General features: G+C 42.6%; 1 protein-coding gene across 1 annotated transcript; it reads left to right on the forward strand.

The window, feature by feature from the left end:
- Positions 1–6,651: 6,651 nt before the first annotated feature.
- Positions 6,652–35,536, forward strand: KIF3A (kinesin family member 3A). Its single transcript, XM_065409091.1, is given in 18 exon segments — positions 6,652–6,940; positions 8,374–8,518; positions 8,813–8,897; positions 10,141–10,246; positions 11,412–11,551; positions 12,219–12,416; positions 14,682–14,856; positions 17,276–17,377; positions 19,585–19,656; positions 21,596–21,604; positions 25,337–25,493; positions 26,497–26,677; positions 28,418–28,528; positions 29,688–29,813; positions 31,715–31,768; positions 33,106–33,174; positions 34,020–34,144; positions 35,488–35,536. Coding segments are annotated over 18 exon segments (2,193 nt in total).
- The last annotated feature ends 32,199 nt before the right edge of the window (positions 35,537–67,735 follow it).

Consider the following 67,735-nt stretch of genomic DNA (forward strand, 5'->3'; position numbering starts at 1 on the left):
TTTCATATGGTGAAATCTCAACTAGTCATGGAATTTTATTTTTTTTAATGTTAAGGAGCTAGAGAGTTCAAGGAATTTCAAAGTACATGATATTCGGTGTAGCAGAGAACTACTGATCTGCAGTCCTTACCATTGTCTAATAGTAAAGGTTCACTTAAATAATGAGGTTTCTCCTTGTGACTGGATTGCAGACAGAGGACCTGCAATTTTTTAGCCTTGTTGATTCTGTCTATGCTCAAAGCCTTTACTTTTAGACTCCTCTGCTGACTCTGAACTGCCAAATATAATATAAAATAACTGTTACATTTGCTCACTCTGTGGCTCTTACTAGGTTTAGTCTTTGGTGATAAGATTTTTGATGTGTCTAATTTACTTATAAGGCCTCTATCACCTTGGCATGTGAGCTTGTTATCAGTATTTCAGAGTAGAAATAGAAATCTTTCTCTTCCCAACTTATAGGAGATATAGCACGATTAATATATAGGGATTTTTTTTTAATGCCCTGGCTACATGTTGTGTTCTGATGTGAGTATGCTTAATTCAGAATGCTGAGTTTATTCGTCATTCTTATCTCTTGTGGAAGTGATCTCCGTAGGCTAAGTTCAACTGCTGGGAAAGCCGTCTCTCTCACCCTTCCCTTATTGGTTAGTGATTTCATTGTTCCAGTGGAATATAACAGTAACCAATTTAACAATCTGTGGGCAGATGCCCTTGGCTGAGTGGGGAGTGTTATACAAGAAGAAAGTTCTTTTAAAGCTATTTCCTTTTCCTCAGTCTTACCGGGTTCAGCTTTAGCCAGTTCTACATCTGGTTGCTGATCGCCAGCGTTATTTAACTAGTTCTCCTAATGGCTTCATAAAGAGTAATGGGAGAAGGGACAGGGTCTTGTGGAGTGATGCAGGTGAGGTCTTTGGAGATGGAGGAACTGTTGCCCGTTATGACCCACTTACTTTGTAGGCCATATCAGGGAGTGTCTCTTACTTCTGGGGCCCCTAGGTTTGTGGTGCTGGTTCTATGATGGAACAATAACTGATCACCCATTCAACAGGATGAGTATATGTACTTCTCTTGTCTGGGGGCTGGAGGAGCTCATCTACCAGCGGAACAAATGCTGCCTCAGTAGTGCTTTGGCCTAAAGCTTGACAGCAATCCAGAATATTGTCTGCTGACTGGTAGCAAAAAAACAAACAAACCCCACTCTCCAAATGCTAACATCCTGATTAGCTTGCTTAGCAAAAGTTAGGTGCAGGCTGGTAGTTAGCAACCTCTGTAGTATCCAGTGATAGGGTTTTTAGTACTGACTGGGAAACTGTAAGTGTTAAGATAAGTGATAGATGTCTTTCATCAGCAATGTTCAATCTCTAAGGCCTGGTCTACACTAGGAGTTTATATCGAATTTAGCGCCGTTACATCGAATTAACCCCGCACCCGTCCACACCACGAAGCTATTTAATTCGACATAGAGCTGTCTTAAATTCGACTTCTGTACTCCTCGAAAACGAGAGGAGTAGCGCTAAATTCGAAATGGCAATATCGAATTAGGCTAGGTGTGGATGGAAATCGACGGTAATAGCTCCGGGAGCTATCCCACAGTGCACCACTCTGTTGACGCTCTGGACAGCACTTCGAGCTCGGATGCTCTGACCAGCCACACAGGAAAAGCCCCGGGAAAATTTGAATTCCTTTTCCTGTCTGGGCAGTTTGAATCTCATTTTCTGTTTGGACAGCGTGGAGAGCTCAGCAGCACTGGCAACGATGCAGAGCTCTCCAGCAGAGATGGCCGTGCAATCTAATAGAAAGAGGGCCCCAGCATGGACTGATCGGGAAGTCTTGGATCTCATCGCTGTGTGGGGCGATGAGTCCGTGCTTTCAGAGCTGCGCTCCAAAAGAAGGAATGCAAAGATCTACGAGAAGATCTCTAAAGCCATGGCAGAGAGAGGATACAGCCGGGATGCAACGCAGTGCCGCGTGAAAATCAAGGAGCTGAGACAAGGCTACCAAAAAACCAAAGAGGCAAACCGACGCTCCGGATCCCAGCCCCACACATCACGTTTCTACGAGGCACTGCATTCCATCCTAGGTGCGGCCGCCACCACTACCCCACCAGTGACCGTGGACTCAGAGGATGGGATACTGTCCACGGCCGGTTCCTCGTCGGAAATGTTAGCGGACGGGGAAGATGAGGAAGGAGATGAGGAGGACGAGGCAGTCGACAGCGCTTGCACCACTGATTTCCCCGACAGCCAGGAGCTCTTCATCACCCTTACCGAGATCCCCTACCAACCATCCACAGCCGTTACCCCGGACACCGAATCAGGGGAAGGATCAAGCAGTGAGTGCTTTAAACATCTAAACATGTAATTTTAACATAACTGGTCCACCGTGGTAACACACGTTCCCACGCCATGAGTCCAGTAAGTAGTCTGGGATCATGGCACGGCACAGCATGGCGGCATACGGCCCTGGCCTCTGCATGGTCTCCCGAAGCATTCTTCCCCTCTCGCTCTCCGAGATCCTCATTAGAGTTATATCGCACATGACGCCCTGCTTTAAATTAGGGAGGGGAATGTTAGTATTGGGACTGCTTTACAGCCACGCGGTGGAGGCGGCAGAGGGGCAGCATACAGTGATCTTTCCCGGGGACAGCCGCGAGGTGGTGGGACAGGGGCAGAGCTCATGCTTCCCTGATTGCTGCCAGCAGAGAGTGGCCTTGCATTCAGTGCGAAAGGAGCCCAGTGCTACTATTACATTTTTAAGCTGCCACAAGTCTACGGCTTACCATGTTTTCCTGCAACAAAAGTAGAGGTGTCCTGCCACGCTTCTCTGATCGCAACTGCAAGACCCCAGGCACTGAAGGCGAGGGCCGAAAATTCGACCTTGTCCTGTGTGCGCATGTGAAAGGTCCAGTGCATGGTGTTGTTCACAGAGAAAGACTATGTTCTTTGTTAGCAACTTCATTTATCTGTCTCAGGAATTTACTCCCTTTTTCCCATTCCCACAGACACATCTGCGACTGTCTCCCAACCCAGCCTGGCATCACACTCCCAGAGGCTAGCGCAGATTAGGAGAAGGAAGAGAAAGACGCGTGAAGACATGTTTTATGAACTTATGGAGTGCTCACGAGAGCAGGCAGCCCAGACGACACAGTGGAGGGAGAACTTGTCACAAATGCACAGAGCAGTCATGGAACGGGAGGAGAGGTGGCGCCAGGAGGACCAGCAGGCTACTCGAACCCTGCTTGGACTAATGAGGGAGCAAACGGAGACGCTCCGGCGCCTAGTGGATGTTCTGCAAGACCGGAGGCAGGAGGACAGAGCCCTGCTGCTGTCTATCTCTAACCGCCCTCCCCCGCCACCAAGTCCCACACCCCCCTCACCAAAAGTCCAAAGAAGGAGGGGCGGCAAGGGCCGTTAAAACTTTCAGTCGGCCCCTGCACACTGCTGCAGCAATGGAAGGCTCTCGTTCCAAAGTTTGAAAAGCCCTTTCCTACCCATCTCACAATAGCCCACGTCCAAGTTTCCTCCCCCCCTTTTCATGTGCGGTTCATAATAAAACATCTGTTTCTGTTAAGTACTGTTTCCGAGAGTGTCTTTTAGAGGGGATTCTGTCTGAAGGGGGGGAAGGGGTTTGTTACTTGGACAGGACAGTCACCTGTAGCAGGCTACAGAGGCGGGGGCAGGTCCAGCATCAGGACACATACACAGTACAGTCACCAGTTACCCTGGTCAGTCTGGGAGGCGGTTTTCATGTTCTGGGGTGCGAGGGGGTTGATCTGTGACTTTGTGGCGGGGGAGGGCAGTTACAGATCTTCTGCCGCGGTCCTTATCCTGGATCACAGAGCCACGCAGCAGGGGATCTGTTACCCTCCGCCCCCTGCCAGAAAGTCACTTGGCCGACACATACATGCAGTCCCGCCCAGGACTGCTGGCAGGCTGCGTTGAAACAACCAATCCAGCACTGCGGAGCCTGTCATTCCCGGAGTTTAGAAGCATCATTTGCATCAAAACAATAAACCAGCCCCCCGCCACAGTCTGCGTCCCCGGTTTAAAACATTCCCGCGAAAACAGTAAGAAAGAGAACCTTGTTCAGTAACAAAACGGAACAGATTTTATTTGTTGGGAAGGTGGGGAAGGGGGTATGTAACTTGGAAGGATAGTCAACAGTAACTGGGTAAAGAAACGGGGGCAGGTTCAGTATCTGTGTCCACAAAGTGAACAGTCACTGGAGACCCTGCTCAGTCAGGAACCTGGCTTTCAAAGCCTCCCTGATGCACAGCGCGTCCCGCTGGGATCTTCTAATCGCCCGGCTGTCTGGCTGGACGTAATCAGAAGCCAGGCTATTTGCCTCAAGCTCCCACCCCGCCATAAAGGTCTCCCCCTTGCTCTCACACAAATTGTGGAGCACACAGCAAGCAGCTATCACAATGGGGATATTGGTCTCGCTGAGATCACAGCGAGTGAGTAGGCTTCTCCATCTCCCCTTGAGACGGCCAAAAGCACACTCCACCACCATTCTGCACTTGCTGAGCCGGTAGTTGAATAGTTCTTTCCCTGAGTCCAGTGCGCCAGTGTAGGGCTTCATGAGCCAGGGCATTAGCGGGTATGCAGGGTCCCCGAGGATGACTGTAGGCATCTCCACATCCCCAACAGTTACTTTGTGGTCCGGGAAGTAAAGACCTTCCTGCAGCCGTCTATACAGACCAGAGTTCCTGAACACCCTAGCGTCATGAACCTTGCCAGGCCATCCAACGTAGATATTGGTAAAACGTCCCCGATGGTCCACCAGTGCTTGCAGCACCATGGAAAAGTACCCCTTTCTGTTGATGTACTGGCTGGCCTGTTGGTCCGGTGCCAGGATAGGGATGTGAGTCCCATCTATAGCCCCACCGCAGTTTGGGAATCCCATCTCGGCAAAGCCATCTCTGATGAGCTCCACGTTTCCCAGGGTCACTACCTTAGATAGCAGTAGCTTGACGATTGCCCTGGCTACTTGCATAACAGCAACCCCCACGGTAGACTTGCCCACACCAAAGTGGTTAGCGACGGACCGGTAGCTGTCTGGCGTTGCGAGCTTCCAGAGGGCTATGGCCACTCGCTTCTGGACAGTCAGGGCTGCCCGCATCCGGGTGTCCTTTCGCTTCAGGGCAGGGGACAGCAACTCACACAGTTCGAGGAAAGTCCCCTTCCGCATGCGAAAGTTGCGCAGCCACTGGGATTCATCCCAGACCTGCAGCACTATGTGGTCCCACCATTCTGTGCTTGTTTCACGGGCCCAGAATCGCCGTTCAACAGTATCAACAAGACCCAGTGACAGCGAGATGTCCTGGGCGCTGGGTCTCATGTTCTCAGAGAGGTCGGAGCTAGTGTCCGACTTCATGCCGTCACGGTGGTGCCGTAGCCTCCTCTCATGATTGATCTGCAGCTGCCTCTGGTACAGGTGGAGGAGAAGCTGCGAGGCGTTGAGAACTGCCACAACTGCAGCGATGGTCGCAGCGGGATCCATGCTCGCACTGCTGTGGCGTCCGCGCTGTCAGTAATCAGAAAAGCGCGCGAACTGATTTCCCACCGGCGCTTTCAGGGAGGGAGGGAGGGAGGGCGTGAGTGACGGACGGATGACGACAGGCGCCCAAAAGCACCCTCGACACATTTTTTTACCCAGAAGGCATTTGGGGCTCGACCCAGAATTCCAATGGGCAGCGGGGACTGCGGGAACTGTGGGATAGCTGCCCACAGTGCACCGCTTCCAATGTCGACGCTTGCCCCGTTAGTGTGGACTCACAAAGTCTCACAAAGTCGAATTACTGTCCTTAGTGTGGACACACACGTTCGACTTAGTAATATCGATTCCACATAGTCGAATTAACTAAAATCGAAGTACTCTCGTAGTGTAGACAAGGCCTAAGTGTGTAACTGTTGGCTTACAATTCATATTTTGAAATTCTTGATTGCAGAATAGAAAACTTGCATGTATTTTAAGAGTATATAAAAGACACAGCACCCCTAATATGGTCCCCCAAGTTGCACTTGAAGTAGAACTGAATGAAATGTGTATATGGACTTTTTGCAAATATTCACTTCAAAAGAAATTTCTGTTTGATTGTGTTCATGACCCTTCTGTATTTGAATTCTAGGAATGTTCAAGCTTACATGTGTTATTAGTGTACATAGTTGCAAAATGTGAATTTTAGCTTGACTGTTCAAAATCAAATGTTTAACAGTATATTTGATTGTAAAATCTGCAGTTTGTGTTCATTACTTACTTACATCTTTCAATCAGGGAATAAAAACAATATCAATGTAACTAAGCAGTACAGTGCACATGTTTTCAAATAACAAATATTTTCAACAACGTGTGCAAACAAAGAGTCACTTGACATTCACAAATCTTGAATGACTAATAAATTTGAATTTCACAACCCATGTACAATTTGTGAACAGAAAAAGGTTAATTTAATCAAATTAGTTCTTTATTGCACTTTATTTTCTTAGCCCCAGTTGTAAATCAGTCCTGTTCTGAACACTTAGGCCCCTGATCCTGCAAAGACTTGCACGTACTTAAATATATGCAATGGAATTATTCAGTGTGTACACTTAAGCACATCTGTAAGTCTTACACTGTAACACATGAAGATGTTTATTTTGTTTTTCATGTATGTAGATCAACAAATCTGAGAAGCCGGACAAGCCTGAGAGCTGTGATAATGTCAAGGTTGTCGTCCGATGCCGACCTTTCAATGAAAGAGAGAAAGTAATGTGCTACAAGATGGCAGTTAATGTTGATGAAATGAGGGGAACCATTACTGTTCATAAAACAGACTCTTCCAATGAACCTCCAAAGACATTTACATTTGATACAGTTTTTGGACCAGAGAGTAAACAGCTTGATGTCTATAACTTAACTGCGAGACCAATTATTGACTCTGTTCTGGAAGGATACAATGGTAAGTCCCTTATTGTCCTAAAAATTAAGGATCCCTTATGCTGTCAGAATTCCATCTGATTTTAGTAGGAGTTTATCTGAAGAAAGACTACTGGTACTAGCACCATATTATTCATATAGTTAACTGTAACCTCGTTTTACTTAAAATAGAATGTCCAATAAGGGTATTCACAATTCTGAGTTCCCTGTTGCCAGTGGTTGTGCTTTTATAATTGGTAACAGATAATTATCAGTTACATTGTGAGCATCAGGTATTGGCAAGGTTAGTGGGCCAAACTTCTCAACTACTTTCTATTTGTAAAGGATTTGCATTTTATTTATCTTTAACCTACCCGGATTCTTGAGTGCTTTTCTTCTTGTAAAATATCAGTTGCCCTGCATGTGTCAGCAACTCTGCAGTAACAACTTGGCATGTATGTATAATGGAAGAAAAATGTTATAAATAATAGTAAGTTGCAAAGATTTTAAAGATCTAGGTGAAATACTTAATTTGTATTGGGGTAAATGTAGATGTAAAATATAGGAGGTTCCCTGAAGTTTAAATGCTAAAGCAAAAGCTTTGTTAAGGCTGTGTGTAAAGTGTATCCAGATATTAGAACAGAATTAATTATCTGTTTTTGGCCAGGGTTTTTTTGTAGTTGCAACAAAGCATAAACCTGACTTAGGAGCCAAACTTATTTTTGCAGTACTTGGGTCCATGATTCTGGTAAGTCTTTCTGATACAAGTGAAGGAGGAAGTTCCATGCCTCACAGATTGGTGATGTAATCCAAATTGTAACAGAGTCTGAAAATCTGTATCCTGGTTTGTGCTATGCCCATATGTGGCCTATGCTGAATCAATCTGAGGCTACTACAACTGTGGTTGAGAGAATGCTGATACCCACCTATGGGGAGTGGCCCTGAGGCAGGCTGACACCACTTTATAGCCAGTTACTCTTTTAAAAAGAAACTTATGTTTCTGCCTTATGCTTGTCTTAACAGGTTTGTACATATTCTGGAACATGAGCTATGCTTGTCTAGTTAATTACTCTTCTTTGCCTTTGTACAAGACAAAGATTGAAATATTCTACTTTTTAAATTGAAAGGAAATGAGTAAATGTGCCTGAACGAAGAGTCATGCATTCTACATTTGCATATTTGTTCTCCCTGTTAATAGAATACATTATTGATTGGCCTAGCTCTGATGGCTTGTGTGAGACCTATTCCTAGAGCAATTGTGCTTGATTGAAATAACACAGTCATTTGTGGGAGTTCAGCCCTGTTTGCAAAGAGTGTACAACACTTGCACAGTATACAGGCCTAGAGGAAATGTATTGGAAAAGCTGGTCAGTTCTAACTCATTGTTGCTGGTGGTTTTGGTAATGCCAAGGTAATGATTAAAAACTCCCACCTTTGGTATCACGATTCATTATATATATTTTTCTTGTACTGCAGGCACCATATTTGCATATGGACAGACTGGCACAGGCAAAACTTTTACCATGGAAGGTGTACGAGCTGTTCCTGAACTTAGAGGAATCATCCCCAATTCATTTGCCCATATATTTGGTCACATTGCAAAGGCAGAGGGGGACACAAGGTGAACTAATTTTCTTCCTTTGCATCGTCCCCATCCTTGAGACAAGCAATAGATTGAAGCACAAGCTTTCAAAGATCTTGGGTAAAATCCTGACCCCATTAAAGTCAATGGGAGTTTTGCCATTGACTTCATTGTGGGCCAGGATTTCACCTCTTGTGCTTAAGCACATCTTTGTTTATGGATCAGTAAGCTGTCAGTTTATATTAGTACTCTGCATATTTTCTTTGTACACTGAGATCAAAACAGTTACATTTAACAAATATTTCAGTTTACAAATGTCATTTTTAATCTTAGATTTTTGGTTCGAGTGTCTTACTTGGAAATTTACAATGAAGAAGTGCGTGACCTGCTTGGAAAAGACCAGACACAGAGGCTAGAGGTGAGGATGGAGTGTTTTGAATTACTGACATTTTGCATTTTAAAGGAACAAATTGTCTCTTCAAGAAGAACTGAGTATTAAAAGAACAGACAGACCTTGGAGGGGAAGAAAAGTTTTCCTTAGCATCAAAGGTGACCTTTTGCCACTATCAATATTTTGCCTTTTTCCTTCTCACTTAACCTTTAGTCTAATAATGTAACATTATTTCCCTCACACTCTGGACTAATTCCCCTTAGGAGAATCTGGGGAAGAATAGCTGAAAATATTCAAAATAGGATACAAAAACATATTCTATTCAGCACCTGTATTGCTGTCAAATGAACTCAGTGGCTGAAGCGCCTTTGTCCTTTACACTGGTGCTTTTCCTAGGATTCCTTCAGGGAACTTCTCCTACTTTTATGGCAAGCTTTCTCACAATCTTATGATCGTCCCAAAGACTTTTGGGAGCTCCCTGATAGACTGTAAAATGCGCAGTGAGTTATGAACCTGTTATAAGAGCAACAGTTTGCGGGGTGGTATATTTACTCTCTGGTTCTAGACCAGTGGTTTTCAACCTTTTTTTCATTTGCAGCCCCTAAAAAATTTCGAATGGAGGTGTGGACACCTTTGGAAATCTTAGACAGTCTTCGGATCCCAAGGGGTCCAGCAACCATGGTTTGAAAACCACTGTTCTGTGGTAACGACAACCTTTCGCAGCCCCCTTCGATATAGTCTGTGGACCCCCGGGTACTAAACCATGGCTCTTTAGCTGACTTTGTAACAACTCTTCCCAGGGCTAGAGGAAAAGATGTGGACATCTGTACAGAATAGGAGTGTGGCATGTGGGGTGCACTCTTCAGATATTGTAGCAATGCTTTGAAACCTTTGTCTGTTTGAAGTACTTCTCTTGAGAGAAGAAAAAAGAGATGGACAAGCCAGCTTTTTATTTGTTAAATACATCAGAAATACACCAGAAATTCCTGAACCCCTCTTTACGATCTCTCTGGAGATTTGAGGCTTCCTCCTGATTGGTGTTCCCTCCATTTTATTTGCCTTGGCAGAAGGGTCAGTAAAGGCTACAACACTCTTGATCCATAGGCTTGTATGGTTCTGATAAGTCCTGAAACTATGCTTCTAGTAATAGAAGTACACTAGTGCATTATGTTATGATAACTGGTATATGCGAATACTACAGAGAACAACTTCCAAAAATAATCTCTGTGCATCTCCTGGAAGTGCTCAAGCAAATCTGTTTCTTGTTTAGGTTAAAGAGAGACCTGATGTGGGAGTTTATATTAAAGATCTTTCAGCTTATGTTGTAAACAATGCAGATGATATGGACAGAATCATGACACTAGGCCACAAAAACCGTAAGTAGAACTCATTATTCGGGTTTTAAACTCTTGTCCAGAGCACAGTTTAGTGTAGCACTATGCCTTGCCATGTAGACAGCTGACTTTGAGACCTGAGTGCAATCTTCAGCAATAGCACTCTCAGCTGAGCAGAGAGGGGTGTCTCCTTGCTAAGTCCTGTGATTCAGGAGCAGCCAACGAAGGTAGGACAGACCCTATACAGCAGCTTTTCTTGGCTGGAAGGTTTGTTTCAATGTGGAGTCTTGATGGTGCTATAGTTGAGGGTGTGAGAGTGGGGCTTGAAAGTGCTGTAACTGAGGTGGTGAGAATACAGCAAAGCAAAAGAGGGAACCACTGGGGCTCCTAGTTGGTCTTGAACTTGCCCATTCGTTCTCCTTTTCTTCCTCTCACCTTTGCCAAGGTGAACAAGCATTAGACCAGTGTTGTGCTCTGTAGTGTTGTAAACTGGTGATGTGATTGCATGTTTTCTTGGAGCAACAAACAGTTCATTTCAACATCTAGGACACTTTCTGAATGAAGTATTATAGGTTAATATACAAATCAAGCAAGAGTTAATGACTGTCACTGCCACTACATTGAAAACTGCAATATTTTTACTACTCTTAAAATACAACTCAATCAGCAAGGATTAATGGTCTGACCCTATTGGGTACTGAGCATCATCTGTCTTAGATTTGCAGTCTTTGCTGAGTCAGTTGTATTTTCCAAAGTAGATGAATGGGTGTGAGGCTGCCTAGTGCCTTTTGGGATTGGGCCTTGAAAGGCATATGCAGGGATACAACTAGAAGCAAAACCTCTGCTTGTCTTTCAAATGATTGCATGTCCAGACTGAAGATGAATGCTGCAATTTCAAGCGCCAGAAAACAATCCTTCAGCACAGGGTCGGAGGGGGAGATGAATCACATTTATTAGCAGCATCAGAAACCCTGCAAAATGTTGGGTGTTATAGCTGAGATAATTACTCCACACTAATTATTAAGTAGTAAAAGTAGTAGTAGTAACATTTTCAGAAGTTAAACAACAAATGTATTCAACTGTTTTAAGTAAGATTACAATCTCTGTAAATTATAACTGTTTTGTGGCATCTTTGTTTTCAGAGTAGGGGCTGTTTTACCATACAGTTCATTGTTAATTCTGATGTTTTTGCGTCTCTTAACTAAAGGTTCTGTTGGTGCCACTAATATGAATGAGCACAGCTCCCGTTCCCATGCGATCTTCACTATTACCATTGAGTGCAGCGAGAAGGGTGTTGATGGAAACATGCATGTTCGTATGGGCAAGCTGCACCTTGTAGATCTAGCTGTAAGTAGTAACATACAGATCTAACAAAATGCTAGTTGTGGATGGTTACTGATTGTTATGCTGGACCCTTAACAAGACAGGTGAAAGGCACTGCCCCTCCTTCAAAGAGCCTACAACGTAAGGCCCAGATCCAGTAAGAGTTTCTGTGGGGACAGACTGCTGTGAAACCCCACTTAAATCAATGCAATTCTGCCTGAATGCAAAGGTCAGCCTATGTGAAATAAATTGCAGGATTGGGGACTTCCTTAGACATGCATAATTTTCCCAGTGGAGGGGATGGCCGAGGGAGGACAAGGGTACAATAATCAGATTTTTGAGGTTACTCAAGTGTGTTATGTGCATCTAGATGGTTCCATTACATTCATTCTTGTGAAAGTGTGATTGTTTATAAGTTACTAGATGTTTCTTTTCCCTCATATCCATTGACTGGGGGAAGCAGGAGATCATATTTAAAAACTTACCATTGGGGTGTTATGCAGTGTTGTGTATTAGCTACAGTTTGCTTTTCTAAAATAAATTTTTGTATATGAGAATGGTACGTTCCATTTTTCCAGCTATGTCGTTTTACTGTGCACTGTTCAGTGCTACCATGAGTCTGAAGATTCTATTAAGATCTGCTTGACCCTGTTCTTTCATCCTCTAAATGCCTGTGTATTCCTTTTGCCAGGGGTCAGAAAGGCAGACAAAAACTGGAGCCACTGGGCAACGACTAAAGGAAGCCACAAAAATTAACCTTTCGCTTTCCACTCTTGGGAATGTTATTTCTGCACTGGTGGATGGCAAGAGTACTCATGTGCCCTATCGTAACTCTAAATTGACTCGACTTCTTCAGGATTCCCTGGGGGGCAACTCAAAAACCATGATGGTAAGAATGGGATACACCAAAGTTCAATGTCCCAGTAACCTGGTTTATATCTTTAAGGTGGAATTGAAGTAAAATTCTCATGGGAATAGTCTGACATTGGTATTTATCTCTTTTATTTCAGGACTGTGCTCTTTCATCGATGCATAGAAATGTAGGGCAGGAAGGGATCTTGAGAGGTCATTTAGTCCAACCCCTATGCTGAGACAGGACAAAGAACCTAGAGCATCCCTGATACGTGTTTGGGCAACCTGTTCTTAAAATCCTCCAATGATGGTGCTTCAACAAGCTCCCTTGGAAGCCTGCTCTGGTGCTTACTATTCTTATAGTTAGAAAGTTTTCCGTAATATCTAATCTAAATCTCCCTTGCTGCAGGTTTAGCCCATTACTTCTTGTTCTACTTTTAGTGGACATGGAGAATGATTGCTTACCATCCTCTTCATAACAGCCCTTCACATATTTGAGACTTCTTTCGCGCTCCCTCCACCCCTGTTTTTTTTCTCAAGACTAAACATGCCCAGTTTTAACTTTTCCTCATAGGTAGGGCCCTACCAAATTCATGGTCCATTTTGGTCAATTTCACGGTCATAGGATTTTAAAAATTACAAATTTCATGATTTCAGCTATTTAAATCTGAAATTTTAGGGTGTTGAGAGGGTAGGTGTCCTGACCCAAAAAGGAGTTGGGGGGGAGGGGAGGGTTGCAAGGTTACTGTAGGGGGGGTTGCAGTACTGCTACCCTGACTTCTGTGCCACTGCTGGCAGCGGCGCTGCCTTCAGAGCTGGGCAACTGGCGAGAGGCAGCTGCTGGCTAGGAGCCTAGTTCTGAAAGCAGAGCCACTGCCAGCAGTGCAGAATTAAGGATGGCATGGGATGGCATTGCCACCCTTACTTCTGCGCTGCTGCTGGCAGGGTTCTGCCTTCAGAACTGGGTGCCCGGCCAACAGCCGCCGCTCTCCGGCTGCCCAGCTCTGAAGGCAGCGCAGAAGTAAAGATTTCAATACTGCGACCTCTCCCTAAAATAACCTTGTGACCCTCCCTCAACTCCCTTTCGGGTCAGGACCTCCAATTTGAGAAATGCTGGTCTCCTAAGTTCCCACTAAGCCACACAGCAGCCTATTAAACGCTGCACAGGTGCTCAGGGTTGCGGCAGGGAGAGATGCCTCGGACCCAGCCCCGGACCTGTTGCGGCCAGGGCAGAAGTGCCTGTCCCGCTGCCCTAACCCCAGAGCTGCCGTGGGGAGAGGTGTCTCTCCCCTCGAGCCCAGGTGCTGCTGTGGCAAGAGAGGGCTGGGGGGGAGTCCTCTCTCCCTGCTGTAGCCCCAGGGCAGCCTGCACCCCAAATCCCTCATCACTGGCCCCACCCCAGAGCCCGCACCCCCAGCCAGAGCCCTCACCTCCCCCCCTCGTACCGCAACCCTCTGTCCCAGCCCTGAGCCCATCATTCCCTGCCCCAGTCCTGAGCCCGCACTCTGAGACCCCTCCCACACTCCGAACTTTTCGGCCCCACCCCCGCCACATTAATTTTGTTATATGCACCAATATGGAGGTGATGTGTCACACATCACCTCCATATTCATGTACATAAAATTCATTCCTCCTATGCGTGGGAAAAATTAGAGGGAACGCTGCTGGTCTCCCCCATGAAATCTGTATAGTATAGGGTAAAAGCACACAAAAGACCAGATTTCACGGTCCATGACGCATTTTTCATGGCTGTGAATTTGGTAGGGCCCTACTCATAGGTCAGGTTTTCTAAATCTTTTGTCATTTTCTGTACCTCTTCTCTGGAATTTCTCCAATTTGGCACATCTTTCTGAAAATGTGGCACCCAAACTGGATCCAGTATTCCAGCTGAGGCCTCATCAGTGCCTCATAAAGCTGTACAATTACCTCCTGTGTGTCTCATATACAACAATCCTGTTAACATACTCTCATCCTGTACAGCTTTTAGCTTTACCTTTATCTGAATATAAAATTATCACTTCATGGACATAGGAGGCTATAGACCAGCACAAGAGTACCCAGACATATAGGGTCAAATGGAAGCTGTGCTTGTGCATCCCAAGGCAGGGCTTAGTTCATGCTCTGGAGGCAGCAAAAAAGTACAGTTTTCAGGCAGAAAACTACAGTAAGGGATTTGCAGAACAGGGCGTGGGTCTGCTTTTACATTTCCTGGTCTTGCAATTACTTGTATTTGTGTCATTCAAGCTTTTACATGCTGCTAAATCCCATATACACAAGTAACTCCTTTTTTTGTATGTAACAGTGTGCAAATATTGGTCCGGCAGACTATAATTATGATGAGACTATCAGCACACTAAGATATGCCAACCGTGCCAAAAACATCAAGAATAAGGCCAGAATTAATGAAGATCCCAAGGATGCCTTGCTCCGTCAGTTTCAAAAAGAAATTGAAGAACTTAAAAAAAAGCTGGAGGAAGGTAACTTCCCTTGTTCCTAATAATGTTCTCTGTACCTTTAGGTTATTCTGTTCCTGTATGACACGTCTCCTTTTAAAAGACTTACCATGGTATGCTTTTCAGGAGTTTTGTAATAACATCTGAAGTTCCCATGCTTTTTAAATATGAGTTTTAGTTATATTAGTCTCAAGTAAAGAAAAGAAACCCAAAGATCACCCATAAATAGAAATAGATGGCATGCATGTAATTCTATGCTGAATGCAAGTTAGAGCTTTTCTTCAGTTAAGTATTGGATTTGTCCACTAGATGGTATTTAGAGCTAACATAAGATAGCAGACTTCATCATTTCTTTTCTCTTCGGTTTAGGTTTGGATGTGACCTATATATAATTGAAATGTACTAATTTTAAAAGTCTCATTCATGTTATGTTAATGACAAATAGGTGTCAGGCTGGGGACAAGTGCAAATTGGGGTTTTAAAAAGCATAATGACAAAGGGTTAAATCTTCTCCTTCTAGCCGAAAAAAGTGCGTGGGAAGGAAACAAGTGCCTCTGAAACTCTCAAACTGAACTTGTGGAGGTGCCTTTTAAGTCTCTTTATAAAGAATAAGGGTGTAAAGCTACAAAACCATATGGTTCCACAGGCTCTGTGAGCAACTGAACCCTGCACATCCCACAAATGAGAATCAGCCTCTTTCTAGGTGGGGTCCTTGGCTGCATATAGCTCTGCTCCCTCAGGCTATGATTCCATTGGTTTATACGGCCACATGAGTATCCTACCGACTGTGGATAAGGGAGAAGGCACAGAGAAGGAGATTTCCACTTGGAAATCTTTTCAATCCGAGAGAGACATGGAAAGTACAGCAGTGTTCCCACCCCCTGTTCTTAACTCATTATTTCAATCCCTGTTGAGTCCCTTTGCTAATTTTGGGCCCCGCACTGCAGAATAAATGCCTTGCAAATGGAAGTCTGATTAAAGCGTACAGCTGAGAAACTGACACTGAAACTCATGGATGTAAGGATGCAGCAGTGCTACTCTTCTGAACTTTAAAATGTAATTAAGTGCAAGAGTTCTGACAGACTTTGTTTTCAAATTCAAGTTGAATAATTAAAAACACAAAAGCATACTGTGATTACAGCAGAGAGCCATCTTTTCAGAAAACAATTGAGACACTCTGGACATTTAAAAAAAAAACATTTATATGCCATAATGCTTAAAGTGTAAATATTTATTCCTAATGAACACAGTAGCTGTTAGAGAGCTTATTCTTTCACTCTCCCACTTCCCTGGTCCTTCTCGCATGAACAGAGAGCAACAATACCAGAAGTCCGAAGGTGCAAACAATTCGATGTTTATTGGGGTGAACTTCCAGCAAGCTTAAATCCAAGTTCCTTTTTCCTTATTTTCGAATCCCAACTTACTTCCTGTTTGCTCCTAATTTATATAGTAATATTCATAGCTATACCTTAACCAATCATTCTACTAAAATTTACCTAACCAATCCTAACATAGTGTAACATGATTAGCTAACCAATTAGATCTCACCACCTTAATTCGTTTACACCCTGCAAAATTAATTATACAGCAGACAGAAACAATCACAGAACCAGACAGAGACCATGCAAATAAACATACAAAACAATACAGAAGTGAGGATTTCACAACTACAGCTATAAAGACATAAGGGTTTCCCAGCTGTGTCTATTAATAAGTGAGTTCTTACCAGACAGAAAACTATCAAACTAAATTTCCTTTTACATCTTCTAGGCTTTTCCCTTTCTCTGGAGGTGATAGATCGGACCACCTTCCTAACAGCCCCGGATTGCCTTATTTCAGTATGACTAAACAGTGCCTCAGACTGTCACAGTGAGAGAAGGCCCTTATACAGATTTTCTTTTATACCTCTATAACTAGCTAAGTAATAAACATATACCTAAATTCTTAAAGTATAGGCCTTTACAGACAGGCTTGAATATCTATATCCTAACAGTAGCCATTTTTCTCTGTATTTCAAATTTCATCTAAAGTGTTTAGAAGTAAATTAATACCTCGTTGAAGAATCATAGCGTAATAATGCTTAGCACTTGTGCTTTACAAACACTGCAATATTAGACTCCAATCGCAAACTTTCTGAAATACATAATTACAGGTAGAATTTTGGTATGTCAGCGTATTTTGGAACTGGACTCTCAGCCTTACTGAGATTGCTGGTTTCATATTTATCTGTTTTTATACACTGAAAAAGAAACATGTACCTATTACATAAGTAAACAAATGGAAAAACCCAGATCACCCCCAAATCTGCATTGCCTGTACAGGCATTTAGTCCCTACTGCCAAGACACTGTTCAGATAAAATTGGAGGTTGATAAAATGCTGCTGTTACAATTAATTATGTGATTAATAAGATAATGCCTTGGAAACATATATTTGTGTTTTAGGGGAAGAGATATCTGGCTCTGATATCAGTGGTTCTGAAGATGAAGATGAAGAAGAAGATGGGGAGCTTGGAGAGGATGGGGAAAAGCGTAAAAAACGAAGGGGTAAGGTGTCAGCATGCTCCAATTCTCTCTTCCTTTGTCGTCGAGAAGTATCCAGAAATATCTTTGCATAAAGGAATCAGTTTGCAACTTTGCATAAGTATGAACTTAACTGAGACTGTAGTAAAGTTGTAGTGGCCGCTGCAATTATCATGCCTCCTGTAGAAACTAAGCCATTTGAAGCAGTCAATCTAGCTAGACTGCTATACCTTTATATAGCATCTGCTTCCACTTGGGTAGTTTTGCTTGTAGTAACTTTCTCTTACGTGGTGGTTCCCTGATTACAGCAGGGTGGCCGCGTATGGTTTGTTACTGTGTGCATGTCTATGAGATTGATAGCAAACACACACAACAGAACTGCCTCTGGGATATGGAGTTGTGGGGAGGGAGTAGGGTTGCCAATTTTGCTTGGACGTATCCTGAAGGTTTCATCGCGTGACATAATCTTTAATTAAAGATTAATCTTTGAATCCTGGAGACTCCAGGACAATCCTGGAGGGTTGGCAATCCTAGGAGGGAGAGTCCAACAATCTGCCGCAGGGAGACAGATCAGTTTCTAAAAAAAACCCAGGAAACTTAGTGGCCTTGTCTAATAAAAGCCTGCTGTGTATTTGGAAGAGATGAAGGAACTTCCATTGACTTCTCTTTGCTGGGAGAAGAGACTGTAGGCCTGGGCTCTAATATTACAAGCTAAATTCATCCTGTTTGTTAAACTATTTTAGTGCTCAGACTTCTTTCCTGTCCGAAGAGTAGAATGCGTTTAAACAGAATTCCAGACTTAACGCTGGAAGGAATCTGTTACATTTAACTTCACTCTCATTGGTGTCACAAATTGTCTGTTTTCTTCAGAGGGGCCCCAAGCTCAAATGCCAGTTTTAACTAACCTTTTTATGTTAAAGGTTTACACAGATGTAAAAAGTGCATCTTGCCACAGTGAACTCCCAGAACTCTGTCCAGAGCCTAAATTCTGCAGCTTTCTCTACAATCTGTTTCATTGTTGATGTTTAATGAGGCCTCGGTCACATTATTGATTATCAGTATTGCAACATAATTATATTAAATCTACAATATGATGTCTGGTTTAAACAAGTCCTTTCAAGCTTATGTGGGATTGTTTTTGATGGGTAATGTTCATGTTATAGCTGTTCGTCGTGTTCAATCAAATTGCTGCTAGTGCTGTGAGCATGGTTACCTGGTGTGTTTTTAAAAATCCACAAATTGCCTTTCTGTTTTGTTCACATGTTTTCAATTGGTTGGATGATATTATATTTACATGTACTCTACTTGATGTTCATAGTGGATTGTTAGCCCACAAGGGCAAAAAGTAGAATTGTTATAATTGGTCTTCACCCCCAGATATATTTCTGTAATTGTACTGAAGTTCTGCTCTCAAGTTAACTGGTGCAAATCCAGAAGGTTATCTGAGTTCAGAATTTAGCTCAAAGTGAAGTAATATGCCCTTCATTGCTAAGCATTATAAATCTTCAGCATATGCCAGTTCAGAGGATTGTATGGTGCTGAGAATCTCCTGTCAATTAAGATTAATTGATTCTAGAAATTCATTGCATATAGCATTGTTTAATAGGTCTATAGCCTAGCACTTTTCTCTTGTGCTAGGGTCATTTCTTGTGGCAAAAAAGCTGACCACCACTACTTATGTTGGTGCTTTAAACTAGTAGATTCAAGTGTTCTCTTGTGATTTGGTTACCTTAGTGAACTGAGCAACAGGCTTCTTTTTAGTAACTGCCCCTTTGCAGGCAGGTATTATGACCCTTTATAGGACAAATCCTGTTTGGATTCACGTATCTGATAACATAATGAATGGTGCATAATTTTCATAGTCTGTAGAATTAAAGTGAAAATAGGCATGTGGGTCACTTTCCATTTTGAGCAATTACAACAAATAAAATAACTAGGCATATTGGGTTTCATACTAGACATGGTCAGGATGGATTTTTGCTGAAATATGGTTGTTCTGTAGCATACATTTTAGAGTATGAAATGGTGGCTCTACAGGACTGAATCTAAGAGGGATCCAAGCAAATGCTTCCAAACATAAGTATTACTTTGCCTTTTCAAACCAATTTGCTGGTTCTTCTGGGTTTCTTTGGATTTCTTTCCTTTGGAACTAATTTTTAGCTGCGTGTTTCTTCATGTTCTTGTTTCTTCTTTCCTGGGTTTTCCGTGGGTCTTACTTCTTTGTTTTCCAGGCAGTAGCAGCAGCAGTAGTTCAGACTCCACATGCTCTGTCATAGAGAAACCTCTGGATAAGTCCTTCACTAGTGAGTGGGAGCTCTTAAGTCATTTAACAAAGCTTTGGCCTTTCCATAACCTGTGCACTCCATTTTGTAAATGCCACACTGCTCCCTGCCACTTTTTTATTTAAGAGAAAAATGTGGATTTATAAATTGGCTAAAGCATGCTATTCTTTTGCTGCTTCCAAGCTTTAAACAATTGTTCAACGTGCAACTTAGCTTAATGTTTGAGACGATGTAAGGCAAGTTAGTGCTTTGTTCGAGCTAACTGTAAAGAGGGGGAAATAGGATGGAAAATCCAATTCCAGTTTTTGTTTCATTGGCTTCCTTCTCTATTAAGACATTGACAGAGAACAAATCAGTGGAACAATCAAAATCCTACTTTAGATTTATAATCTGGAAAGGGGGCTAGATAGTATTTGATTAATTCACAGTCCTTTGATCTGAAGAGATCTGGATTCAGATCTTTAAGGGTGGCAAGTAAAAGTGACTTGTCTATTGTGGAAAGATATCCATGTCTCTATAAATCATCATTTGCTTGGGCATCATTGTCATTCTTTGTTCAGAGAAGGGGCCAATGGTCTGGATGAAGAAACTGTTAGCTTAGTTGCCCCTGGCTCTAGGCAGGGCTTTTGGTCCCCTTATAAACACTAGAATTAATTAATTAGTGATGGCTGTTTTACTCAAAATACTCTTTAAAAGCCCTAATTCCAGGTTGGTGGAACTTTCTAATACTAGTTTGTAGCTTACTTCTGCAAGCCTGAGTCACACTTTTCCCCTTTCTTAGGCAGAGAGAGGCTGATAGTTCAAGGTGTTGATATCTAGTTAAATCTAAAAGGGAGAGCTCCTTAGTTTCTAAACTGTTCATTTATTGGTGATATTAACATTTTTCCACCAATAGTAAAATACAAAATCCCATTTACTTGTCACAGTCAAGAAGGCTTGAAATGTACAAACCCTCTAGTGGTTTACATTATTGGAGGCATTGAAGTGCATTTGCTTTTCCAAACTTGCTTTTAACCAGAATATTTGGATGTGGGCAATTCACTTAATGGCAAGTTGTCCACTGAAATACTTACTTGTGGACCACTCCACCTCCTATCAGTAGGTGAAGAGACTCCGATTTACTATGGTGGAAGTTGGCTCAGGCCATCAGTGGTAGAATGAACACTACTTGTTCTACAGTCAAAATAGTAGTTGTCCTCATATGTTGTCGATCTTTTGCATGTTGTCTTCCTTCTGCATTATCCTTATTTATTTTATTTATTTATTTATTTATTTTTCCTGTTTCATTCTCATCACACCTGCTTGAATAACCAAAATTGGCCATATACCTCCATGGAAGCATCAGTTACTGCAAATTAACCTACTAATATACTGTTTAATTGAACATGGAAATCTTGTGTTGAAATCCCGTATGTGCAGTTGGTCATATAAAACAAATAATTGACTTGGAAATCTCACTAAAATGCAAAGCAAGCTTTCTTTCTGTGTGCTAAGGTTTTACAGGTAATGTAAAAAAAATTGGCTACCTTGAAAACATAACTCTGTCTTACTTTAGGGTGGTAGATGCCCTCTTGGATGTTTCTTAGGGCATGATCTTTGCGGCAGGCTCGTAATGTCATATATAGAATCTGAATTATATTGAACTGAATAGGAGAATGCAAGAATGGGTTGAAGATTAATCTGAATACTCAAAAAAAAAAAAAAATCCTTTGGTTCAGAAAATGTACTCTGGCCAACCATAAAATCATAACGCAAATATTTGCTTTAATGACTTCTTATTTCTCAATGATTATTCTGCTGATTTTTTTCTGTCTGTAGATGCAGATTTACATTAATCCTTTTACTGATACTGATGATCTTTATCACAAAACAATCAAGCAGTAATGTTTTTCTTTTTCCTCCCTTTTTTATGCATATGCTGCCTATCTGCGATTTGCTTACTACTTCCTCTTAATGCAAGATCAAGCAGGTTGGTGTGATTGATTTGTGATTGATATAGTACAGATACTTGTAAAGGGTCTTGCTGCTCCATCTAACTTTCACTCTTTAAAATTGAGAAGACCTAAGAATGTGTTTTGACAGGTAAGGATCCTTCATTCACCTGTCCCTGACCTTTTTGCTTAAAGATTTCTCTACATAGAATTTCACAGAAAGCTCAAACTTCTAAAGCATATTGCCCAAAGCTTGGTCAACCAAAATACTGGGGCTGTGAACCTACATGTTACTGCTTCTTACCATCTGGCCAACAGGAGAAGCAAATGGAATCTAAACCAAATTATTTTAATTGTCGTATTCCTGAATTACTGTCACATATCCTGCCACGAAATTATATACTACACCCAGATACCTACATAATTTCCCCCCCATTTCTGGTGTGTGTGTATATTTAAAATAGGGCTGTCGATTAATTGCAGTTAACTCACGCGATTAACTCAAAAAAATTAATCATGATTAAAAAAATTAATCGCGATTAATCGCAGTTTTAATTGCACTGTTAAACAATAGAATACCAATTGAAATTTATTAAATATTTTGGATGTTTTTCTACATTTTCAAATACATTGTATTCTTGTTGTAATTGAAATCAAAGTGTATATTATTTTTGGATTACAAATATTTGCACTGTAAAAATGATAAAAGAAATAGTATTTTTCAATTCACCTCATACAAATACTGTAATGCAATCTTTGTTGTGAAAGTGCAACTTACAAATGTAGATTTTTGTTTGTTTGTTACATAACTGCACTCAAAAACAAAACAGTGTAAAACTTCAGAGCCTACAAGTCCTCTCAGTCCTACTTGTTCAGCCAATCGCTAAGACAAACAAGTTTGCTTACATTTACAAGCGATAATGCTTCCCTCTTCTTTCTTTCTTCACCAGAAAGTGAGAATAGGCATTTGCATGGCACTTTTGTAGCTGGCGTTGCAAGGTATTTACGTGCCAGATATGCTAAACAATCGTATGGCCCTTCATGCTTCGGCCACCATTCCAGAGGACATGCTTCCATGCTGATGACGCTTGTTTAAAAAAAAAAAAAAAAAAAAAGCATTAATTAAATTTGTGACTGAACTCCTTGGGGAGAATTATATGTCCCCTGCTCTGTTTTACCCGCATTCTGCCATATATTTCATGTTATAGCCGTCTCGGATGATGACCAAGCACATGTTCATTTTAAGAACACTTTCACTGTAGATTTCACAAAATGCAAAGAAGGTACCAATGTGAGATTTCTAACTGACCCAAGGTTTAAGAATCTGAAGTGCTTTCCAAAATCTTAGAGGGACGAGGTTGGAGCATGCTTTCAGAAGTCTTAAAAGAGCAACACTCCGATGCGGAAACTAGAGAACCCGAACCACCAAAAAAGAAAATCAACCTTCTGCTGGTGAGATCTCACTCAGATGATGAAAATGAACATGCATTGGTCTGCACTGCTTTGGATTGGTATTGAGCAGAACCTGTCCTCAGCATGGACGTATGTCCAGTGGAATGGTGATTGAAGCATGAAGGGACATATGAATTTTTAGCGTATCTAGCACGTAATTACCTTGCGGCGCCAGCTACAACAGTGCCATGCAAATGTCTGTTCTCACTTTCAGGTGATATTGTAAACAAGAAGCGGGCAGCATTATCTCCTGCAAATGTAAACAAACTTCTTTGTCTTAGCGATTGGCTAAATAAGAAGTAGGACTGAGTGGACTTGCAGGTCTAAAATTTTACATTGTTTTATTTTTGAATGCAGTTTTATGTACATAGTTCTACATTTGTAACTTCAACTTTAATGATAGAGATTGCACTACAGTACTTGTATTGGGTGAATTGAAAAATACTATTTATTTTGTTTTTTACGATGCAAATACTTGTAATCAAAAATAAATATAAAGTGAGCACTGTACACTTTTTATTCTGTGTAATTGAAATCAGTATATTTGAAAATGTAGAAAACATCCAAAAATATTTAAATAAATGGTATTCTATTATTGTTTAAAAGATTAATTTTTTTAATCGCTTGAAAGCCCTAATTTAAAAATAAATAAGGTGATGTTTCAGTGTCTTTACAAAAGTTGTGTGTGCGCGCGCAGGGGAGAGCCTTTTACTGAACAATAATGTTTGGCAGGGTATTTTATGGGGTTTTTTCCCCCCTGCAGTGGTGGTAAATTGTTGCTATTGGATTTTCATACTTTTAAGTTAGGGTTTTTTTGTCTAGATTTTGTTAGAATGTGGCTGGGAAAGATCAAAACAGGGTAAATTGTATTTTCCACACAATAAAAGTTCTAGAAATCTAAATTAGCTTGGTATCTTGCTATCCTCTCTGCCACCACTTGTGCAATTAATCTGAAACCTGTTCATGTTCACATGCATTGATATATTGTGCAGTATTGGAATTAAGATCTTCGCAATCCAAAGTTATTTTTCAACTAATGTTGATTTCTGAGATTTGGAGGATGATTTATAGGAGCCATTCTCCTTCTTCTAGAATTCTGAATTATTTGCAGATGACCTTTTAGGGTTACGGAACTCAGTCTGAATACCAGTTAGCTGCTCAAGTTACCTCCATTGTAATCACAGAGGTGTAGGTGTAAAAAATTGGTTTGGTTTTTACTTTTTACCAGTGGTCAAATCTTGAAAGTACTACCTTATAGACCATCACAAATCCCACCACCCCAGAATCTCTGAATAGACACTGCTACAAAGGCAATCTGAGTCCATAAGCTGTTGTCCATCCCTTATCTACTGTTATCTAATAGGGCTCTTCTGCATTTCTCTGCACATTGTAGTTCTTCATTGTGGACAATACAGTCTTATAAGATCTTACTGCTAACATTCGCAGTGACACTCCATAGGGAATGCAATACAGAAGGGTACCTTGGAGAAAATTTCTTCGTGTGAATTTTTGGAAAGGGGAATTTTGAACTTAGCTTTAGAACTCAACTCTTCTAACAGGCTGCAAAAAGAAACATTAAAGTGTAATCACTTCTCTTTATAATTAGATGCTAAAGTTTGCTTAAAAAATAAACTCTGGATTGAACTGTGCAGACTAACTTTTCATTATCCCTTTAAAGAAATTTAGGTTTCAAACTTCTGGCTCTTTTTAAGATGGCAGTCTTTCACAAGGGTTTTATTCTTTTTTTACATTTGATTTTAGTACAATACACTAACATTAGCATAATATTTCTGTGTGTCCAGCGGCAATAATTAGCAAAAGCAGAGCTTGAGTGGCTTGTAAATGTCACTATATCTCCAAGATGGAACTAGTCTAGTGTGCACATAACTCTTCATATAAGTCAATTACTATTTTTCTTCTTGCCCAATTTCCGAAGTGCCACTGCATGGCTTTGTTGAAGTCATGGTCTTAATAACAAAGCTACACTAAAACCTTTGGTATAAAAGTTGCCTGTGTTGGACAGTGATGTGATACAAGCTGGTTTCCTGACAGAATTGGGAAGCATCACCAGCATCTATTAAATATCCATTAGTACTGAATAGTACTATTATAAACTCCAGTAGCTGCAGAGATACAGCAGAACTATATATTGCCATTGAAATCTTTTTATTTAACTTTTGTCAAAAATCACAGTTAATTTGAAATCTGATGACAAGATAGAAATCTTCACTGTATTAAGACAGTGTTTTATTTTTGCCATCATAATAATAATAATATAATAAGTAAATAATTCATACTTAATCTGAATCTTTTCAAAGGCAAGAAGAAAGTTTCCCCAGATAAAATGGTAGAGATGCAAGCCAAGATTGACGAAGAGAGAAAAGCACTTGAAACCAAGCTTGACATGGAAGAGGAAGAGAGAAACAAAGCCAGGGCTGAACTGGAGAAGAGAGAGAAAGATCTGCTCAAAGCCCAGTTAGTATTGATTCATAAGAACATTTTTTTTTTTTTTTTTTTTTTTTTTACAATTCAGTAATCGGATCTAATTGGGGATGTGTGACTGGTGGAAATTAAAATGAATTGGTTGATTAAATCAGTGATGCACAAAATGAATGCTCTCATGTCCTGCCATTAAAGCAAATGAGTTTCCTGTGTAGATTAGAGCTGGTCAGAAAATCCAATTAAAAAAAAAAACCTGCATTTTTTAAAATTGTTTTTCAAAATTTCAGCCAGCCATAGAGAGAGCTTAAAAAAAAAAAAGCATCCAAATTTGAAAAAGCTGGACAAGCTCCTGTATATATTGACTGCTAGTGAAGTAGTCAAATACTAAGAACCATCATAACAGCCTTTACTGCCATACAGTTTAATGAGATGGAAGGGCTTGAATCTGGGCACAGAACTTACCTTGATGTGGAAAGATTGATCCAGGCTGGAGCTGGAAAGTGACCTGCGAGTTCTCACAGGGCCTCAGGGCAGAGCATAAGGCAAGCAGGTGGATGAGGCACATGGCTGGTGGGACAAGGGCTGGAGAGGTAATGGACTTGCGTGTTAAGCCTCCATGATCCCCCGCTTGTCTTCCCTTGGCCTCCATTTGTGCTTATTTTCTCCTCTCCCTGCCACCAAGGCCCTGAGGTAATCAGCTGCTGCTGCCACCTCTTATTCTCTCTCCTCCTGGCTCTCCATACTGCCTGGGCCCCAGCAGAGGGAGCACTGAAAGTAGAGGAGGAGACAGTCTCCCTGATCTTGGTGCCCCAGCAGCCCCTAGTGAAAGGGAGGATTTGCAGCAGGAGAGACTGTTCAGTGTCAGCTGCCCTGTTTGACTTTAGCTGCAACTCTTTCCAGTGAGTTGTATTTTCTTATTCTTACAATCTCAAAAGTAAGATGTGTTCAGGCCCCCTCCCGCCCACAGGCCAGGCCCCACCACTAGAGAGAGCCTGGAATACGTGGTCTTCCACTCCCTGTCTCTCTCTCTCATCAGACAGGAACACCAGTCGCTGCTGGAGAAGTTATCCGCTCTGGAGAAGAAGGTGATTGTGGGAGGTGTGGACTTGCTGGCAAAAGCTGAGGAGCAGGAGAAACTTCTAGAGGAATCTAACATGGAGCTTGAAGAGCGAAGGAAAAGAGCCGAGCAGCTTCGCAAAGAGCTTGAGGAAAAAGAGGTTTGATCCGCTTTCTTGTTGTAGTGCTGATGATTTTAACAGACAGGACTGATTGTGCTCACCTTCCCTTGCCTCTCTCCGGGGCCGGCTCTAGGGTTTTTTGCCTCCCCAAGCAAAAAATTTTTTGGCTGCTCCCCACTCCAGCCCTGGGCTCTCCCCCCTCTTCCCCCCCCCCCCAGTGCCCTCCCCACCTGCACCCCCTGCCGCCCCAGCCCTGGGCTCTCTCCCCCACCCGCACCCCCCCTGCCGCCCCAGCCCTGGGCTCCCTCTTCCCCCTCCCCCCCCCACCCACACCCCCTGCCGCCCCAGCCCTGGGCTCCCCCCCAAACGTGACCTCCTCGTTCACCACAGCAATCCCCGTTTACACTTGCAGTGGGGATCAAACCGTTTCTCCTATTTTTATTTCACTTTAGTATAAATCTCGCCCCCACCCGTCCCCCCGCAACATCATCTTTAGTGCTCCAAATGCACATGGAAGGCATAGGGACTTACCCCCTCTCCTCCTCCACCCTCCTCCATGAGTACATCACACCCCGCTTCTCTGCCAGTGTAGAGCCCCCAAGCACCCCCACACCCGCTCCTCTGCCTGACCCCTCTTTACTAGATCCCCATCCCTTTCCGGGTACAAGGTTTGAGGGTTATCAGGAGGGTTGCGGGAGAAGAGGTGCAGGGGAAGGGAGAGGTGTGGGAGGAGAGGGCTGCGGGAGGGTACAAGGGGAGAGATGCGGGTGAAGGGAGAGTACAAGGGGAAGGGGTTCAGCGAAGGAGCAATGTGGGGAGGTACAAGTGAAGAGGCTGCGAGCGGGATGGGGAGTGCAAGGGCTGAGAGCGGCAGGCGCTGACAGCTGCTTCCCCAGCCCCGTGCAGGCAGAGCTGAGAGGACGGACACTGACCCCCAGGTGCCCAAGCCGCAGGGTTCCCCCGGCGGGGCAGTATGCCCCGCTCAGAGCCAGGCTCTGCCTCTCCCCGCCCCTGGCGCTGTGGGGGCCCGGGGCAAGCAGCGCGGGGCTGAGGCGGGGGAGGTGCGCGGCGGGCTGGGTCCGGGGGCAGGAGGGGGCAGCCACTCGCCCTATCAGCGCGTGAGCCGGGATCCGCGCCCCCTGCCCAGCCTGGTGGCATCCTGCACAGCCCACTCGGGCGGGAAAACGCCGCGCCGCCCTGGAGAGACTCAGAGCAGCAGCGGTGGCGGCAGCAGGACCCCTCCTCACATCCCGGGCCCCGGCTCCTCACACACTCCGGGAGCCCCTCTTGCCGCCGCAGCCCGGGCTCGGCTCCAGGGGAAGATGCTCTGGCTCTCCAGCGGCAGGGCTATGGCCAGGGCCGGCTCCCGGCTTTTTGCCACCCCAAGCAAAAAAAAAAAAAAAAAAAAAAAGGTCCAGAATGCCGCCCCTTGGAAAGTGCCGCCCCAAGCACATGCTTGGAGTGCTGGTGCCTAGAGCCGGCCCTGCCTCTCTCAGCCTTGTGCGCCCACTTGATATGGAAGCTATGGCAGGAGCTGGTGCCAACATTCCTAGAGACTGACACCTGAAATGGGTAGGCAGTGCTCTGGTATGGAAGTCTGTGCAAGGACTAGCTTTATAGCAGCGAGTAAAAGTAGGGTGTGTGTGAGACAGATCGGTGTAGGCAGAGCCGGCACTTCACTTACTCCAAGTAGTTTCTCCTCTGGTTATACCACAGCCAAATGCTTCTCTGACAATAGTAAATTGTGTGTTGTCTTTTGTTTTTAAATGTTGCAAACAGCAAGAGCGCCTGGACATTGAGGAGAAGTACACCAGCCTGCAGGAGGAGGCACAGGGCAAGACCAAGAAGCTGAAGAAAGTCTGGACAATGCTAATGGCTGCAAAATCAGAGGTCCGTGTCCAAAAGAGTTAGTTTATAAATATAACTAAACAAGTCTGTTTTGGAAATACTGTGGCCTACATTGTGTAACCTTGGAAAAGTGCTTTGCCAGTGTCTTTTATAAAGCACCTCTTGGTTGGTATGTTTTCAGAGAACTAACTGAACACTGGTAATTTGAGCCTCTGGGGGTTACATCTTCAAGCTTTTCTCTGAATCGATGAGGGCTATGGTGACCAGACAGCAAGTGTGAAAAATCAGGGCAGGGGGTAATAAACGCCTATATAAGACACAGCCCCAAATATCAGGACTGTCCCTATGAAATCAGGACACCTGGTCACCCTAATGAGGGTGAGAATTTTTTTTCTTTGAAATGAAAGCGGAGGATCTCATTCATATGACTCTGGGAGCTGGAGCTTTAATAAAATAACCAGTTATCGCTAAACGTTATAAAATCATCAGTTTCCAACACACTCTGCACAATCCCCTGCTCCTGCTCGACTTGAATAGTCTTTGTTTTCTGTCAGAGTAATGTAATAACTTGACAGAATACGGGATTAATAATTTATCTTCATTGTAGCTCCTTGAAATGTCACTCTTGTTTGTTTTCCTCTTTCTCTCCTGTGACCTTTCATCTCCATAGAATACTTTTCTCCTTTCTGTAGTTTTTTTTACCCTATCCTATCCCTCTGGCCAGGATCCCCTAATCATGTGCCACCTGGCTACCACATTCTTTCCCTCTCCTGCCAACTGTGGGAACTCAGAATGTCTATTGGCTGGTGCCTGTAGCCCATGCTGCAGGAGGTCTTCAGGCCGAGAGCTGCTTCCTACAGCTGCCTGTGGTGCATAGTAGTATGTTGGATAATGGGATTTTCTTTAGGGTGTGCAGGCCCCCTTCCTTGAGCAGGATGTACCTAGACTGCTCTGCTCCTGGTTCCTTCCAACAAGTGCAGAGCGGGGATTTGCAGAAGTCTTGTAGCCAAAAAGTGCCAGTCTGAGCTGGTATGTTTAATTTATCAATTCTTGGGGATAGTTTAGAATAAAATAATTCATTTTGCCTATGAATTTAAATGGAGATGGCCTTTTATCATTCCATGAAGAGCAACAACTTTTTAAAAGGCTTTCATGTTTGAACTACTTCTAGCTTCCTGATGGTTTGCTTTATTGTCCGTAGATGGCAGATCTGCAACAGGAACATCAGAGAGAGATTGAAGGATTGCTGGAGAATATTCGGCAGCTCAGCAGGGAGCTTCGTCTTCAAATGCTCATCATAGATAACTTCATTCCTCAGGACTACCAGGTAAAGGAAAGGAAGCCTAGTCTTGGATTTGGGGTTTTTAGTAATGTTAGAGACACACATTGATTCCTCCAGCATTCCTTCTGTCCCCATCAGTAGTGGGAGTGGCTCAGCACACCTCCTCTCTGTATCCAGTTTGTTAGAGCTAGTAGGTGTTGAATAGCATCGCACAAAAAAATAATGAGCCACATAAGATTCTAACTTACGTATATATTTGTAAAGGAGTATTTATAAAAGACTGAAAACCTCTAATAAAATGTAATTAGAAGTAAAATCAAGGTTTAGGTTTGTTTCAGACCAACGCAGTTATATGAATATGCTACCAGGTGCAGCTCTGTCACATTTCCATATTAGTTTTAGATCACTGTCAAAAACCATGAGAATCAGAGACCCCAGATGTGACTGAATCAATCTTTTGAAAATACCAAGAGGGAGGTTTCTGGTGAGCATTACAATTGTTCACTAAGCAGAATGGCTTCACCAATCACCTTTCTCCCTGTAGTCTTTATGTAATGCTTTGAAAAGCCTGGTTGAGTATATTGATAAAGTGAAGCAGTTATTTGATTATCGGAGGAGGATCCACTTCCTCCTCACCCTCTGTCTAAAAGATCTGAAGTGTTTTCTAAAATTGAAGGCCATCTCTACAATAGGAAAATATATACCTGTAATTGTCCACTGTGGCAGCTTCACCCTGGGACTAAGCAGATTTTGGACAACAGTGGTTACAAATAGCTGATGGACTGCACCAACAGGGAATTACAGGCCCAAACTCTGCCAACGCATCCCCTAAATATTCATCTTTCACTCTGCTCTTCACAGAAATGAAGATCTCCTGTTGGACCTCCTCCTATAAAGAGCATTATTGATTCAGGATGAACAGTTCCCATCAAAAGGGAGTAGGAGTTACATGGCACAAAGCCAGATTATGTAGCCTACCCAAAGGCAAAGTGTTAAAACTGGTGTAGATTCCCCAAAACAGGGCTATCAGTTCACCACAAGAATATTAATGAAAATTGATCCATTTGCCAGAATGGCTCATGGAATGTTTCAGGACCCGTTTTGGTCTAGGGTCAGTTGGATGAAGATGCGGTTAGCAGCAGTATTTGATGTGAAAAGCCACACAGCTTGACCGTACCTAGACCTTTCATCTTTCACTTTCTTTGTAGTGCTCTCTTGGCTCCCCAGTATATGATATCCCTGAGATTCATTGTATCTGACATTTTAAATACCTCACATCACCCAGTACAAAACACACACAGCATTTTTCCTTTGGTTTTATGAATATCACACCTGGACAACTATCTTAATGATATCACCATAACTGGAGACCTGTACATGTGCAGAATATTCCTACATGCACTGGAACAGGTGATTCAGGGTAAGGGTATGTCTACACTGCAATAAAAGATCCACGGCATGGCCATGGCTGGCCCAGTTCAGCTAACTCAGGCTTGGGCTGTGGGACTAAAAATTGCAGTGTAGATGTTCAGGCTTCAACTGGAGCCCAGGCTCTGAAACCCTACAAGCAGGGTGGGTCTCGGAGCCTGGGCTCCAGCCTGAACCCAAACATCTACGCAGCAATTTTTAGCCCCATAGCCCCAGTCAATTGACCTAGGCTCTGAGACTTGCTACCAGAGCGATTTTTTTTTTTTTTTTATGGCAATGTAGACCTATCCTCATAGGCCATGGCCTTCAGTGTGTGTGTGTGGTTTTTTAACATGGTATGGTCATCCACATCAGTGAACTAGCCTTGATTAAATTGACTTGAGGAGGAGCCATGTCTAACAGGGCTTTAATGCTGTTGTTAAATTCACTTTGCCCAGGATCTCTTGGGTGTGCCTTATGGAAGATGTATTTAGAGTGTATGAAGAGTTAAAACAATTATTTTTCTTATTTCTTCTAAGGAAATGATTGAAAACTATGTTCACTGGAATGAAGACATTGGAGAATGGCAGTTGGTAAGCTTAGTTGATAGATGCAGGTAGCTTCATTAGTGCAATGCAAAGGTTCTCAAGGGGTATTAAATGAAAGTGAGGGTTCTCATGCTAACTCGCCAACCTTAGCTATACAGTTTTCATTGGCTAGTTAGATTGTGCCATAACGGAGAGACAGCGTCACTCTGATAACCTTCATGTCTTCACTTCCTGACTTTTGCACTTTAAAACATGTAGCATTCATGTCTCTTGCAGTTAATTCTCTGGCTTTCCTAAAGCAAACCAGGATGCAACCCTTTTTCTGCTTAATACTATTAAATTGCAAATTCCAATTTGAAGTTCACCCCTTGTCAGAATAAATGGAGTAGGTGAGGGGATGAGCTGTCCCCTTTGTGGCAACTATTGTTTGGCTGCAGACTGCTTGAAACCTGTTCTAACAGGGCAGAGGTACTTCAGTTAACATACTGTATCATCACAATAGAGGGTCTTTTAAACAAGGGAAATTTAGGACTTGCGGGAATTGTAATAAGACTACGACTGCAAGATCTCTGTGATGGGTTTGTTACTTATTCCAGATGTTATGGCAGGTTTATTTTTTTTTTTTTTTTTTTTTTTTTTTTGAGCTTCATTGACATGAGCTAATCAAAGCTATTGCAGCTGTCACCAACAATATTACCAGCCATGTTGGAACAGAAAGGATCATCTGAAAGCTTATCGAAATATATATTTGTGTATATATATATATATTTATCTTGCATCATGCCCCCAGTCCATTAGACTGGCAAACTTTTGCTCTAGAGTAAAAGTTCTAGAGCTGTAAATGCTCAATTTAGCCACTAGTCCTAGGAAGTTCTGCTTCAGGCACTTCTATAAAGAACATCCCAGCTGCAGTTGAGCAGAAAAAAAAAAGTAAAGATAGAAAAATACATTTTTCAGGGTACTAAGATTATTCGTGAATTTGGGATTGAATTTGACAAAAAAACTGGACAACAAAAATGTTGGAAATGTCAAAATGAAGTGTTTTTTGACAATGTTTTGAATCCACATTTCAAGACAAAAAATGTCAAATGTTTTGATTTGACCCAAATTAAAAAATTTTGAATAATTTTTTTTTGTTTTGGTGAGAAAAAGAAAGGAAAAATTGGTTTGAAATGAATGGATTTTTTAAAAATTCTTCACTCAGCTCTAATCCAAGATAATCTTAACTGTCATGATGGGTAAAAGGTGCGAAGTGGGTCTTTCATCTCACAAACTCCCAGATTAATTGAATTGAGGCTGGAAGCAAATATAAACCTACCCAATTGTGAAATCAGTCTTATAATATAGTTGACTTTGCTAACAGATCTTTCTCTTTCTTTAAGAAATGTGTTGCATATACAGGGAACAACATGAGAAAACAGACCCCAGTACCAGATAAAAAGGAAAAAGATGTAAGTGTCTCTTCTTAAATATGGATCAAACTGTATAGATCTATAGTGTACAAGCCAATGAATACCCATATGTGGGGCCTTACCAAATTCACGGCCATGAAAAATGCGTCAAGGACAATGAAATATAGTCTCCCCCCATGAAATCTGGTCTTTTGTGTGCTTTTACCCTCTACCATACAGATTTCACGGAGGTGACTAGCGTTGCCCAAATTGGGGTTCCTGACTTGAAAGGGAGTTGCAAGGGGCTCGTGGTATTGCCACCCTTATTTCTGTGCTGCCTTCAGAGCTGGGCGGCCAAGGAGGTGAGGCTCCCAGCTCTGAAGGCAGCACCCTGCCAGCAGCAGCGCAGAAGTAAGGGTGGCAATACCATACCATGCCATCCTTACTTCTGTGCTGCTGCTGGCAGCGGCTCTGCCTTCAGAACTGGGCTCCCTGCCAGCAGCCACCGCTCTCCAGCTGCCCAGCTCTGAAGACCGTGCCACTGCCAGCAACAGTGCAGAAATAAGGGTAGCAGTATCGCAACCCCACCCCCCGCCAATAACCTTGCGACCACCCCACAACTCTTTTTTTCAGTCAGAACCCCTACAATTACTGTGAAATTTCAGATGTAAATAGCTGAAATCATGAAATTTACAATTTTTAAAATCCTCTGACCATGAAATTGACCAAAATGGACCATGAATTTGGTAGGGCCCTACCCATATGTGCTGCATCTCCTGCTGTAAAACTTTCAAATTCTGATTTTTATAGTCTTTGGTGTTTTGATGAAGCACACTTCTTGATAAGTGTTATAGAAGAACATATACTCACAGTTGTAAAATGGATTCTGTGTATTCTTTCCCTAGCCCTTCGAGGTGGACCTTTCCCATGTTTATCTAGCTTACACAGAAGAAAGCCTGAGGCAGTCTTTGATGAAATTAGAGAGGCCGAGGACTTCAAAAGGAAGATCAAGGCCTAAAACTAGTAGAAGGTGAGAGTTCTTGTGAAATGGTTTTGTATGTGATTGGGAACTTCCATGTGAAGTGTTTTAAGTCCTAACTAAAGGTTTATTTTGGGGATCGGTCCTGTAGGCTGCATTTGGGCATCCCTTTAATTTGAATGCATTACAGCAGGACCCCAGGCCCTTTCAGCAGTGCTGTAATGCATTCCACATAGAAAGTAATTGAACTATAGTGAATGCTGATCAAAATCCATAATACTTGGAAAGCATGCTCTATTGATTTAAGGACAATTTTCTGTTGCCAAGATATCAAATTATTAGAGCTGGTTGTGATTTTTTCAAAAATTGACAGTTTCTTTTCCCCCCCCTTTTTAAAATAATTTTGAAATTTAAAAAACTAACTTTTCAAACTAAATAGTCTTCTATCTTCAGAGAGCTATAAAAAGGGGTATAAGATTTGTCATAGTATAAATAGTGGGGGTACTGAGGTGGTATTTAAATAAAATGGAGAATGGAATTAAATGGAAGACACACATCAATACATGCCTCAACAATGCTAAAATCACTGAAGCCTACACAGAGGAATACAACATTCCTTAGGTGATATGAGGTAGAGACTCAGTTTGGGTCAAGGTTTGGGAGTTGCTAAGTTTAATTCTGGTTCCAGTTTGGGTTAATTGTACAAAAAGCCCACCAACATTAAGATTGGGAAAGTAACACCACGTCAGCAAATGTAATACATTATGGTTACTCAGTCAAGTTACACATACTGCAGATTTTAAGGTATACTTTTTAACTGACTGTACTACATGAAGATTTATAGTCAACAGAGAAAACATACTGCACACACTATGTAGTGTTTTATCATGGGAGAGTTGGCTTTGGCAAGAAACATTAACTTTTGGGGCCAAGTTAAGAGGCATAAACCGGTGTAAATTTGACTCTTAATGACACATAATCAAGCCTAAGTGACTTAGGAAATGGCCTACTTTAACGCCTTCTTAAACGTGTGTGTGTTGTTCTTGCTACATTCCTCTCCTCTGGCTACTTGATGTGTTTTATTCTAGCATACACTTTGAGGGCCAAATTCACAAGTGACATGCGAGAATACACATAAGTTACCTGTCCAAATGAGGGTGGTGCTGATGGATGACCAAATATAAACCTAGATAGATTGTATTTTGAGTTATCCTTCTAAAATATTAAATATGCTGTTGTTGAGATTTTAGCATATTATTTTTAGAGGCTAGAAACCAAACTTGTATAAGTGTTAATAGTATATTCTTTAGATTTGGAAAATGTCACCCCTTCCTTTTCTTTGGTAGACTACTAATGTGTTTTTGTCTTTTTTTCCACCCCTCCTCTCCAAACAGAAAACGTTCAGCAAAGCCAGGAGCTGTAATTGACTCTCTGCTTCAGTAGGTGTTATGCATTCAGCGTCAGAGTAAAGATTAATGTGTGTTGTAATGCTTTGCTAAAATTCATAGTTCATTAGAAAATATTGAGGAACTGGCACAATTTGACCAGAAGGGGCTACAAAACAATGCCTCATCAGTAAACAAAAATGAACTTGTTTCTCTAATTACCCTTATACTGTATGTTATATTAACATATGTTAAACCAATATATGTGTTGCGAAATTGTCAATGTATTACACCACTCTTTGTGTTGTGCAGGGAAACCATTGGCAGTAACCTTTGTCGAAATGAAATGTATAGAAAGCAAGAACTTTAGATGTGTTTAAATTTTAAAAATATTAGCCCAGTGTGGTAGATAGACCCTGAACTTTAAATCCTGATAACTCTGTTTTATGTCCTGCTTTGTACATAAAGTAGCAGCTTACACTGTTGTCCTGTGTTGCACTGTTATATGTTTTCATGTGGTGGGTATAAATCCATGATATAACTCAATCTGAATACTGAGCCCCCTTCCTTGGCTATTTAAATACTCCCTAATTGTAGCTGTTGTTTGAATTTCATACATTAAATGACTAATTGTCTTTCTGTTCCTTTAGTAACTGACCTATGTAGACTTACTATATATTGTTGCATAAAGAGTGACTGTTTTGAAAACCTAAACTGTACAAATTCAAGAACACTGGGCAAGGGACAATGTTTTGTTTAGTTTCAGTGCAAATGAAAACAAAACTGTTTAGTTTCATTTTATTTGAAGTGCTGTTGTCCTTTTATTTACTGTTTAAATGCACACAGTCTCTAGGCAACAACTCTTTGACTACTTTTTTGAGGGTGGCCATCGCTGAAGAAAATGCAAGAGAATATATTTTACTTTTTTAAAGGCTGCTTTGCACAGTTGCCTTCACTGCGCTCGCACTGAGTGGAGGATGTGTAACTGATCTCTCTGATTGTAACTGAGCCTTTCATTTTTTGTATGAATTGCTCTACTCTCAATATGGATGGAGAAGATAAAATCCTACTATGTTAAAGAGAGTGTCACAAACCCATAATATAGCTCAGGCTAGGTGTTTTCAGAGCTTGTGGCTAGCTTTCTCACCCTTGGCCCCAATATTTTGGGGGCAATGCTCTATTGACTAGTGATGGATTTGGACCCTTTATATTTTAAAATAGAGAGGTGCTTCCTTTACTTCCCATCCCCAGGTAATAGTAACATCTGCACAAAAGTCGGTCCTGTCTACACCCAAGTAGTCTTTTGTTTTCCATTACACTTAGAGACAGTAGCTTAATTTCTTCTAAAATCATTCATTATCTTTTGCATTGAGTGGCTGCTGATTGACTAGTTCAGTTGATCCCCCTGAAAACTCTGCTGCTACTAAACATTTAACATTTTAATATATTGCTTTTGTGATACAGGAGAAATTATTATTCCTTTGTCTTGTGCATATTATGTAACTAGTGCTGGAACACATCAGTTACAGGTGTCATAAATCTTCATAAACCCGTTGATTATTAATGTCTATAACTTCAGTATAACCTTACAATGTTGCATGGAGTGTAAAAAGCTGTGACTGTAGATGTGAAAAGATGGAATCCCTAAACAAAAGCATAGCACTGTTCCACTGCAGGTGTAATGCATTCGTTCTGGTAACAAGACTTACAGTTAGTTGAAATATTCTTTCTGTAGTGTGCAAAATATTTAAAAATGCATCAAAATACCATGTGTTCATGTCCCCTTCTTAGCACTGTGACCAATAGCTGTGTCTTGTGGATCTATATGCAAGTGTAAGATGCACAGTTTGGCAGTTAAAATTTGGTCTCACGAGGACATATTTAACTCTGAGAATTTCAGTAGCATTCTGGCTAAGCTCTGTTGTCCTTTCTTTTTTAAAAATCCATTTCTTTCAATCTGCCCAAATGTCTACACTGTGATTAAACACACGTGGTTGGCCCGTGTCAGCTAACTCTGGCTCGGGGACTGTAAAATTGCAGTGTAGATGTTTGGGCTTGGGTTGGAATCCAGGCTCTGGGACCCTGCGAGGGGGAATGCTCCAGCCCTAGCCTGAAAATCTGCTCCACAGTTTGACAGCACTGCAGCCCAAACCCTGTGCGACCAAGTCAGCTGACCTGGGCTAGCTGTGGGTGTTTAATTGCAGGGTAGGCATACTCAATGTCTTCACCCAGGAGCAAAACTTACTGTGCTGCGTGGTTTTTTTTAAAAAAAACAATTGGAACTATCGTTTTTAAGTTTATACAAGATTTAAGTAAAACTTCTAGCAGAAAGCTCTTCCCCAAAATGAGGTGTATTTGTGTCTCATCTTGAAGAAAAATTAAAGTATTGGTACATAAATGTATCTTACTGTGAATGTGCAGTAAACTTGATTAAACATCCTATTTTACTTGTATGCTGTCATACATGCTAAAAAGACTGACGAGAGACCATAATGGCTCAGAAGTCATTGCTATGGACCCAGGCCTGCTCCAGGGGCCGTGCAAGAGAACCTCTGCAGCCACAGGAAGCCCAAGCTTCATGTGGGCTTCTGGAGCCATGTGCTCAGTGTAGAACTGGGGCCAATGTCAGTAATACAAGATCTGGGGTTCCTCGGTTTTGATGGTAAAAGTTAATACCATTATGACCTTGCTGCAGTAGGATCCAGCAACTAGGCGAATAAACAATTCCTCCTTAATCAGTGCTTTTAAAAAATGATGTTACCAAATTGTCTGTCTGACACACCATTTATGGCACCTTGAAGGTGCCATTGTGAGCCATTTTACCCATACCAAAACATGTAATGATTAACGCTAAAAGTGGATTTGCTGTAGTGGAACAGATCTGTAAAAGACAAGTCCCTGGTAAACAAATGTTACTTGTCCTCTTAACTACTGTTGTACAGCTTTTCTGTCTGTTTGTTTTTAAAAAAGGAAGCTTCTTGTGTCATTTCTATCTTTTTTACCAATTTGCACATAAAACCAGCATGCTCCATGATAGACTTGCTGGCTGTGATTTGCTGTCACAGCTTTGGCTTTGGAGAACAAAATCCCTTGCTATTAAAAAGGACAAACTTTGAAATGAAATACTTTTAAGTAGGTTCAGTTTATATTTATCAAGCTTGACTGATCTTTGAGAGGTTTGAATGTTTGTCTGAGTATGGGCATTATTTTTAAAGTTACTAAATATGCATCTGGACTACAGATTTACCCTGCAGCTCTTGGATTATCTTCAGGCTTATTCTGTCCATAACTCATTTTAAAATCTTTTTTTAAATTTATGCTTTAGCCAATACAGCTATTCTGGTCTCAGTTCAGTCTTTCCTTAACTCATGCTCTTTTGTGGGGGTGTGTCTGTCTGTCTTCCTCCCAATTTCCTCTGTTCAGGAGTGTTGGCCTTAACACGGACATTTCCTGGGTCTTTTGTCAGTTTGTTACATTCTTAACACTGCTTTTAATAGAGCATATTTTGCATTTAATTTTTTCCTGGTCCTGGGATTGCTAGAAGGGGGGGGGGGAATCTTCTGTAGTGCCTTTCACTAACTTATACTGTAGTCTGCACACTTTAAATTATAGCTATTTCTCTTTAGTTCTGTTTGACCCATTTGTATATAGGCAAGAAATTCTAGTTGTACAATTACTCCCTATTTATTGTTTTGCTAACTTTGTTGGAAGTGTTGTTTCTGATTATTCATTGTATTTTATGTGTAAATTTTATTTGTTACATTGTACATACCAGTATTGTGTCTACATGGTGCATGTTCTTGCCAAGGAATAAAAATTTGAACGCCTAATGTTTCATCTCTTTATCACAGTGTGGCTTTTTTCACATAACACAAGAACCAGGAGTCACCTGATTAAATTAGTAGGCATCAGGTTTAAAACAAACATAAGGAAGTACTACTTCACACAACACACAGTCAGCCTGTAAAAATTGTTGCCATGGAATGTTGTGAAGGCCAAAAGTATAACTGGGTTCAAAAAATAATTTAGATAAGGTCATGCAGGATAGGCCCAACAATGGCTATTAGTCAAGATGTTCAGAGGTGCAACCCCATGCACCAGGTGTCCCTAAACCTCCAATTGGTAGACCCTGGAACCAGGGCCGGCTCCAGCTTTTCTGCCGCCCCAAGTGGTGTAAAAAAAAAAAAAAGACGAGCGGCAGCACTTTGGCAGCAGCTCAATCGTGCCACTTCTTTGGTGGCAATTCGGCAGCAGGTCCTTCACTCCCTCTCTTCCTCTTCTGCGGAAGAGAGGAAATGAGGGACCTGCCGCCGAAGACCCGGATGTGCCACCCTGATACCGGACGGAGTGCTGCCCCTTTGTATTGGCCACCCCAAGCACCTGCTTCCTGTGCTGGTGCCTGGAGCCAGCCCTGGCTGGAACTGGGCGATGGGGTGGATCTCTGGAAATTGCCCTGTTCCGTTCATTTCCTCTAAAGCAGGGGTAGTCAATAGGTGGACCGCAGGCCAAATCCTGACCGCCGGCCAAATCCTGACCGCCAGATGCTTTTGAATGGACCCTGAAATCTTTTTATTTATCATCATTATTGCTGGGGTTTTTTAAATGGTCTCAGGAATGTGGACCTTGACTATACCTTGATGAAGAAATTTGGACCTTGACAAAAAATAATTGACTACCCCTGCTCTAAAGCATCTGACGCTGGCCACTGTCAGAAGACAAAATGCTGAGCTAGATGGACCATTAGTCTGACTCGGTATGGCTGTTCTGCTGTGTACACAACTTCTGCGTTGACTGATCCTCCCAATGGTCATTTGAAGGATAGTAGCTAAGGTCACCAATAGAGCTTTGAAATATGATAGCATTTAATCGCACTTCTGGAGCATCTTTCATCCAAGGATCTCAAATGTTTTACCCAGTGTTAACTAAATCAGTCACCCTGTGAGGGAAGTGAGCAATAAGGATCATAGGTTTTTAAGGTCAGAAGGGATCATCATGAGCACTGGTCTGATCAACATAAAATTTCACCCAGTGATTCTTGCTTCAAGCCTAAAAAAAAAAAAAAAAAAAAAAAGCAGGAGTTTTAAAGACATCTCACCCACTACTGAAATGTGGCATGCTCTCGAGAGGAACCTAGATACTCTTAAATTGTGTAATGTATGCAGTTGAGGAGCAGAAGTGAAGATTGTGTCCAATTCAAATTCCAGGGGACTTTTAACTAGGAAGAATAGAATTACCTGCCCTAGAATTAGTCCAGAAACTAACATTTAACACCTCTACTTTTAGCGAAAGTGTCATGGAATCTTTAATAACATGTGGTCAGACTATCTAGGCTTTAGCCCAAAAGATGTCTCCTGCAGCAGTGTAGGGCCCCTACTTACACCCTGGGGTGACTCAGAGCCAAGTGCTACCTACTGAATTCCCGCCACAACTTCATGCACCATCTTGGTGTTCTTGGGAAGGCTTCTATTCCACCACTAGGCTGGCTTCATGCTGCTTTGCTTTGAGATCTGATCATACCATGAATGCAATACCTAGTGTTTTCAGATGCAATCTTCCACCTGTGTTGACTGCAGAAAGAGTAATTTGACCATTTAGAGATTTTAGCTTACGCAGAATCGAGTTGCCCCCACCTTTTTAAGTGGTGATTCTTGCTGGGCACACGTTACCTCTGCTCTGTCAGCTGCATTGGCTGCGAATTCGTTTCTTGATTTATAGATTAAAGGCAACACTTTCTGTAGAGGGACCAGATTTTCAAAATTGATCCTTACCCACCAATCTTTTGGGGAAGCAGCTGGGTGCTGAGTACTGCTGAAAAGCTATCCCTAAAGCTCTAAATGGATTCAGCTGTCTTCCTTGGAGACCACTCTCTGACTGGTATGGTAACCCACCCTTGCTAGTAGCCTCACTGCCAGCAGCCATCTTCTGGAATAGTGTTCTCACCTCAGAAAATTATTCCTTTCTCCCTTCAACCCATCCTGCTCTCCTGGGAATGGGGTAGGGGAGCGGCTAGAGTTGGTCATCCCAGTTTGCAGTATTTATTTGTGTTGTGATTGGATTAGAGGCCCATTGGCCTATGCATTGTGTACACACAACAACAACAACAACTAGTCCCTGCATGTAGAAGATGAGATGATAGATTGGGGAGCATTTTGAAACTGCCCTTGATTTCATGTTTTTAAAAATGTGCTCTTGGTGTTAATAACCCTACTTACATACTCTAAACAGTGTTGCGAGGCTGCTGCAAAATTAGCTGAGGTTTTTAGAAGTTAAGTTCCATTTCCTCTGCTGTAAGGAATGACTTATTGACACACACACACAATACTGTGTATTAGAGTGCTTTCCTTTCGCAGAAGAAAATCTTTCACGGGCTATGTGCAGGCAATAGATAAAGGGTTTCGATAGATAACTGAGCAGTTCCATTGAGAATACTCTGACTCAGCTGATGTACCAGTTGAACCCTACTGGAGTACAGGGACTTTCCAAAGCTACTGCATGCTGTGTTTCATCAGAAATCTCCCACACTTTTGCCGAAGTTAAGTGTAACCTGCTGCGTCAGGCATTTTGTTGATAGAAAGACTTGAAACGAAACCCCTGCTCTGAATGCCACAGGAGTCTGGGGGTGTTCAGCTCAGACTTCTTGTTCTTGCCCCTTCTGGCCCTCTGGTCTTTCTCCTTTCTTGCCTTTTGCTGCTGCTGTCACAAACTCCTCTTTGAATTGTTGATCGTAGTAAAGTGGGGTGGTGATGGCGCTGCACTGAGCTGAGCACTCAAAGAGGAAATCTGAGGTCTGCTGTATGAAGGACTCTGCAAAATCATCTGTGACCACCTCATGGCTCTAGAATTGATATTGCCCTTTAAAGCACGTAGCCAACTTCTATATACTTCTGAGCCACTGGCTTGCTATTGCCGGCCTTAGGTTTATGCCATCCCTGTAGCTTGCTTGCATAAGATCACATTTCTGAACACTGGATTTGCAAAATAGACTCTATGAATATTCTATTCATGGCTTTAACGACTGCTTCCCACCATCCATTTGACTCTCACACGCTTTGGATTCTTTCTTGCCCTTTGCCAGCTGAAACCAAACAAGGCTCCTTATCTTTCCTCCCAGGCTCAATTCCTCCTTTCTCCTTTGCTATCACTAACACCGGCATCTTGTCGTTGGAGTTATAGCTCCTTTTGAAGCATCTGGGCTAGCGCCAATTCTCACTGCTCGCACCACACAATCGTCAAAATCTGATCCTCCTTTTCTGGTGTAACAGTACAACTTGTCAGTCACTGTGCCTTGGTTCCCTTGCTCCTTGATTACTGAAACCACCTTCGTTGTGGTATTCAGCACTCCCTTCCTGTCCTAACAAAACGCAGCCACTAAATTATCTTCACCCATTGCTCCTCCTACACGGCACCTTCCTTCAAACCCTTCGCGGACTTGCCCTTGTCCACCATATCCAAATTAAACATCTGCTCCTCACCTTGTCCTACTTTCCTTCTCCCTCTCCCAAGTTCATATCTTCCGTTCCTTCAGTGTGCATGTAATAACTTTGCAATTCCAGTGTGAAAGAAACACACTCCTCCCTCAGATCCCTAATAAAGCCCTATACACACACACACGCACACATGTGCTTGTCTTTTGTGCTCCAATGTTGTGTGTGGATGGGGAGCAGAGAAGAGGACAGAAGAAAAAATGCTTCGTCTTTCTCCCAGCGCGTTTTGGCTCTCACATTCCTGCGTTACATTGTACGATGCATGAGGCAGAGACTGTCTTTATATCTGTGTCTTCTGATAGAACCAAGTACATTGCTGATGCTCTACCAATGGTTACCAACAAATGTCTCCTATAACATGTCAGCAACATTGATCCAAAACCACTTTATTTTAAGGTTAATTATAAATAATCTTTAATAATAATAATAATTAATAATAATACAATGCCACTGTACATTTGTGAACGGGAAATTTTATCCTCTAATTCTACTGTACTTTTCTTTCATTATCCTTTGGGAGAAATCTTTCAGGTTCTCTAGAAAATGTTTCAACTTAATATTGTTGTCTGCCTTCACTGGACAGGGTACCTATAAAGGAAATGTTACATCAGAGACGTTAGTACAATTGCTGAGGTACTTAGTTTATGGTGGTGGTTTTAGCTGCTAACTGGTGGCAAGAACGAACACCTTTCTTGTGGTTAGACCTGCTTTGAGAAGGCTTTTCTCACATAGTTTGTAGCCAAATGGGGCTTGAATGATGCAAAATTATGAAATGTATGTGAATGTATGAATTACTCAGCAGGATTTGCTTGTACCATCCATGACGTGGTGAAAAAAGTCATGCAAGCAGCCAGTCAATAGAAAAACACTTGGTTGAGCTCTGTGTGAGGTTCCCTCAAAAGTGAAAAATGGTGAATGTACTTTTAAAATGTATCCTATCTGAAAACACAGGACCATATTATTTCTAGTAGGGTAGTGCCTCGGAGTCCTAGTCACGGACCAGAATCCAATTGTGCCAGGTGCTGTATGTACAGAAGCAATTAGGCTTGAGCCAGAGCAAGTGGAGGCCCCTTCCCACCCCTTCTACCTGCATCCCCCCCTCCTGGCGAGTGGGGTCGGGGCACGAGCGCTTGCCCTGCTCCCTGGCAGGAGCGCCAGGCAGGCAGGCAGAATGGGGCGAGCCCCTGTGCCCTGACCCCGCTCCCTGACAGGAGCACTGGGTGGAGTGGGTCAGGGCACAGGAGCACCCATTTTTCTGGGGCCCCCCAATTGGCCGGGGCACAGGCCTTCTTGGCCCAGTGGTTAATCTGCCACTGTGTACATACCCCAGCCAAAAAGGCTGACTTTGATGCAAGGACATTACTCACCTTCTGAATTAGCTGTATTAAATTAACATAAATGGCTTCCAAGGGAAACTTGTAGGGATGGCCGCAACGACCCTTTTCAACAACCGTTGCAGCTTTGCATAAAATATCAAATGTCTCCTTTTTCTAAAAGAAAAAGAAAAAAGTGTATTCCTCTTCTAGAAACTCTCACTGGATGATAAACATAACTGCCCAGCGATAGCAGACTTTAGTAATAGCTGATGATCACTGGGAAGATGCAATCCACTTCTGATTCTAAGGGACCGGGGGAAGAAAACTGCACTCTGAACTAAACCCATGAGATGTGAAAAAGTTATGGTTACTTCCTGCTCTTGTTCCTACTCCCACTGTGTGTGTATATATGTACCTACAAGTTCTGGTTTCAGCTAGCAGCAGAGAAGGAAGTGCCAACTTTTCAGGAAAAAAAGGCAGTTCTCAACACTCCAGACTAAATAAAATGCCTCCCACCAGTCGCTACATAGTTAGAGATTTCCCTGATTCAGGGGCTCCTGTCTTGCACCAACTCCAAGGGAAGAATAAGCAAGGAGCACTTCCCAATGTCAACTGATACATAGATCTGATTATGAGATTGAGAACTGAGGACTCCAAGGGGAAAATAGGCAGGCATGGGGACAGCATATACTTTTTAACCTCACTCCCTCCGTTTTCCCATCTGTTAAATTGGCATAATACTGCCCAACTCAGAGGGAGGGTTGTGCATAGTCAGTTAACATTCCTCAAATGCTTTGAATAGGAAAAGTGCTACCTAAGTGTTAACTATAAGATTTTTTTTGGGGGGGGGGAGGAGGGAGGATGCAGTTTAGAAGTAATTGAAGTGTCAGCAGCTATTAGTCCTTTTGACTTTTCTAAACAATTTTAGAAGCCATCCTCTTCCACGGCTGAAAACCAATAGACGCTAGCTGCATCTGAACAGATTCAGACAAAGCTAGAAACACCTTAAAAGAGATGATTTACATTACAGGTGTGTCAATGCAACAACTCTACCCAGAGCCTGATGCGCTTGAAGATCTCACTTGCTACCCTGGTCTGTAAGGCTGTCCTGTTGGACTCTGCTTTCCATAGCCCAGAGCAAACTTAGTCTTTGATGCCAAAGCTTCCATGGTAATGTACTCTTTGGATGTGACTTACCAGGACGAGGGGTGCACAGGTTGGACCTTGGGGTATGTTCACTAAACTTGTAGATGCCATAAACTGGATTAGAAAGAAAGGAATGTTGGTTGTTAGATCATCCTGAATAAATATGATTATGAGAAAAACATATTGACAACATCAATAAACTCCATAGCAATTGAGTGAACGGTGGTTTCCCGCTGAAGACTAATTTCACCATGCCACTGGTTTTTCAGTGATCATCCCCCATGAAGGGGCCAATGTACAATGCCACTGACCGATAATGAAAACTTTACAAGGTCTGTTATAAAACGGCGTGTGTCAAAAGTGAAGCCGCTCGGGGAGGGGACAGGCTCTGGGTGAAATTTCTGCCTCTCCATTACCATTCCTGCCTTTTTACAAACGGGCTGCGAGGCTGATACCTGCATTACCTCCCCCTCCCCAATACAAACTGCAACCTGCAGGGAGACAGCAGGTGACATGGCAGCCTCTCCACAGCAGATCCTCCTGCCACCACGGCACACCCCTATTCTGGTGTTCCCAGCATCCAGCGACTCTTCCCCCAGCTCAGTCCCAACATTCCCTTAGGTGCCAGTCCAGCTGGACGCAGTTCAGAGCCACGCTCAGTGGGGCACAAGGTGTGCAGTGCCTGGCTTGTCAGAAGTGGAAGAGGGGCTCAGCAACGTGGAGGGGATTGCCCATAAGATCAGGTAGGATCATGAGCTGCCTTGCCGCAGCAGTACAGAACATCACCCTTCTATGAATGCAGGAACTGGAGAGCTAGAGATACTTGACGTAGGCAGCAGTTTTCAGAGGGAAAAAAAAGGCATCTGAGACTTCATTATCTGCTATTAAATCGTTATGTGCTAACTAAACAAGCTTCCTCCAGATAAGTGGGACTAGAGGGATGTTGTGCCTAACCAGAAATAGCAATATAGAATGATGTGTGTATGAGAGACAGACACACACACAGAGACAGCTCCAAGAAAAAGGAAGATTCAATTCTTTTTTAGTTTTGCAGTGTGTTCTCTTGTGCCGGCAAAGGTAAAGAGCCTGTAAATCCTTTCAGTTGTTGTAGCCCCAGGAATCCTGTCAGTACCACTGCTCTGTGGGATTGCTCTTTGCTGAAAGCAGCTGAACAGAACGCTCACAAACTTTCTGCTAAATTCTGAAAACCTCCAGGCGGAAGGGTTTTGCCTCAAGAAGGCCTGCAGGCTTCTACCCTTTATTATCTGACTAGTGGCCTCGACTCTAACTCAGGAGTTCTCTTCAGTTTTATCTCTAGCAGACTGAGAAACAGAATTGTTCATCATCAGTATGTTGGGGTGTATTTTTGTCCAGTTCCCTAGCTAAGAGAGGAAACTCTTCATTTCCACCTGCACTGTTACTGCTACGCAAATTGCCGACCATTCTTTGAACAGGGTTTCTTGGTGAAGCCCATAACGACCATATGCTATGCCTGATTTAGGATGATTTATTTTTCTCTTACCTCTGTGTTTGCAAAAATATTCGTCACGTTCATCTCACCACAGGAAACCTTGATCAAGGCAAAAAAAGAGAGAGGAGACATCAGGCTAGACAAGCCGATAACCCACACGCTACCCTGGTTTATCCTGGGATTATCTGCTCTCCTCAAGGAGCCACTGGAGGATGATTTCAGTCTAGTTTGCTTAACAAATTTTTTTGTCTGCCACTGTCAGCTCAGCTCTTATCTTTACTTCAGCAGTTACAGAACCTGAATAAAGTCTTCTGTCCCTCCCTTCAAATAGTGAAAGGATCACTCTTGAGAATTCACATACCTTCTGCTTTGTAATGTTGTCCAGTATCTTGATGATCTCTCTTAAATAGGTGACCCAGCAGATTCTGTGCCTTCCCAGGACTACATGATTGTTGCAGGCTAACAAGCAGAAGCAAGTTAGAATAAATGAAAACCTTACACCCATGTCTGATTATATATTATTCAAATATGTAGCAATTGTGAATCAGGAGGATTTATTTACAATACCTTGCTGTGTGATTCTGGAAAAAGTGTCACTACTTATAGACGTGAAGTTGCTGAAGCTGCCGGAAAAATACTGAAAATATAAATAGATTTTGTGCACAATTGGCTAAGTCATTACTGTTCATGTGCTTATATCTGCTTCCAGGATATAGATAAAAGGGAAAAATTAGACTTTTGTTTCTAATCTTGCAATTGAATTGATCATAGGAAATTTCCGTCCTGCCGATAACAACTGATAGGAGTCACTTCATGGTATTTGTATGCTGTAATTGCATACAAATAACTAAATTGCAGTTTTTCTAATTTCATTACACCAGGCGATGGATAATTTGATGTTAAGCAAAGTTACAGTCTAGATAAGCCCAAACCAACATCCCATATCTGAACACCCGGAAACACTGGGCCTTCGTCCCAATTTTGTGGTTTGCAGTGATGTCTAATTACCTTGGCTACTCTTTCATTGCTTTTGCTCCCTCTCTTTAATGTGAATATTTACAAATGTTCCTATAAAGCACATTTTTGTTTTAAAATGGTCATTCCATAACATTATCTATCTACAGTGTCTTAAACTGGTGCAGAAAAGACCCTTTAATGGTCACTATAGAAAAAGGCAACATGGAAAAGGAAGGACATTTACTATTACATTTTTATCTTGATATGGTCAATTAAAGGTACCCTGATGGGGAAAGAAGCATCCTAGGTACCATGAAAATTGCTGCCACATTTATAATGCTTTTATTGCTTACTTCTATGGGGTAAATGATCAGAACAAAAAAGTGAATGTGATATAATAAAATATAATCCAGGGAAAGACGAGGAGGGCTCTAAATCAGGCCCCTACAGACATCTTAAATATTCAGTCACCGACAAAAAAAAAAGCGATATCAGGCTATAAAAAACTGCTGTTACAGGTAGTTCTATAACTGCAAAGAAAACCTTCTGACTATGAATCACGGCTACATCTCTGAAGGATAGGTTGAAGAGAAGTGCTGGTTGCCCTGTGCATCTCAATGTGGTGTTAATTGCCAAGACTAATGATGGTAGTTTAAATATCACCAATGTTAACTTGATCAGTGCTAATTATTTTAGCTAAACAATCTAGCCACTCTGTGATCATAGAATCATGTAGGTCTGGGAAGGATGGCAAGAAGTCACCAAGTCCTGAGCTGAGGCAAGGCCAAGTAAGCCTGTCTTAGGCCTTGTCTACACTACATCGTTTTGGCGACAAGTCAGATTTCATCGACAAACAGTGGTGGTGTACGCACTGCCATGCTCCTTCCGCCGACAAAACTCTTCTGCTTTGCTGACAAAAACCACCTGGATGAGAGCTAGTGACTCATAACTGTTGATAGTGGGTGGGGGGCCCAATTTAAAGATTTGGAGGTCACGTGATCGCCCCATGTGTCGCCTCTGCTGCCCACCCAGTGGTGCTTTACATGCTCCCCTCCACGCTGTCCTCTCCCGCTTCACCCCTTTGCTCCCCCACCATCCCCACTGCTCCTCCAGAAACCCCCGGCAGGGCGTGTCCCGCGCCCAGTACTGTGCGGAGAACCAGCCCCTGGTGGGAGCTCTCAGCACACCTGCAGCCGGCCCGACAGGCTCCTTCCTGCCTCTGGCTGGGCCGGCACCCAGGGAAAATCCAAGACTCTCCTGCAGGAGGTGCCAAGGCAGGCTTGCATGGGCCAGAGCCGCCCAGAGCCCTGCACAGCACCAGTTGGACACTACACAGGTGGGCATGGGGGAGTCTCTCAACCCCTCAGATGTGTGTTGGAGTAGAGTGGGGAAGCTCTTTCCAGCCCATCTGGCAGGCTCCACAGCAGCCCCCCAAGCAGGGGCTTAGCGGCCTCTTCTCCCCCCCAGTCCTTGGTCCTGGCCACAGGGAACACCAGTCGAAAAGGGACGTTGGCGGCTCTGGTCAGCACCACTGACTGGGCCGTTAAAAGTCAGGTCAGCGGCACAGTGGGGCAGTGCCTGCCCTGGCTCTGTGCAGCTCCCCGGAAGCAGCCGGCATGTCCTTGCAGCCCCTAGGCATAGGGGTGATCAGGGAAGCTCTGTGTGCTGCCCCCCACCCCTAGTACTGGCTCTGCAGCTCCCATTGGCCAGGAACCGTGGCCAATATGAGCTGCGGGGGCGGTGCCAGCAGGCACAGGCAGCATATCCTGCGCAGAGCTGCCTGGCCACACCTCCGCCTAGTGGCCGCATATGCCGGCCACTTCTGGGAGCAGCGTGGAGCCAGGGCATGCAGGGAACCTGCCTTAGCCCCACTGCTGCTGACTGGGACCCACCTGAGGTAAGTGCTGCCTGGCCGGAGGCCACGCCCCCAACCCCCCTGCCCCAGGTTGGAACATCCTCCCAGACCCCGCACCCCCACCTGCACCCCAACCACCTGCCCCAGGTTGGAACCCACTCCTGCACCCAAATGCTCTCCCAGAGCCCGAACTCCCTCCTGCACTCCAACCCCCTGCCCCACCCATTAGCCCACTCCGAACCCCTTGGCCTCAGCCCAGAGCCCCCTCCTGGACCCCAACCCCCTCATCCCTGGCCGCACCCCCAGCTGGAGCCTGCGCCCCAGCCCTGAGCCCGCTCATGCACTCCAAACCCCTTGGCCCCAGCCCGGAGCCCCCTCTTGCATCCCAAACCTGACATCCCCAGCCCCAGCCCGGAGCCCGCACCCCCAGCCGAAGCCTTAACCGCCTCCCATACCCCAAGCCCCTGCCCCAGCCTGGAGCCCCCTCCTGCACCCTGAATCCCTCATTTCTGGCTCCCCACCCAGAGCTCGCACCCCGAGCTGGAGCCCTCACTCCCTTCCACACTCCAACCCCCTGCCCCAGCCCAGTGAAAGTGCGTGAGGGTGGGGGAGAGGGAGCGGGGGCGGGGGGGCTGGAATGAATTGGGGTGGGGCCTCAGAGAAGGGGTGGGACCTCACAGAAGGGGCGGAGCAGGGGTGGGACAAGGGTGTTTAGTTATGTGCAATTAGAAAGTTGGCACCCCTAACTTCGGTGGGGCTGGAGACGGCGGACAGTGGACTCAATCCCGAGGATCACATCATGGATGAGGAGGTCAAGTTGGAGAATGATGTGGCTCACATGGCAAGGTCGTCCAGTGGCGTGGCGAGTCAGGACCTCTTTTTCCACTCCAGAGGGGTCTAACCACTCCCAGCAGTCCATCTCTGGCGTGCATGATGCAGGAGAGGAGAGCCCTGGTAAGTGATCTTTTTGAGTTGATGCTGCTCAATTATATGAGGTAGAGCTGTGCTCTATATATTCTAGTAGTGAGTGAAGGGATAGAAATGTACAAGACTAGCTGTGTTTGAGCGTGCGCCACATTCCCTTGTGCACCTAAACAGTGTGACACAACCATGTGTTAATGCACACCAAGATTTCACAGGACTCCTCCAGGGAGATAACTAGGAAACTTTCCTGGATGTATGCGCCAATCCGCTGCCGAAGGTTCCTTGGCAGAGCTGATTTGTTCCTTCCCGCAGTGTAGGAAACTTTCCCGCACCACTCAGCAGTCACTTGTGCAGGGACCAAAGTGGCAAACAGGCGAGCAGCATAGGGACCGGGTCTGAAGCTGCATGTGTGCAGGAGATGTACGCTTGCATCCTTGCTTACCCTCAGGAGTGAGATATCGGCTTAAATGACACTCACCGGTGGAAAATGGTGGCAGAATTTACAATATTGTCTCTAGTGACCTGCAGTGATCCGCTTAAAAAAACACCTAGACCCTTTGACCCGTCTTGACACCCAACCCTCCCGCGCCCCACCCCCGGGGGTTAACTCACCATGTTTAGGGTGTTCACCGAGATGTATGCTTGCCAAGGATAGTGAGAAAGTGATTCGTATGTATGTAAATAAAGGTGTATTTTACTATAATGATTCAATGCTGTGTGCGAACTAACAATCGTGCTTCTGTGTATCGTTTCTTGTGCTTCTGCAGATGTGGCCTTCAGGGGAACCCCTTACACCCTGGCAGGGCACCTCTGCTAGATAAGGAAGCCACCAAGGTGGAGCAAGGAGGACATGGTCTGAGAGATGCACCAATCCTCAGAGGCAGGAATAAGCGAATGTAAGGAGTGGAGAGAGCCCCTGAAGGAAAAATTGAAAATAGAAAGGCGGGACAGAAAGGCGAGTGAGGAGCACATTGTAAAGGGCCAGGAGTGGATGATAAAAGTGATGGAAGAGCAAACAAAGATCTTGAAGTCCCTAATCACGCTCTAGGCAGAATACATGGATGCTCGCCCCACCCCCACCCCCACAGCCAATACAGAACTGCTTTCCATGCCCTCCCCAAAGTCCTCCCAAACATTCCTTGCAACTTCCCAGAACATCTCGGTACTCCGTTCACTCCACCCCTTCGGACAGCTTTCAAAATGATAGCTGGCGTTACACAAGCTATGAGAGCCTACTCTGCCCTGCACTCTTATCTCCCGTCCCACCAAGCCTTTTGTGTGTGTTGTTAATTGGTATTTAATAAAAACAAATTCTCTGAAAAATAACCAATCTTTATCTGTCTCCTACACATGGGGGTTGCTGCCGGTAGTAATACGTAGTGGCAGTTCGATCCTTTGCTGACTACGAATCCCAGTCAGGAATCATCACAATTTTCATGCATAGCAGTAAGTTAACAAAGCATGGCAGAGTGCTGTATAGAAAGACACATTACTGGTGCTCATTGTCAAAATGTTGCCTCAAAGCCTCCCTGATTCGAATACCAGCCCCACCCGCCCGTTGGTCCTCTCCAATAAACCTGGTATCTGGCTGCTCAAATTCAGCAGCCAGGCGCTCCACCCCAGGGGAAATGTTTCACCCTTAACCTCACAAATATTATGGAGCCAAGGGCACATTCTACGGTCATTCTGCACCTGCTATTGAAGTGCTCCTTGCTGTTGTCCAGGTTTCCCATGTAAGGCTTCATGAGCCATGGGCGTAAAGGTATGCTGGGTCTTCCAGGATCACTATGGGCATTTCAACATCCCCCACTGGAATCGTCTTGTCTGTAAAGAATGTCCCTGCTTGGAGCTTTCTGTACAGGCCAGTGTTCCTGAAGACGCGTGCGGCATGCACCTTCCCGGACCACCCCACATTGATGTCAGTGAAACGCCCATGGTGAGCCACAAGTGCCTGCAATACCATAGCGAAGTATCTCTTTCCAGTGAGGTACTCCATCACAAGATGGTCCGGGGCCAAAATTGGGATATTTGTATGCCATCTCTCACCCTGCCGCAGTTAGGGAATCCCGTTGCCGCAAAGCCATTCACTATTTCACACACATTGCCAAGAGGCACAGTCCTTTGTAGCAGGATGTGATTAATGGCCCTGCACACTCGCATTACCGCAGCCTGAATGGTCGACTTCCCAACTCCAAACTGATTCGCAACCAACCAATAGCAGTCTGGAGTCGCCAACTTCTACACACCAATTGCCATGCGCTTCTCTACCGAGAGGGCAGCTCTCATTTTGGTGTCTTTGCCCCGCAGTGCTGGGGAGAGCTCCGCACACAGTTCCAGGAAGCTGGCATTCCGCATCCGAAAGTTCTGCAGCCACGGCTCATCATCCCAGACCTGTATAATGATGCGATTCCACCACTTAGTGCTTGTTTCCCTAGCCCAAAAGTGATGGTCCACCATGTTCAGCTGCTCCATAAATGCCAAAAGTAAGCTGGTGGTGTTTCTTTCCATGGAACACAGCGGCTTCAGCTTTGGAGCTCGTGATATACTGCATGACCATGCACGATGTGTTCATAACAGTGACCATGAGAGCCATGTGGGATCCATCCTTTCAGACAGAGATGACAGGTGCACAGTAAACAGGGGCCAGTGAAAAATACCACAAAATGCAGTCAGAAGCCCATGGAATGCTGGGACAGAAATAGGGTGACCAGCCAGCAAGTGTGAAAAATCAGGACGGGGGTGGGGGGTAATAGGCGCCTATATAAGAAAAAGCCCCAAATATCAGGACTGTCCCTATAAAATCGGGACATCTGGTCACCCTAGATAGAAAGAAACTACAGCATGGGACGTTGCGCCCACACCCATGATGCACTGCTATCCACGCCACCTTCCCACAACTTCTAGCTGCAGAAGGTGGTGAGTAGCACAGTGGGAGAGCTACCCACAGTGCACTAGTCTCATTGTCGATGCTAGAGCACCAACTGTGGACTCGTGCCTCCAATAGGAGTGCTGTGTGACCACGCCCAAGCAATGTCATGATACCGTTTTTTTTTTAATTGTCAGCTTAACGTGCATTGACAAAACTGTGTAGCGTAGACAAGGCGGCCTTCGTTAGCCCATCCCTAACTGGTCTTTAAAAAGCTCCAATGATGGGGCATCCACAACCGCCCTTGGACGCCTAATCTGGTGCTTAACTATCCTGATAGTTAGAAAGTGTTTCCCAATATCTAACCCAGTGGTTCTCAGCCCGTGGGCCGCATGTGGCCCATTTAGCACACAGCTGCAGTCCAGCTGTTTGCTAAAAATAAATTCAAAATTTGCCACTCCAGTCTGGCAGGGGGTGGGACTGGCTGAGGGGGAGACAGCATCAGGCAGCCCTGCCAGCAATGCGGGGCGGGGGGGGGGGTGAGTGTGTCAGGGTGCAGGAAAGTGGGGCTCTGAAGGGGCTCTGGGCAGTGAGGGGTAGGTTTTTTGCGGGGGATGCTGGGCAGCATAGGCTGCCGAGGTTTTACTTTGGATGCCGCTCCCTGTGCCGCGGGGTCCCGGCTCCTGGCCCTGCTCTGTGAAGGGGTCGCTGGGTGGGGAACACTGGGTATAGGGAGTCAAGGGGATGCTGGGCAGGGGGTCGGTGTGTTGTGGGCCTGCCACCGGGGGAATGGGCAGGCTGGCAGCGCAGGGCTGGGCGGGCCAGTGTGTGTTTGACGCTGTGGTTCTCAACCTGCAGCCCACAATGGTAAATAGGTAGAGAACCATTGAGCTAACCGAAATCTCCACTACTGTAGAGTAAGTCCATTACTTCTTGTCCTACTGCCTGTGAATATGAAGAACAATTGATCACAGTCCTTTTTACAACCGCCTGGAACATATTTGAATCCTGTTAGCAATCTTGAGACTGAACATGCCCAGCAATTTTAAGATTGCCTCAGAGGTCAGGTTTTCTAAACCTTTTATCATTTTTGTTGCTGTCCTCTGGACTCTCTCCAATTTGTCCCCGTCTTTCCTAAAGTGTGTCACCAGACTTGGATGTGGTACTCCAGCTGAGGCCTCACCAGTGCCAAGTAAAGCAGGATAGTTACTGCCCATGTCTTACCTACAACACTCCAGTTAATACACCTCATAATTCTAGTCGCCCTTTTTGCAACTGCAAGACCTTGTTGACAAGTTCAATTTGTAATCCACCGAAACCCGCAAGATCCTTTTGGTCAGTACTACTGCCTAGCCAGTTATTCCCCCTATTGGAGTTGTGCATTTGATTTTCCTTCCTAAGTGTAGTACTTTGTACTTGTCTTTATTGAATTGCACCTTGTTGATTTCAGCCCAATTCTCCAATTTGTCAAGGTTGTTTTGACTTCTAATCCTGACCTCCAAGTGCTAGCAACCCCTCCCAGCTTGGTGTCATCCACACATTTTATATGCATACTCTCCATTCCAGTGTCCGACTTATTAAGGAAAATAGTGAATAGTACCAGACCTAGGACAGACCCTGGTGATGGTCAAGTTACTACAAACACCCATTGAAGTCAGTGGTAGTTGAGCCTGCAGCATCTAGCCAGATGGGACTCAGAGTTTTCCTCCCATATGCACACACAATCGCAAAGCAAAGCAATTCCTTTGGCTTGCTTCACATATTCTCCTTCAGACCAGCCCATTTACTGCAAGCAATTATTGTAAATCAGCTAGAGAGAGAGGCTAGCAAACTGAGTGTTATGGAGAAATCAGGCTGTGAAAATAGTACTGTGACAATGACTAGTGGGGATTCAGACAATAGCCTTCCTCAGCATCACACACCGGTGTTGCATCCGGAAATAATGCTGAGCATAGAGCCGGGCTGGGAAACTTTGGAGTTTTGCAATAACTAACTGGTATTTTTCAAACTCAAATAGCAACTTTCAATGAGATGCTAGATAAGAGCTACCGTGCGCTTTATTAATTGAGGGGCAGGAGAACTGAGAGTCAGTGTGTTTGTTCTAGTCATGAAATGCCTCAGATGAAAGGTGTGTCACTGACTGAAAAAGAGCCTCCAAAGGGGTTCTGAAATCTGAATGGTTATGAGGGGGTCTTTTGTGTTTATTCCTTAATCGACGGTAGATTACAATGAGAAGTTAAAGAAGTCTAGCGGGAGGACCCTATGGTCACAGCATCTCTATTGACCAGAGGTACAGTGACAAATGTGGGGGTGCACTTTAATAATGATTAATGTTATCTGTCACTACCATGCTGTGTCTGGACCATAAATAGGGATGGATCGTTCACCCCAGGAGTCTGTCTGGGTAGCAGAATCTCCCAACATAAGGAAAGAGGGCGGAGGCACTTTCTAGTAGTTTCCCAGCAATAGTTTACACTAAAGAGACAATGCCAGAGGCAGTAGCCAGCCTTCATGCGCTAGCCTGTGGTCCTGGGGTGGGGAGCATCAAAAGACAGTGTGAACAGGGTGGCTAAGGGGGAAAACAAGACCAAGAATCCCACAGACTCAGAGGAAGATCTGAGTTGGTAGGAGCCTGTAACGTGGTTCTGTTCCAGTAAACTGAAGAGGAAAGCCTGGCTAACTTAGCTTGTATGAAGCCTGAGACTAGATGAGCCTAAATATGCATGCAGGGTTTTTGTTACATTAAAATCTGATGCTTCGTTCCAACTGCTAAATAAAAAAAAATTTGTTTTAAGATGTCAGTTGATCACTATCACTGAGCACGGATTCTCACCAATCATAATGGAAAGCTACGAAACCAGGACTCAATCATCTGCTCCGCTAAACTGACAGAAAAAAAATAACCTTTAAACGCCTGAGATTGACGCACTATGGAAATCTGCATCACTTATGCAGTAGTAAAATCATTGGGCTAGAATACAAAAAAATAAAAAATTACCACGTGCTTTCCTTGGAGTAGGATGCAATGTATAATATTAATTATACTTAGACATTTAGAGTACATAGTTACATAGTATGGATACAGACTGAATCCCTATCAATAAATTCTTGGGTCAGTTGTGAGATGTTTAAAAATAAAATCAATGCAGCCCCAGCTGGAACATGTGATTTCATTTCTCATCGTGTCCCCTGACAACGATTGGATGACATAATTATTGGTTACTTCTTTCCGGATAAGTCAGTACCTGTAAACAGTGTGAGAAGTTATACACGATGATGCTGAGAAGAGGATTCTGGGGGTGGGGGAGAAAGTTATTGCTACCTTATGGAAAATACAAGTAGCAATTCTGATAGAATTGTTTCTACATAATGACATAAGCCAAATGCTGCTCTCACGCTTGCTAGTGTAAAGCCCAGAGTAAGCTCTGCATACTGTTGCCAGTAGAATGCAGAACTAGGCCTCCCTGGATTCTAGCCCTATGGCAGATTAAAATACATCCAGTTTGGTATTTTGTTGTGATGAAAAGGTTACCAGTTAAACACTTGTTTGCTGTTGAATGTATCAGCTACATCCTAAGATTCCGTTGCTTTCAATGGAAAGTTAAGGGACAATGGCAGCAGGTAAACTGATTCCTAAAGCCTCTTTTATTTAAACATAACAGGAATCAAACATGGCTAGCCTGGTCTTTGTGACAGTCAGTTAATACATTAGTTTTTCACTTCTGAGTGCCAAAAATCTTAGATTTCTGTAATTTACCAATGACAAAGAGGTTTGGTAGGCTCATTGCTATCTGTACATGCCAGAAAACTTCAGTTCGGCTTGATTGGCAGTTGCTGCTCAGGGAGACCCAGAAGTATGTTAGAAGAAGGAGTGGATTGAAGTGATTAACGTGAACTAGCAGAGTTGTATATGCATAGCTTGCACATAATGTCTAGCACTAGTGCTAATGGTCTCTTCATAATATTTAATCAGCAGATCTGGATAAACTCCCATCCAAGAACTTTAAAAGAGCTGGCCAAGGAGCTCTTGTGCCACTAATATTGATTTTCAGTAAGTCTTGGAACACTGGGAAAGTTCCAGATGACTGGATGAAAGCTAATGTTGTATCAATATTTTAAAAGAGAAATGCGATGACCTGTGAAATTATCAGGTCATCGCAATAAAGGTCAATCAGCCTGACATTGATCCTGGGCAAAATAATAGACTCGCTGAGATGGGAGTCAGTTAATAAAGAAATAAAGGAGGGTAATATAATTAAGGCCAAACAACATGGGTTTATGGAAAATAGATCTTGTCAAACTAACGAGCTTTTTTTGTTGATGAGATTATAAGTTTGGTTGATAAAAGATAATAGTGTTGAGGAAATAGACTTCTGTATGGCATTTGGCTTGGTGCCACACAACATTTTGATTAAGAAAACAAAATGTTACAAAATCAATGTGGGACACATTAAATGGATTAAAAACTAGCTAGTTGATAGGTCTCAAAATGTAATGATAAGTGGGGAAAAACATCACTGAGCAGGTGTACTTCTAGTGGGGTCCTTGTTCTTGGCTATTTATCATTTTTATCAATAACCTGGAACAAAACATAAAATAATCACTGATAAATGTTGCCAGCGACACAAAGATTGGGGGGATGTGGTAAATAATTAAGAGGACATGTCACTGATACAGAACAAGCTGAAGCACTTGGTAAGCTGGGTGCAAGTAAACAATAGGGCCAAGTGAAAGCCATATATCTAGGAACAAAGGCCTAGATTTTTAAAGGTTGTTCTGCTGAACTACCGTCCGTCACACCCATATTTATGTAGGTTAATGTACTGGCAATTTCAGTGACATATATGCCCATCCACTGCTACATTTTAGGGATGAGGATTTCTCTGTGCAACACATGTAGCTTATTTCCAAGTATGTGATTTGTCCCGAGGGAATAATTTGATCCTGATAGGGTCTCTGGGTTGCAGTCCTTGGAAGTCTTTAGTTTGTCATTCATAATAGGCTTTTGTGTGTCTTCCTTTTTTTCTGTTACTTCTTCCTCTAACACAGGTTGTAGTAATGCTGGGGCTGTGGGCATCCAGGAATACATCCAGCGTGAAATCAAGCATTGCGCCGGGCTGTTATTAAGGCCTTCTGTGGAAGTGTTTCTCCATTCAAGAGTGGCTTGCTGTATATTTTCTTTGCTTTTTTGATGCTTTCTTTAATAGCATCTTAGTAATTTTAACTGCTGGTTTGCAACTGTAATTGCCGAGTTACAGTGTGGGGTAAAAATGATGATTCCACAAAGTAGAACATGAAATATGTCCATGAAAGACAAAAAAACTATGTGGAATTTGAGGGCTTTTTTGCATTTCATTATGAACTTGAAAATGGGCTCACTTTACCTGTCATTTAAAGGAGCCCTTTGTCCAATGAAAATAAGCTGTGCTGCACCAAAGACAGATTTAAATGCCCACATGGCTTGCAAAAAGCAGACTTTTTTTTGGTTCTGTTGTGGAAACAGGAGCTATGGTAAACATATTCAAGGGAGCTTGCATAGAAAAATTCTCGTCCGTTTTCATGCTGTGCTAACTTGTAGAATTACCATGTGTGGTTGAGAGTAACTGTGTCGGCTGCAGTCCAGACACAAGGGACTTCGAAGTCTATAGTGAGATCAACTGAACTGCTTGCATGCTAAGGGCAGTGCTTAATTTGTGCCGGGGCTTACCAGGGCTGAGCCCCGGCACCTTTAGGCCTGGCAGTTCTGAGCCCCCGCACCTCTGGGTTTGCCGCATCAGTTATGAAAGCAAAAATATTGCTTAAGCCCCAGCACCTAATTGCTTGAGTTCCGGCCGCTCTTTCATTACAAATTAAGCACTGCTTAAGGGTTTGGTGCACAAAGTTAGCTTTCTCATATACTAGGCCATACGAGTAAGAGGTCGGAGCCCAGAGACTTCATTGTTCTGCACTTTGTTCACCTTGTCACACAGTATATTTTCTTCAGTTCGGCTCAAACATTCATTATAATAAAGGCAAGCCCAACAGCCCTTAATCACATGACTTACTTGGAACCAGTATATGGGAATTGCAGGATTGGCCCCTTCCGTTCCTCTGTCTGAAGTTTACATTCACACAAATGTGGCAGCTGCTGCTTTTTTGCCATGTTTTAACCAAACTACTTTATAAAATACCGTGAAGAGTAATATAAAATACTGTCATTTGCAGAATGTCTTGTTCAATATTTTATTGCTTGTTTGGAAACAGAGATATTTTATATTGTCAGTAGCAACTTGTCATAGAAAAATAAAATACAAATAGATGACAGTTTGAATATATTAACAACTCTTTTGTAATACATATGTTTAAATATAGGGAAGAAGAATAAATTATGGCTCAGCACAGGCTCACTTGCTGTCTTGAGAAGGCAACTGGAAAATAATGTCCTGAGAATGAGGTAGCAGGATTTTAAATACACAGAATTACAAATATATAAGTTAAAATGTAAAATGCAAATTCTAAGCCCTGGCCTCTTATTGTAGGTCGCTGTTAAATTTAAGCATAAGTGTTCCTAAATCAGGACTTTGGTCTTGATCAAATAATTTTTAGAACATACACTATAAAATAAGTTACCTTTAAATAAAATACAATAATAAATAAAATCAAACTATATTGTACCACTGAAGTGCTAAAAGCATCAAAACAGTCCAATAAGCTGTCAATATTGTACACAATCCTGGATTTTTACTATTAATGATTTAAAAGGACACTGTCAATATCAAAGTCATATATTAAACATTATTTATCTTTTGTACTAACAATACTTGGATTATTACATCTGAAAGAATTCCCACACCTTGATTGTTTGATATTTTGTTCAACACTTCCACTTTTCTCAGCTTAGAGAATGAAACTAAAATGGTCTGATTATAATCAATTTCACTTTCTAGTTTTAGCTTTCCAATCAGCATAACTGAAGTATTTCTAATACATCTGTCTCCTTGGGATCTAAGCATATATATATATATATATATATATATATGTGTGTGTGTGTGTGTGTGTGTGTACCTAAAATAAATATATATATAAATAAATATATATACTGTGCCTCAGCAGAATGTCTCCGGGCACAGAGTGACAAAACTAACCATTCCAGTGTACCTTGAGGAGCAGGTCCACAATTACTTCACTTGTATGATCCCCATTCAACAAGGTACTTAAGCACATGCCTGACCCTGAGCACGTGAGCAGTTCCACTAAAGTCAATGGAACAAATCACATGCTTACAGTTAGGCATGATATGCTAAGTACCTTGTTGAACTGAGGCATATGTGCAGAAGGGGCAGCTTCATGTTTGACAGACAGTGCAAATTAATTTTAGTGCTGACCCCTTTACAATTAAATTGAGCATTGGCATCGAGTGGGTTAGCATACCAATGAATGGACACTGACCTGTCCAAAGCTGAGGAAGCGCATGTTGCATTTATCTATGTTACAACTTATTTTAAGAGCGATTAGAACAGAGATTAATGGGCAGTTGGTTTTAAAACATCAGATGCAGCCTGCACCCCAATCAAACGTTGGTTTCATTTAGTTGACTCTTAAGTTTCTGATGAGTCCTTGGGTGTAGTTTCCCAGCTGAGGCAAGAAGTTTCTCAGATAAATCTCATCTCCGTTTTCCAAGGAGCAGTTCTGCTAAAGAAAACAGGTCAGAAATGGTTAAACAAAGCCAGCAGCAATGGCCGTTTGTTTGTTTTATGAGCCAAATATGTAAGCAAAATCAATTCTATGAAATAACTGCCTGGGGGCAAAGCTGCCCCTACTGACTGTGGAGACAATGACTTGAACTTGGAATGTGAATGTTAAGCTCTCCAGGTCATAGATTTTCTCTGTATGTCAATAAGATACCAGTATATCTACAGAGCTTTACAGATAATAAATAATACTAGTATGTTCTGTTCAATTAAAGGAGGTGTGTACTATGAACCTGGAGTTCAGGAATTTTGCCTTTCTAGGAAAGGATGATGAGAGAAGACCTTGAAGTTCAGAAACAATGGAGCCCCTATGCTATTTATTATATTAGGGTTATTATTAGCATTTATATAACATCCCCAATGTGCCAGGTGCTTTACTGATAGCAAAGGGCCTGCCCTTTATAGGCTACTGAATATGTTTTTCTGCAATCTGATAAAGATTCAAAGGTTGTTTTTATCTGTGTTTTGGGGAAGGAAGCAGAATATTATTTCATTGCTTTACTTGCATTAGTTTCTAATCCATAGCTGAATGGCTCGCAGCTACTACAAATCTGAGCCATTCTAAGATAGGTAGGAAACTTTCTTTAAATGCTCTGAGCAACATTTATTTCCATGACACTAACAGCACCGGATTTGCTATGCATTCATGATTATTACCATCCTCAGAAAATCTTGTATGTGCCTGAAATTGACTTTTAAGATCTGGACAAGCTTGTTGTGAGAATGTTTGAGGTTCACTCTCCGACTCCGAGTGCAATTAAGTTGCAAAAAACACAGGTTTAAAATACAAATTTGCTGTATAACAAATAGAGCTGAGGAATGAGACTATAATCAGAAATGAGAATATAATCAGAAATGCCTGGCAAACACATTCTGAACTATACTATAGGCTTTCAACAGATACTTACATTCCTTTCATGCAGACTGAGCAAATTGCTTAGGATTGGTTCGTAATAATCTTTACATTTAGTGACGCTCTTCAGAGCCTCCGAGGCTTGGCACAACTTTTCAGACTCAGGCACCTATTAAAAAGAAGATAGCAGGAAAAAAAGATTAAAATCTTTGCAATTGCTATAAATAGTCACACCCAGCTAATGGTTTCTGGGTATCTCCTCCCATTGAAATCAATGGGAAATTAGCCATTGACTCCCTAAACCAGAATCCTTTTAGTTGCCCTTTGCAGGGTCTTTTTAATCTCATCTATATCCTTCCTATATGATAAATGACCTTGGTTATGCACATATATTCTGTGTAGTCTTTATATGTAGCCACAGAACAGTTCCACTGACATGAAGTGGCTACACTAGCCAGTTATCACATGATAACAAGATGCTTTCGATGAGCATTTATGAATTGTCAGGCCTGGGTATTATTGTAAACATGGCCTGTGCTTAAATCATCCCTGTGCTATATGAAAACTTAGCAGAAATTGTATACCATCTACCAACTGGTATATGTTTTAGCTGTGTTAATAACTGAGGTCTCCATATTGGCTCATGTAAAACAAGTCTTTGCTGCAGATTTGTGTGTAGACATTTCACTAATGTTGTATTTTTAAACCAAATTAGTAAACCAGTGCAAGTTTGTGTGAAGAAAAGCTAGTGGTACGTACTTGTTTAATTTCTGTTTGCTCACTACTACAAATACTGTTTATATATAAAATTAAACCTTTAGTTATTTCTGTCTATGGCTTAAATATTTTTTTCTGTATACATATATATCATCTCTTACCTTTGGATCAGTGAATTTGACCCTCATCACTCTGGTATTATTGCAGGGTATCTGGAAATGGAACACAAATGATAGCCATCAGAATAAGAACTTAGAGTGATTCAAAGCAAAACTGAGTGTTTATCTGGCATTTTTCAGCAGCTCTGTGATTTTAGTGTAATCCCGCTCCCAGTACAATCAAGCAAAGCTTAGTGAACAATCTATGTGTAAAGTATTTCCTTATCATTTCCTTTGGGAGAAAAAAACCAAACCAAAGAAATAAGTTAAAACTAGAGTCTTAAATAAACTGAATATTTTTCAACTTTACATAATCACCACAAAGTTCTTTTGACAAAGTTCTCATCTATTGTCTAATTAGTCACATCACCATTTTGAGCAGCGCATTTATTCCGAGTCCAACAGACTTCTTGGGTGCCAGGTGCTCTGGGCACCTTGCCTAGCACATAACATACCATACCATGTTGCATATTATTTCTTACACCAGAACCCCCCACCAGTTAGTCGTTCTAGTCTCATAGCGGCTTGATATTATTGCTATGAGGCAAGTCCTGTCCTCAGTCATACTGGTGTAGCTCCTATGGACTCAAGTGGATCTAAAATTAACTCCTATATGTTAAGCATTAAGGATGGAATTTTCAAAAGTTCCAGTAGAACAAAGCATGGGGTGCAGTTGTTGTGGGATAAGAACACGCCTCGGGTGTCTGACAAAGCAGAAGAGTGACCCAAGTGTGGTAAATTTAAACACCTCTCTCCTTATTGGAGTGTATGACTTCATCTTGAATTTGACTTTGAGTGATCAAACAAAACAAACAAACAAAAAGCAGCTAGCAGGCAAAAGATCGAAACTGTATTTCAGGATAGCATCACAACCTTGATTAGCCAATCAGATTACTCCTTCAGTCCTGCCCATTTTCAAAATATAGATACTACATATATGCATAGGTTAATATTGTAACAGTTGTTACTATTGTTTGCTAGAGCAAAAGAGAAAAAATATATCTACACAAAGTATCAGCTGTGTAATTACAAAGGTGAGATAGACAGATTCTGCTGCCTGTATTCACAATGAATAATGCCTTAGGCCCAAATATTTAGGCACGTACTTAACTGTAAGGACACAAGTCATCCAACTGAAATCAATGGCTCTATTTATGTGCTTGCAGTAAAGCATAGATGTTTGCAAGAATGAGGCCTTCTGTTAACAGCTCCAAGGAAGAAAATATGTGGCAGAATCTGGCCTATAATTATCGAATATATATTATGCATTGGATACCAATAATTACAAAATGCTGATACATTTCCTTAGGTATTATTTATGAAAAACATCATTTAGACATATTTACCTGAGCTCCTGAACTTATGTTGGTGATTCTCTTGACCATTTCTTTCATGCTGGATTCCTGGTGACTAGGCTTGATAGCGGTATTAATTATTGGTCCGGAAGAAATATGATCTATCAGACAGAAAAGAGCAAAAGTTGCCTTTAACAGAATGAACATCCTGGATTGCCTGGTCACAACTCTTTGTATTGCCTGGTTAGAACTGTTTGAGGCGCTCTCAGTGTTTATGCACCTTGCAAGCTAATTATTTTATAGTGTATAAGAGGAAACGATGATGACGTAAACTAACTATTCTGCTCTATGGATTTTGATGACACGCAAAGAGATTTATTTTTAAACAAACCCACGTCACTTTATCTGATAAAGATTAAACATCACAACATGGTTACAACATCGCTGAATACTAAGTGAAAACAATAGTTTGCTATTTGTTACACATATTTACATGTAAAAAAAAGTGTTTTCCTCTTAATCATTTTTTCCAAATCATCTACCAGGTAGACCTTGATGGGGAACTCATGATTTGGCACATTTGCTCTGTGTCCACTTCCGAACCACAAAATCATTTTTGCTTTTATCAGATCTAGTGAATAATTATTCCTGGCTGTAAACTTAGACTTTGTGATATAATATACATATCTATTAATATGCATAGCAACATGCATATACAGTACAGCCCACATATAGCAAACATTATATGACAAACCATGTCCATTATTGTATGTAATAATTTACTCTTAGCAATACACAAATCCTTGATTTTTTATTGTTTAAAATAATTTTGTGTCATCTCCCATCAAATAAAAACAAATAACATTTAATAAAACCCCAAACTCTTAAATTGCATACACACAATAAATTGCCAGTGACCAAAATGCTGTGGATCACACCCATTATTAATATACATATAATATGTACCTTACTTTTATATGTTAGATAGCTTAAAAAGCAAGTGCATTACTATACAGCAATATAATCTATTATTAATATGCATGTGCTCTGCTGTATTATTTATAATAATGTTAACTACAGAAAAGATTCCCTCAAAAGTGCTCAGAGTTCTGTACAGCAAAATAAAAACAAATAACAAAAACATAACCACCCTCTTAAAATACATGCACACAAAACAAATTACAAATGCTGTCAGTATTTCTCCCCTTTAGTCCATGTCACTAGAATTACACTATTCCAAACTTTTGTTTTTTATTTTCCAACATTTCTACCAATTTAATCCTTGAGATGAGGATGTCAGCTTTTCCCCTCAGGTTAGAGCATTATTAAGGCATGTGTTAAAGTCTCAAATGAAAGAGACAAGGTGGGTGAGGCAAAATCTTTTATTGGACCAGCTTTTTTTGGTCCAATAAACATGGGGTGTTGGCCAAGACAACAACGGTCACACATCGAGGAAATATAAATGAAATAAAATTTGATTAAAGTCATTGTAACAATCTCACAAGAACCATTTCAATGTATTTGCTCGATAGATGCATTTTCAAAGCCAGTCATCTATGTTTTTTTACATTTTCAAAGCCAGTCTCCCTCACTGGTCTCACTTTTGGGGCTGTGCAAGATAACGTTACCGTCATCTAGGCTGAAGCCATCCGGAGGGAATTAACGCGGCATTATAAGCCGCAGGTAGAGCCCCATGTGAAATAACACAAAATAAAATGGAAAAAGAAGGTATAAAACAAAAAACTGACCCTGCAGCAGTAGCTCCTGCAGCTCTTAGCTGGCAAGGCTGGGCCAGTTCCCTGCTCTATTTGTTGCACCTTCACACATGAGGTCGTAAGGCTGTTCAGGTTTGGCCTGGCTGCCCATTGCACATGATGGTGGAAAGGCGACAGGCCAAACCTGAGCAGCCCTGTGACCCAGTGCACCAGGTTGCAACACCACTTACTGAGATTTGGCCCAGCTGTCCCTCCATCATCATGAGGATAACCAATATCACTATACAGGTTTGAGTAGTGTCTGTACAAGCCTTAACATTTTTGTTACAAAGTAATAAAATTCTAACATCAAACAATCCCCAAAGCGGCACTACTTTGAAATGCCTAGCTGCCGTTTTACTCTGCAAAGTGACCTGGGAGGGTTCTATTAGCAAGACAAGGTGAGTGAGGTAATATCTTTGATTGGACCAATTTCTGTTGGTGAGAGAGACAAGCTTTCAAACTTACACAGAGCTCTTCTTCGTGTCCATTTGGGGTTCTGTGTTTATTGTCACTGCTTTACTTAGCTTACAGATGAAAAGTTGTTTGTTGTAACTGGCAGCATTGCAAACTCAACCTAGGAGCTGAAAAATCAACCCTGAGTTCTTTTGGGACCACGCCTCATCGCCAGTAATAAAGATTACAGCTGTGCCAATAACAGATTTTTTTGGTGTGCTAGCAATATCAAAAAAATCTAGGAAAAAAGTTTCAGTCAAACCAAAATGAGATGGGAAAAACTGGTTACATTTTGATTTTGAAGATTTTTTAATGTTTTGTATTGCTTTTCAAATACAATTCAAGGAAATTTTGAACCAAAAAGTCATTTTGAACCAAAAAATAAAAATGTTTAATTTCATAAATGTCAAAATGAATTTTTTTTAACCAAAACTGTGTGGCGTGAATTCACAAAATATTTCAGCATTGTCAGCTCTTTATTTTTTTTGTAAAAAAGAAAAAAAAAAGTTTTGGCTAAAATCCCCCCCCAATAAAGATTCTTCTTTGGATCTCCTATAATTAGCTTGCAGGAGACCTGAAGAAGAACTCCGTGAAGCTCAAAAGCATGCATAGCTTGAACTTAGCTTTCTAGCTGGGACTGTAACAGACATAACTTCTGTGGACTGGGCACACAGGGGGACTGGTCACTTCTGAAGACTTAACCAACAGTTCAAATTAATTTTAAATCCCTTCCCAAGCATTTCTAATGTTTAAAAGGTGCAGTTTTATCTGTCTAGTATATGAAACATATTTAAACATTTGTATTGTTTTAACCAGGTGGTTACAAGCTATGCTTTTTATTTTTAAAGCCTAAATTGGATTTGAAAGAAACCCTCCACACTTATCAAGGTGTTAAACATCTGCAATGACCTAGAAATTGGTCTAACACATGAAATGTTCTTTCCCCCCCCCAATTGTTCTGTATTCTGTGACCTGGGCACATAATACAAGTCTATCACAATACCTTCAACAGCTAAACTAGGGGCATCCACAACTCTTTTCAGCGACACGAGTTCTGTGGTGGCTAATATGTACTAGTCTAAAGTTGCAGCATGGTATTTCCCTTTCAGCCTGAACTTCGAATATTAGAGACTAGTATTTGGTGGGCACATTATTCTAGGATAAGCCAAGTTATTCCATAGCATGAAACTTTTTCAGGAACGACGTAAGTCATTACATGCTTTCTAACAGAGTTTTAGAAAAACAAGTCTACAAAATGCACGTGTTTGGTTACTC

Source organism: Emys orbicularis, chromosome 8 (assembly GCF_028017835.1).
Source record: "Emys orbicularis isolate rEmyOrb1 chromosome 8, rEmyOrb1.hap1, whole genome shotgun sequence".
Classification (NCBI taxonomy): domain Eukaryota; kingdom Metazoa; phylum Chordata; order Testudines; family Emydidae; genus Emys; species Emys orbicularis.